Raw genomic sequence first — 71785 nt, 5'->3', positions numbered from 1 at the left:
TGACATTTTATTGCTAACCTCATAGGTGGAAGGTCCATATACTGCCTTGGTTAATGTCACTGATACCTGATATAAGCAATTGCATAATCCTTTGTCAGCCATCTGCATTCCGAGTGTACTTCATGAAATGACATCCCTAAGAGCAGGGATGAGAGAAAAGGGTTAAACTGCAGGCAGGAAGGGGAAGGCAGAAATCAAGCAGCGAACAATTGGCACCTGGGCTCCATTGAAGACTAAAAGTAGGAAAAGATGTCTTAATTGAAAAATCTGCCTATTGTGTGTGACTGCTAGCCTCCAAGGGAAACAAACCAACCCATTCAAAGGGGGAAAAAATACGAAGAGCTGGGAAAAAACCTGTGCTTTGTGTACACTTGCAGTGTTTAACTCTTCACAGCCCAGGGCTATGGGTAGAAATATTACATAGTCAAACCACCATCTCCCCTGTTAAAAAATTCAGTTGGATGAGTAATTTCCTAACTCCTAGTATTTTCCATCACCAGCTGGAGCTGCTGTGGCCTCCCAGAGCAACACTGGATCTATGCTAAACCCTGATCACAGTGAGATGAGTGAAGGGATGCTCCCTGGTTTGTTTTCTGTCTCACAGGTGTCATAAAAATATGGACCTCATTTTTCCCACTCACTTCAGTGTTGTTTGGAAGGCTTCCACACGTTGTTTAGAAGTGTTTTCAATATGTTTCTACTCTAACAATAACTTTCTCTAGAATTTGCAGATGGCAGCAGGTTTCTGCTGCGTAGCAAGGCAATAGGGACTTGGTTTGCTTGCCTACCATCAAGCCCTGCCTGCTTCAGTGATGAGCTGCTGAGACTCCTGCTGAAGACAGCATATGGACCTGATCCACAGTAAGGATGGCTCACAGCACAATTCTGCTGCTCTCTGCTGTGTGGTACATTTCATTTTTTTGAATTATTGGCTAGAAATGCTGCCTTGGAATCACAGTGTTTTGAGTTGCAAGGGACCTTTAAAAGTCATTTATTCAAACTCCCCTCTGCAGTGAGCAGGGACATCTTCAACTAGATCAGGCTGCTCAGAGCCCTGTCCAACCTAACCTTAGATGTTTCCAGGGATGGGGCATCTACCACCTCTCTGGGCAATCTGTGCCAGTGTTCCAGTGCTTCACCACCCTCATTGCAAAACATGTCCTACTTATATCTAGTCTAAATCTCCCCTCTTTTACTTTAAAACCATCAGCCCTTGTCCTGTCATAAGAGGCTCACTGAAAAGTCTGTCCCCATCATTCTTATAGGTCCTTTTCAGTATTGAAAGGCCAAAATAAGGTCTCCCTGAGCCTTGTCTTCTACAGGCTACACAACACCAACTCTCTCAGCCTTTCTTCACAGGAGTGGTGTTCCAGCCTTCTGACCAGTTTTGTGGCCAGGCTTCTTTGGACAAGCAACTTTGCAACAAAACCTCCTAACAGTGTCATGGATGCCCCCTCCCTGGAGGTGTTTAAGGACCCATTGTATGAGGCTGTGAGCAACCTGGTCTAATGGAAGGTGTCCCCTCCCCATGGCAGGGGAGGTTGGAACTAGATAATCTTTAAGGTCCCTTCCAACCCAAACCTTTCTATGACTGTATGAATGGTGATGGGTGGATGCAAGGTGTAATTTCACTGAATCATCATATCCAATTTATTTTGCAATGCACAAAGATGCACAGCTGTCTGCTGTATGAACTTATGAACTGCCATAGCCCTAATGGCACTGGGAAGTGTTACCTCCATCTCTAAAGACTCTGGACTTCAGAAAACAAAGTGCTACTTGTAATGAGATCACAGAATCACAGAAACATTCAGGTTGGAAAAGACCCTCAGGATCACCAAATACAAATGATAACCCTACTCTACAAGGTTTACCCCTAAACCATATCCCCAGGCACCACATCCAAACAACTTTTAAACACATCCACGGTTGGAGACTCAACCACCTCCCTGGGCAGCACATTCCAATGCCTGACCACTCTTTCTGTGAAAAAATATTTCCTAATGTCCAGCCTAAACCTACCCAGTCATAGATTGAGGCCATTACCTCTTGTTCTATCACTACCTGTGAGAAGAGATTAGCACCAGCCTCTCTACAACATCCTTTAAGGTAGTTGCAGAGAGCAATGGGGTTTCCCCTCAGCCTTCTCTTTTCCAAACTAACCATCCCCAGCTACTTCAGTCACTCTTCATAAGATTTATTCTCCAAGAGATATAAGCCTCAAGACCTCAAAGAGGTCAGTTCTTCCTGTAACACTACAGATGTCCCACATGCTGTTTATTCTGCCTCAGCTTTTCATTTATCTGATTGCTGAACTGCTCCTCATGCATTTTTATAAAGTTATATTTGAATATGACTGATTTGCAGGCTTTCCTTGGGGTGTCCCTCCATGTTTAACCTTGCTGTTTGAAAAATAGTCTAATGTGGATGGTGTCAAAGGATAAGGATGGAGCTAATTTTAGACTATTCATAGTTGAACACTGAAGATTTTCCCTTCCAAATTGGGTAAAATGAGCATGAGGCAATTTGGTTTGTGCATGGTAAGGTATCTCCAGCAATGACTTCATTAGGCAGTGAATTCTATTGACCTTTGTTTTCTATAGTTCTTTTGAGGGCACAGTATTTTTGAAAGTATTTTAACATGCATTTTTGGTAGCACAACTTACTGGTTCAGAGAATTTTTATGATACAAACTAGAACAGATTCTCTCATTTTTCTTTTCCCCCTTGAATTTGTTCTTGGCACTGCTAAAACAGTTGTGCTGATCCTGAGCTTTCAGTGCACGAAAGAGTGATGGTGGAAGGTTCCTATTTTCCTGGAGTTCCCTAGTTGTGCTTGCAGCTGCTGTAGCACTTTTGTGATGTTCAGGTATTTATCTTAATTCTGCTCTATAGTGTGTAATTTCAGAGAAGCAGCAACCTCTGTGCACATGGCCTGAAGAGCTGCAGCCCTCAAAGCACTAAAAAGGGTCTATCCCATATTTGAGCCTCCATATTTCAGCACCTCCATCCTCCTTTACCTTGAGATCTCCTGTGGTTTGTGCACTTCCTAGAAACTCAGACACCCTGGGTTTCAAGCTTGCTTCATAGAAATCATCTTCATTTTACATGGTATCATTGTATTTTAGAGCTATCCAGTGCCCCAAAGCTCCAATACCTGGTACATATTTCCCTTCTTCTTGTGTTCTAAAACCCCCCTGTTTATACAGTAAAGATTTCCAAAGCTCTAATAAGATTATCTTCTTCACCCCAAACTTTTGCCACACATTTGGCTGGAGTCTCTCCTGCTCTGGTCAGTGCCCTGATGGCTGAGCTGGGTTTCTGGAGCTTTCTGTCCTCTAAACAGCCTCCTAAAGCTCTCTTGCTTGTTGGGGGAGCCACCTTAGTCTCTTTGCCTGCAGATCTCCCTGCTGCTGAAATGCAGATGTAGGAGCAGGGACCAAGCACAATGGAGGCCTACAGAGAGAAAAACTTGTCTTCCCATAGGGTTGAGCTTGCTTAACTAGATGATTGCCCATTCAAAGTGCTAGTGGCCGGCAGTCCTACTCTGAGGGGCCTTTTTCTCAACTATCTTTAATAGAAAGTGCATACACCAGAAGTCTGACTCGCTGTATTAGTGAGATAAGTCACCTGCGAGTCATTGTAATGCTCTTTGCAGACTAGCCCCAGGCCCTGCTCTAACATTATCATCTTTCATATTGTTAACAAAAATAATAGAGCCAGCATATCAGGAGTTCAACTGCCTGGCTAAAAGCAGCCTACAGAGCCATGGTGTATCTGCCATTTTACTCTAATCTAAGACTTTTAGCAACATTGAATTATGAACATGCTGCTAGAAGCAGCAGCAGCGTGAGGCTGTCATGGAGCTGAAAGCCCTGCTCATGTTTCCAGAACTGCAAAATTAATGCTTGTCCACATAGCATATAAAGTGGGCTCAAACTGAGGTCCCTAACTGTGTATCCTCATCACAGAGTTGCTCCATGTCCAGGAAGGAGTTGAAGAAGTCCATACATGGCAGAGCAGGGATTGTATATGCTGCAGTGCCTGGGCACAGCTGGTAAAAGGAGAGGGATTTAGTTGTTTGATGAGAGAAAGTGGGCTTAAGTTTTGCCAGGGGAAATACAGATTGGATATTAGGAAAAAATTCTTCCCTGAAAGTGAGGTCAGGCATTGGAACAAGCTGCCCAGAGAGGTGGTGGAGCTGTTCAAGAAGCGTGTAGATGTGACGTTTCAGGATATAGTTTAGTGGTCATGGTAGTTGGGATGCAGTTGGAGTCAATGATCTTAAAGGTCTTTCCCAACCTTAAAGATTCTATGATTCTGTGTTTTGCTCTAGTTTCTACCATCAGTCCCTTATCACCCAGTGTTTTACCTTGAAGCTCCAGAAAGGCACCTTGTTGGGAGGTGTAGTGGTGTGATAGTTTAATCCCCCTGCACCCACATAAAGCACAGCTAAATTCAGCCAGAGAAGCGAATGGAAAGCTGTATTTTAGAAGCAATAAGGAAATGCAATGAATATGTACAAAATATACAGTATTGTAAATGCAATGAATATGTACAAAATATACAGTATTTACAATATCATACAAGAATTTACAGGAAATAACACAAATGCAGATCCTCCTGAGGAGAATTCCCCCCGGGCTCCCCCCAAACCTCTCTCCCCCTCCTCCCCTTTCCCCTAGTAGTTAATTAGGTGAAAAAAGGAGAAAGAGAGAGAAAAGGACATCATGGGAAAATTCATTAGCTCAAAGCAGTTGTTAAGAAAGTGAGTTTTCTTATCTCATCAGTTTCATTCCGAGGTCAGTTGCATGCAGGCTGGCCAAGAAATGAAAGTCAGAACCGACTGATGCTGAAGTGAGTGAGAGAAAGAATGTTAGTGATATTTGCTATGGTACATCTCACATCTGACCAGACATTCATTTAGAATTAATCATTGTTTTTGTTTTTATACCTAAACATTCAGCTAGAGAATTATGCAGCTGTCTCTTCTTAAAAGCACAGCCTAACCTGTCACAGGAGGACAATGTTGTATAGAAAGGCTCCTGCTTTGGCATCAGACATAGTTCATCCCTGCTGCCACTTTAGGAAATTGCTCTGTCAGTGTTTGCAGGGCTCTGCTACCTCCTCAACAAGGAGGTCACGGCAGGACTGAGCTTGGTGTGGTGGCAGAGCAGGCACTGCCAGCCAATTAATATTTCAGAGGACAGAAGTGAACAGTGACTCTGTGGCAGATGAAACCAACCCATGTCCCACGTGCTCTCCTAAATGCTCCTGCAGCTGCTTCCTTCATTTGCTGAAAAGGGAGCTCTAATCCATACTCCTCTCAAAGCCGAGACAAATGGGAAAATGTATCCATTTGATATGGTAAATATTTGCATGACAAGTACAGGATTCTCTGCTGGGGTGTGAGGGTGGTGGGCAGCGTGCAGCCTGCACATGCATTATTAACACCATCTATTTGGTTACAGCTCTAGCAAGAGGGAACTAGAGCTGACTTTATGGGTAAAGCACACCACAGGGATGCTCCAGCCCCAAGAAAATGCACACTCAGGAATTTAAATCCAAACCTAATTTACTAACAGTTTTTAAAAGCAGCACAAAGATGTTAGGATGTGGAAATGCACAACAAACAAACAGAAAAATCAGCCAAGCCATCTTAAATCCATCCTGAAGTAATGGTATGAGTGAAAACATTAATTTGAGATTATTCTCTTTCATTGTTTAGTCTCTGACCAAATTGACTTAGTCATGGATACTTGTGTGGTTCATGATGGAAGAAAAATTAAGGCTTTAATCACAAAAAATAAACCCAAAGTTGTTTCCAACTCAAAAACAAGCTCACTTTCGAGATCCTGAGGCTTGCTTGCTATTGTTTACTCCTCTGCCAACATTATTACGTTACCTCTTGTGCTCTCTTTTATGATGCTCCCTGGTATGCCAGTACTTATTCTTAAAAAAAATGAAAAATTCATACACAGAGGATTCTGAGACATAAAAATGTTAGGGATAATGGTGTAATAGCTGTCTCTTCTCTTCTCATGGCTCTTGTATACCAGATGCTAGCTGATGTCATTCATTACTGTTATTTATTACACTCTTTGCAATAAATTAATAAGACCCCACTAACAGGAAAGATAAAAACCAGGCTACGTCAGTAAGAAGTAGGATATGCTTGTGGTGAGATCTTGAGGTTAGAGATACACAAGGAACTGCTCCTTTGCCACCATCTATAGATAGTCTCACACTGGGAGCTTGAAGAGAGGTCTTTAGTTAAACAGAATGGCTTATAGCATCATCAAAACCATCTGGAGATGCTGATGCCCTTATCTGGTATCTCCTGCCATTGTCCTACACCTCAGTCATTTTTAAGCCTTAAAATATTTAAGGTACTTCTGACAGGAAGATGGAATGTCAGGTAGCCCTCATCTTTGTGTTCCCAAATGGGATGTGTCTCTAACATGTATATATAGTAGGAAGCCAGCCTGAGGTGCAGCCATTCTCATGCAAACAAAACACCTGTGATGAACCATATCCTACAAGTCCCTTGCTAGGTCCAAGCTACAAATCAATGACTTTTCTGCATAGGGGGTAGCATTGATATTGAATGTGAGGTTTTTTTCCTTTAATAGTTTCACTCCTTCTGTCAGCACACTTACCTGTAGCAAGTGCTTCATTTTATTCTTATAGCCACTATTGTTTTCAGGAGGAATGGATGATTCCTACAGCACAGCCATCTGCTGTTTTTTTGCAGGCTGGTAGCAACCCACTGTTTTTGAACACAACTACAGTGACAGGAACCTAACACCTGAAAGCATGCTGAACAGCACCCCATCCCTTTTTGTCCTCTTTTCCTCTAACAATTTTTGACATGCTCTTTCAAATATTTTCTTTTCCCCCTCCCCCACATTATTTTTTTCTCATTTCATGTCTCTTTGTGTTGCTTTAAAATCTGTGCTGTGCTCTTGTGGAGGTCACCTGGCAGCAAGCAGAGATGAAAAGGATAAAAAGATGCGTGCATGAAGCTGGGGGGACGAAACCAAGAACCTCTTGATTTGGGAGAACACTCAAAATGCCATGAGTGTTTTTATACCTATTTTCATAGTATCATAGTATCAGTCAGGGTTGGAAGGGACCACAAGGATCATCTAGTTCCAACCCCCCTGCCATGGGCAGGGACACCCCACACTAGATCAGGCTGTCCAGAGCCTCACCCAGCCTGCTCTTAAACACCTCCAGGGATGGTGCCCCAACCACCGCCCTGGACAACCCATTCCAGGGCGTCACCACTCTCATGGTGAAGAACCTCCTCCTCACATCTAGCCTGAATCTCCCCACCTCCAGCTTCATTCCATTCCCCCTAGTCCTATCACTCCCTGATATCCTGAGAAGTCCCTCCCCAGCCCTCCTGTAGGCCCCCTTCAGATACTGGAAGGCCACAATTAGGTCACCTCGGAGCCTTCTCTTCTCCAGACTGATATCTGGATATCTGTTTTCCTTCATTGGATGTTTTTTCTGGTTCATGTCTCTCCTACTACGAAGTTCTGATTGGAAATAGTATTTTATTAAAGAATAATATCATTTATTGTTAGTTTTTACTTTATTAAAAACAAATCAAAACAAATACTAATTTCTGTGGAAGCATGGTTCATTAGCCCAGTTTCATGCTAACAAAAGCTGTTCTGGTGGCAACATTCTCCGACCTGCCTGCAAAAAATAAAATCAATTTCTTTTTCTTTGTTTGTTTGGTTAGTTTTGGGTTTTTGTTTACTTGGAGAATTGAAAAACAATGTTCCTTCTACCGGCTGAAGCTCAGCTGTAACAAAACTTGGATCAAAACCTTTGCAAGTATAAAGCAGTCCAGCTGAGCCACCCTGGTTTTGTTCCTCATTTGATCAAATTAAAGGACATTTGCATTTTTTTTCACTGTGAGGGGGAGGGTTGTGGATTCTCCTTCTCTGGAGATATTCAAGATCTGACTGGCTGCCTTCCTGTGTGATCTGGTATAGGTGATCCTGCCCTGGCAAGGGGGGTTGGACTGGATGATCTTTCAAGGTCCCTTCCAGCTCCTAACATTCTGTGATCCCATGACAATTCTGACAAGGACATTTAAGAGCTAGAACATTGAAGATGCATACAGCTGCTTATTTTTAGAAACCAAATTGGGCTTGTACTGTCAGCACAGCAGTCCCAGTCTTTTAGTGACTGTAAGGCCTATCCTGCTCTCTGTGAGGTCAAACAGGATTACTTGCATGGACACCCCAAAAACTGAGAGTGACTCCAGTGTTTGAACCAGCAAAGAGCCTGTCCCATCACCTCCTGAAGTTACCAGTCCTGTAAAACCTCAGGGGCACATCACTTATGGGGACCGGCCAGGGTAAGTGATGGGAGCCTGTCCTGACCAAAGAGGGACATCCCCTCTGGGTATCAATCCTGTCAAAGACTGTGGAGATCTTTACACATGCCATTTCTCATGCCTCTGCAGAAAGCCAGCTCAATATCTTCCACTAAACCCAGATGAACAAACTAGACTTTTCATCATACCATTGAAACAACAAATAAAAATGGCAATGTATCTGCCTGCAGGTGATGAGTACCTCCTCCTTTTTTTTTTTCCCCAGAGAAAAAAGCATCTTTCACTGCAGAAAAATCTCTCCTTCATTTAGTAAAGCTGGCAGGTGTCAGGAGGGGAAAGCTGCAGATTGACAGAGGAAAGAAACAGCAAAAGAGCTCCCAGAACACTGTACAAGAAAAAAGGCAAAACCCAAAAAACTCAAGATGTTGACCATGCACAGAAGAGTGTATAATAAAATACAGACCAGCAATATAATGTCCTGGTTATTTCCTATATGGGAATACTGCACACAGTGCAAGGTATCCCTCTTTGAGAGCCTGCAGTTATGTTTATCTCCACGTTTTTTTTTCCTTCCAGAATGGGAAATCTGGCATGTTTAGAGGCTTCTTTCTGAGACCCTTGCATTTTATTTTGATTTTTCAATCCCCATCTCCCTTCTTGATCATATTATGGTCTGGTCTTATCAAATTACTTGGCAGTTGGTAATTTGCAAGGGCTTTGGCAGAGCCCAGTTAAATTTGTGACCTGTGTGAGAAATCACATATGGCATCATAAAAGCCCAAATCACCTGAAAAAGAAATAAATAAATTCTTCCATCTCCTCTCCGTGAGTTCATGCAGACTTTGAGTTTTTCCTCTGCTTTAATATTCTTTCTGTCTGTAATCCAGTTCGCTTCCAGACCCTGCTGTTCAGCTGTTACTGAAACGTTGTCTTTAGAAGCACCAAACGGGGAAATGTTAATTTGTTTTGATCTCAGGGGAAATAATGTAGCTCGGCAACAAGCCCACCACCAGCAGCTCTTAATACACAGCTAGACAACTCAGGGAGAAATCACCTTGCTGTTAGGCTGCATACACACATTTAATTGCGTTTAATTCTTGAATGCTGATACAACTCGCTTCAGCTGTTTGAACAATGGGGTGGGCCTTTGGGTTTACTACCTGAACCAAAGGACAGCAGAGCTAAAAAACGCTATATAAACTGTTTGATTTTGGATTCTTGAATTCTCTTTGCTATGTGGCCTTCTAAAACTCTTTTCATAGAATGGGAGGGTTGGAAGGGACCTCTGGAGATCGCGTCCAACTCCCTGCCAAAGCAGGATCACTTAGGTCACACAGGAACACATCCAGACAAGTTTTGAAAGTCTCTAGAGAAGGTCACTCCACAGCCTCTCCAAGCAGCCTGTTGCAGTGTTCTGTCACCCTTACAGGGAAGAAGATTTTGCTCATGCTGAGGTGGAACTTCATGTGTTTCAGCTTGTATCCATTGCCCCTTGTCCTATGACAGGACACAACTGAAAAGAGACTGGTCTCCTCTTCTTGACACCCACCCTTCAGATATTTATAAACACTAATAAAATCTGCTCACACTCTTCTCCAGACTAAACAGCTTCAGGCTTCTCAGCCTTTCCTCATCAGACAGATGTTCTAGTCCCTTAATCATCCTTATAGCTCTCTGTTGAACACTGTCCAGTATATCCCTGCCCCTCTTGAAATGAGGAGCCCAGAACTGGACACAAAACTCCACATGTGCTCTCACCAGGGCAGAGCAGAGGGGGAGGAGAACCTCCCTTCACCAGCTGGCAACATGCTTCTTAATGCACCCCAGGATACCACTGGCCTTCTTGGCCAAAGGGCACATTGCTGTCCCATAGATAACTTACTGTCCACCAGGACTCCAAGGTTCTTCTCCATGGAGCTGCTTCCTAGCAGGTCAGCCCCTAACCTGTAGGTTTTATTATGAAATAGACATAAAAATATAGTTTCATAATGAAAAGCTGAAATGTTTCATGCAGATATTTCCTAAACATAACTTGGAAAGGCAGAAAAAAAGTTAAAATGCAGCAATTTGGCATACCTCTCAGTTAGGCTTTCAGAAGGCTTCTGCCCAAACCTGCACCATTCTGGCAGGGAATTCACACTTTGTCAGGCAGAACTGAGGGCAGGCACAAATGTGAGACCAACATTTCATCCCCCAATAATTGCACTGCACTTCTCACACTGGTATTCTTACAAATGCTGAATTTTCAGTCTGTGCATTCATAGGGTACTAATGTGACAATGCTGGGAAAAGCTTTGCTGTGAGGGATTACTTGTGCACAAAACAAGACTGTTCTTCCCAGTCATGACTCCGGCAGATGTGCAGGATTTGGCTGGGACTGATGTACCCTTTACCAGGCTACCTGCTGGCCAGCCAGCTTTCTTAAAGCAAAGCATTTATTCTGAACAAAAGCATTTCAGAAGAAGCACTATTAGAGCAGCAATGCTATTCCCAATTCACTCTGGATGTGGCCACCCCTCTGCCCCCCAGCAGGGTGTTGGCACCATCATCCACCATGCACTGATGGGACCATGACATCCAAAATTCATTTGCCAGGCAGTGGTTCTCTGAATCAAGTCAAAACATCCTCTTCCATCACGACTTGACACATTGCTGGCATTATTTTTTCTTTTGGGGAACTGCAGCCATTATCCTGCAGTATATTTAGTTCCCATTCGAAACGACTTCTAGACTACCTATTGAGACTGACAGATAAATCGCTAATCCAGACAGCTCCATGACAGTTCATGTCAAGAGAATAATATCTCCTGCTTTCATAAAACTTCTAGTTGAAACATTGGCTTTTCATAGGATCATGATGTAGTTTGGATTGGAAGGAACCTTAAGGAATATCTAATTCAATTCCCCTGCCATGGACACAAATACCTTCCACCAGATCAGGTTGCTCAAAGACCCCATCCTGGTCCTGAGCACCTACAGGGATGGAGCATCCACAACTTCTCTAGAGGCACAACCTATTCCAGTATCTTAGCACCCTCACAGTGAAGAATTTCTTTGTAATATCTAACCTAAGTCTTCATTTTTTTCAATTTGAAGCCATTACCCCTCATACTATCACTACGCTCCCTGAGAAAAAGTTTCTCCTCACCTTTCTTATAAGCCTCATTTTGGTACTAAAAGGACCTGATAAGGTTGGCCTAGGGCCTTCTCCAGGCTGAACAACTCCAACTCTCAGCCTTTCTTCACAGCAGACAGATTCCAGCTACCTGATCATCTAGGTGGGCCTTCTCTGGACCTTCTTGAGCAGGTCTATGTCTTTCTTATGCTGGGGGCCCCAGAGCTGAACACAATATTCAGGTCAGTATAAAGTCCTGAAATACTTCATGGTGGCAGCGTCTTCCCTGGGACTTTGCTGTCCCCACACTGCAGGCAAACATGCACCCTCCAGTGAGGGGCTGTGGGCTGGCAGGGAGGAGAATCAAGAGCAGAGATGAGTGAAGGGATGGAGGAGAGGAGTAAGGAAGAAATGCAGCATGGAGGATTTCAAGGACCATGGCACAAAGACATGAGCTGTCAGCCAGGTTCGGGGACCTTGCAGCAGCTTGCTACAAAGCGAGACTAACAAATAAATAACCCTGGATTTTAATTAATGCAGTCTTTCATTCATGCACAAAATTAAAAACCCATCCATCCTCAGTCAACATTTTTTTTTATTAGGAGTTTTCACTATACTAATGGTTACATTTGTCCATTTTCATCAAATCAAATCTAATGACAGCCAGATGGTCGCAGCTCTCAAGATGCCTTACTCAGGGCTAATCCATTCCCTCTGCTGCACAGAAGCAAGGAGCAGAGGGAGCTTGTCCTTCTCCTCTGGGCACAGAAAGGACAGGATTAAAAAATACAAACTCAGTCAGCAGGAGGCAAAGCTGGTGGATGTTGCTGGAACCAGCTCTCCCTGTGCAGTTGAGGCTGAATTATCCACTCCATTCAAACACTGTCACCAGAAACACACAGAAGGATGGCTGGGGATAAGGAGGCTGATGTCTCTGGAACAGAAACAAGGTGCATTTGATCTCTTCAGTCACTTGTAAGGATGCAAAGCTTAGCACCTGCCCCCGTGCTCCCAGCATGCTGTGTAGATGCCATGTGCATCCTCTTGCACACCCTATACCTCCTGCTTGGTCCACAGCCCACACACACAAAATTATCAAGGGTTAAATTTGTACCCACATCATTTGCTCTGCAATAACAAGCTACAGCTGTTGACCCCAGCAGCTCTTGGTAATCCATGCATATTAATGATTATAGCAGTTTGTTTCAGAAGCACTGGGTCAAACCTGTTGTGATCACTTGAAAATCATTACAGGTGTACTCATTGTAAGTTAGGATTAATTAAGGCTGCTGCAATTAACACTGCCTTTCCCTACTGCCAGTTTAATTCCCTTAAACACTTTTACATCCTACTCCTCATCCTGCCTTGAGGTTTTGCAGTAAAATTCACCATTTTGCTCTCTAATTTTTCTATTAAAGCACCATCTTACTTTTCCATCAGAGCTCAGAAGTGAGTAAACCTCTGCAAACTTGTCTGCTGTTAGCACTCCTGCCTGCTCAAGGCAGATGGCCCAACCAGAAACCAGAGGAGCTTGTGCAGCTCTTTCATCACGTTCTACAAGTAGATGCTTTCAGAAACCCTCCTAGCCTTTGAGGCAAGATTTAACATACCACCAGCATGGCTTACTGGGATGTGGGCAGGGCTCTGCCCGCAGCTGCCTTGTACCCAGGTCCAGCCACATGCCAGTGCACACATCTGCTGAGCCAAAAACCCTGAGCAATACCTCCTTGATGGAGGAGGCATTTTAATTTTCTGTGCTCCCAAGGTCAGGAGGAACACCACTGGTCTACCACACCCATAGCCATCACCAACTGCAGCCCATCTTTAACAGGAAAACCTCAGCTTTCCACCTTTCCCATTTTTTGATGGACAACCCTGCTAGGAAGAAAAACACCACAACCAGGGACTGTGGTCACTTGACTGCTGCTGCTAGAGTGCAGTGCCTGTGTGGTGGAGAGGCTGGACATCCTTCATAGGTGATGTTTACTCTCAGATAGAAGTCAAAGATTCCTCTGATAATATAATATTTTAATCCCTTGTGAATGCACTGGTATCTACTTGTCCATCTGTTTTCATTTTGGAAAGGTTAACAGCCATTTGGTCAAACTTGAAGGCATTTTTGCTCCAACTCTTGGCAGGAGGGCAGACCTGGGAGATGAAGAAAACTGTCTGTGCCAATATAGCAGACAGGAAATTGCAGTCACAGTTTCATAGCAACTGTGCCATGACCTCATGGGTCAAATGGCAGACAAACTCCAACAACATCTATTAGTTAGTTAATACTTAACACGAAAGTTGAGCTCAGCAGCCTCAAAGATCTCCAGATGTGTTGGAGACAACAGGTTTCGCTTTGGAAGCCATCTGATGGCTGAATAAATCCGGGGTATTTGGTGCCCCCTGGGGACATTTGGGATGGTGATGAGCTGGCCCACCTGTATCTCCTCATGCCAATGCATCTCCCTAAGGCTGGTCTCAGTTTGGGTGCTCAGTTTCTGACCTGCATAGCTGCAAAACACCCAAGTGTTTCACTATGTGCTGTGAGGATTTTGTCCTGCCTGCCAAAAGCTCCCACCAGCTGCCAAGGCTGATTTTACAAGTCAGGTGCTTGCCTCTGACAGGCAACTCTTCATGTCTTTATGATCAGACATTATTACATTGTTCTTTCATTTGATAACTGCTCCAGTAATGGCTTCCATTTGCAGTAAATCTCTTGTGCTGCCTTTCCCCCCACTATTAAACATGAGATGATAACCTTTGTGGGAGGCTGTGCACAGAAATTCATTGAAGATTTAAGAGGTTGGGGAGGAGGGGAGATGTGGAGGAGAAATGTGGTCAGCAGTAGTGAAGTGTCTGGTGGGAAGATGATTTTGGAGAAACTAATTATATCCTGGAGCACTTGGAAGAATCCATCCAGCATGAAGTTGAACTGGGAAATGAATATTTAAATAGCACTTCAAGTTAGTCTTTTGAAAATGCTGCTCAAAATCTGGAAAATAAGGCTGTGACATGAGAACAGAGGAGCCTGAATCTGACTCAACACAAATATTTGGCTTTATTTTACTACCACCACAAAGCAAAAATTATCCCAGCTAAATAGCTTTCCAGACATCTACTAAAGTAATTTGATCAGCTATCCCCAGTGCACAGCCAGTTCAGTTCCACCTTCCCCAGCAGTACAACCCTTGGCTTGCAATGTGCAATGCTGAAGCTTGCCTAGAAACCTAAACTAGGAGAAGGTGAGATCCCAAAGCCTTGAAGGAAGGACTACCCCAAAGATCTCTGCAGTTGCTCTTGTGCTATGGCTTCTCTTCCTCATGAGCTTTTTATATATATATTTATATTTCATATTTATAGTCGCCCTGGAGGGTGACAGCATGAGGAAAGAGGATATCAACACCCAGAAGCACCAGAAGCTTTGCACTTTTTGTACCCTATTGAAAAGTGGTTTTGGTGACTCAGTACTGCAGCTCTGGCCAGGTCTGGCTTATCTGATGGCTCATTTGCTCCAGAGCTCAGATGAAACTTATCAGCAAACTATGGTCCTAGCTAACTAGACATATGCCTGAGAAATGCAGCAAGTTGCACAGAGGCCTGCTGACCTCAGACAGGTAACCACACAGCTGCATCTAAAGGGCAAGTGTCAGGAGGATGGAGCCAGATTCTTCCCAGTGTGTCCAGTGACAGGACAAACTGGAACATAGGAGGCTTCAGGCAAACATAAGGAAAAACTTCTTCACCCTGCGGGTGCCAGAGCACTGGAACAGGCTGCCCAGAAAGGTTGGATTGTCTCCATCGCAGGAGGCATTCAAAACTTGCCTGGATGTGTTCCTGTATGATTTACTCTACATGATCCTCCTCTAACAGGGAAATTGGATTACTAATCTCCAGAGGTCATTTCAAATCCCTATCATTCAGTGATTTTGGGTGTGTGCTTCAAAGCAGGTAAGTACTATTGGGTGTGTGGTTGTGGGAGGAAGAGGAGAGGCTGCAGCTCCAAACATCAGCACTTGCTGCCAAGCAGCAGTGCTGTAAGCATGTGCTTGTGGACCATGCAGATGAGGTCTAACCCACTACCCCATGTCTGTAAGTGCCCATGAGTGAAGAGGGCTGTGGATGGGATGGGACGGGACGGGTGCTGTGCCTCCTGCACCACTGGCTGTAGTGGAGCAATTTCAGCTGGGTGCACAAAGCCTGCTGTAGGGTGATGGTGACTGCTGCAGTTTAATTTGGCATTGATAGTGGTATTAAACCAGAGCCTGGAGCTCACTGGGGTATGTGAGATAGTCAAGGTCCATGCCCTTATACACAGCTGAACAAGCTGGGCTGGAAATGCAGGAGAGATCTATGGAGACCAAAAATGCAAAACAAGTAACAGCTGGACTCGATGAGCTTAAAGGTCTTTTACAAGATAAATTATTAAAGTGGAGCCCCTAACTTGGGCAGCCCCTGATGCCTCTTCATCAGAAGTGCACGTGTAGAAAATATCATAGGGCTTGCTTTTTCTCACTCCTGGATATGATGGGGTTATGGCCAGAAGATATTCTCCCATCATGGGACTGCAAATTCAGGTTGCAAAATAACCTTCTCTAACTTGGAGGTAAGAGCTTCTCCACACCACTTGCTCAACTGAATTACCCCAATTGCAAAAAGGCCTTTTCCCTTCTGTCTGAAAATAGGGTAGAAAATTACAGTGGTTATCTACAGCACATTTAAGTTCTCTTCAGTCAGGGAATATTTTGTTGGCTTCCAAGTCCCAATTAAATCGTCATTTACCCTATGAGCTATAAAGAGTGTGTGTGTGTACAGTCATTATTGTTGCTATTTAGTTTCTTATCTATTTTAATAGTTAAAATACTAAAATGGGAAAAGCAAAGTACTGATTGTCCACAGATATGCCTAATTTCACTTTGCAAAAAGCATCTGCTAAGATAACATGTATATAATGTAGGTAAATGAACGTTCATGGAAGAATAAAACTAGAACACAGCAGTGATTCCAGAAGTAATTGTTTCTTCAGGGGAAAGAAAAAAAAATACAATAAAATAAACACAGCTCACCCTAAAACTTCAAATAAAGCCTTTTGCTATGCTTTTAAAAATAAATGCCAGCAACACATCTTAATTTTCCATGTGGTTAGGTACACCAAAATGGTAAGAAATCCCATATTTATGAAGCTCCTGGATGTGATGGTGAGAGAACGTTCAGTTCTCCTTCCCCCACAAAGAAAGAAACCACAGCTAGCTCAGTTGGAGAAGCAAAGGATATGAGCTATATTTACAAGCAGGATGAAATGCAGTGAATGCATACACAATATATACAGTATTTACAATATGTACAGAAATACACAGCAAAGAAAGGAATACAGAACAAAACTCCCTCCTCCGGACAGAGGAGGTTCCCCCCCTGTACTCCCTCTCTCCCCCTACCTCCCTTTTTTTCCCAAAAAAGGGTTAGAGAGAGAGAAAAGGTAATTATTAAGGAGGAAGTTCTTGTTAGGCCATGCAAGGATTAGTTTTCTTGTCTCAAGGTCAACAGGTCCTGATGCTGTTGCTCAAAAGCAGCCAGGCTGAAGAGACAGAACAGACTGGAACCTGAGGCAGATTCCAACCGAACTAAAACTTAAAAGTTGCATTCTACCAATCTACCAATAGAAATTCGTTTAGACCTATCTTTGTTTTCAAAATATTCAGCCAGAGCATTCCAGCAAACGTCCCTTTCTTAAAGGCACAGCCTGAAACGGTCACACTGGATAAACCTGGGCCCTGCACATGCCTCTATTGCTGACAACTATTTCTTCGGTGTCTCAAAAGTAAAAAGAATGTTGCCTTTTTTTTTTTCCCTTTTCTTCTTTTGTTTTGAACACAGCAACCCTACAAGCAGCAGGACAGGAACATCTCAGTACAGGAGAGGCTGAGGGAGCTGGGATTGTTTAGCCTGGAGAAGAGGAGACTCAGGGGTGACCTCATTGCCCTCTACAACTACCTGAAAGGTGGTTGTAGCCAGGAATGGGTTGGCCTCTTCTCCCAGGCAACCAGCACCAGAACAAGGGGACACAGTCTCAAGCTGCGCCAGGGGAGGTTTAGACTCGAGGTGAGGAGAAAGTTCTTCACCAAGTGAGTCATTTCTCATTGGAAGGGGTTGCCCAGGGAGGTGGTTGAGTCATCGACCCTGGAGGCGTTCAAGGGGAGATTGGACGTGGCACTTGGTGCCATGGTCTAGTCATGGGGTCTGTGTTGATAGGTTGGACTCGATGATCCTCGAGGTCCTTTCCAACCTAAGTGATACTGTGATACTGTGATACTGTGAACAGTAGGGGAGGTGGTGGAGTCACCGTCCCTGGAGGTCTTCAAGAGAGGATTGGATGTGGCACTTGCTGCCATGGTCTAGTCATGAGGTCTGTGGTGACAGGTTGAACTTGATGAACTTTGAGGTCTCTTCCAACCTTAGTGATACTGTGATCTCATGCAAGAAAGGATATACGGCATTAATCTTTCACTGTTTTAATCTCTACAACTACCTGAAGGGAGGTTGTAGACAGGCAGATGATGGTCTCTTCTCCCAGGCAGCCAGTACCAGAACAAGAGGACACAGTCTCAGGCTGCACCAGGGGAGGTTCAGGTTGGATATTAGGAAGAAGTTCTCTACAGAGAGAGTGATTGCCCATTGGAATGGGCTGCCTGGGGAGGTGGTGGAGTCGCCGTCATTGAAGGTGTTCAGGAGGAGACTTGATGGGGTGCTTGGTGCCATGGGTTAGCTGTTTGGGTGGGTTGGATTGGCTGATGGGTTGGACACAATGATCTCGAAGGTCTCTTCCAACCTGGTTTGGTTTATTCTAAATAAATAAAGCAGTTTATTCTATGTGATTTGGTTTATTAGGAGAATTAAAAACTGTGAGGGGAAAAGAGTGGTTCATCATTCCTCAGGCTACCTGCTGCTGGACCTGGGATGAAATGTGGATTATGCAGGCAAAGGAGTTTCTGCTGTAGGGTTTACTTCTATTTTATTTGCTTGAGGTGTGTGTGTGGGAGAAGTAAGGGTGAATGGGCAAACAGAATGTTTTATATGGCAAAATATCTGGTCCCTACAACCTTGTGAATCAAATAAAGCTGTTGTCTGAAGGAAATGGTAAGCTCTTATATTCACAGGGATGGAGTTGGGAGTTAAAGGCTCAAGGATCTTACAAGTCTTTGGCAACTGAAATGATTCAGTGACTCCGTAATCACTTTTTTTTTTTTTCAGAAGGCAAATCCTGAAAGAGGTTGGATGTGAGAAGCCAGAAACATACTTCCATTTAAGGTACTAATGGAACTTTGAGTTATAAAAGAAGGTAGCTTGACACCTTTTTTTGTTTGGTTGGTTTTTTGGGGTGCCAAACTCCCGTTTTTTGGTGGTGAAACTTCAAATGATGGGTGCTGCCGTGACCCCCCGGGGCACCACGCCCCTCAGCTGGCTATGGGGGCCGTTTCATACGACGGGAGCGCAGTTTTGAGTGAAAAACTCGACCCGAGTGGAGAAACACGCCCGGCTGCGCCTGCTACCAGCACTCCCCCCACGCACGCTGACCCCCCAGGAGGCGTGAAAGCAGCGCTGGGGACGCGAGAAAAGCCCCATCCCACCCCCCCGGGCGCGGCCTCGCTCTACAGCGCGGCCCCAAGCACCGTAGGCTGAGCTCGCGCGCAGCCACGCCCCGCCGGGCTGCGAGCTCGCGCCCGCGAGGATAGAGGGCGGAGGTGTGCGCCGCGTGCGCGTGCGTGTGGGCCGAGCGGGCGCGTACGCGAGGCGGGGTCGCGCATGCTACTGCGAGGGGTCCGCGCCGCCCCGGGAGCGCCCTCAGGTCAGCGCGGGGGGGGGGAGAAGCGGGCGCGCGGAGTCCAGTGCGTCCGGTACGCACGGTCGTGCCGCGCTCGGGGCGGGGGATGCGGCGCGCTGAGGGGGTCGGGGCGGCCCCCCGGGCCCCGGGCGCTGCAAGAGGGCGAGGGAGCTGCCGCCCGCCGCAGCAAGGGGCGCGTCGGGGCGGTGGCGGCGGTTGATGGCGGTGGGCGGGCAGGGCTGTGGTGGCAGCCGCGCGGGATCCGGGACGGGCGGGCAGGCGGTTGGTAGTCACTAGCCGCCCTACGGGGACACCTCCGTGAGAGGCGAGGCGGAGCGGGCGCTGGTAGCGCTCGCCGCGAAACTTGGGAAGAGAGATGAGGGAGAGTTCGTGCGGGGAACGGTTGCTCCGCACAAGCCGGACGCTGAAGCGGTCGGTTCACTGGGCACACAGAGCCCCCCTGGAAAGGGGGCTTTGCCTGACCAAGGCCATCATTTGTGTCTGCAGCCGTGCCTAGAGGGTTTATCCTCACTTTTCCCCCCCCTGAGCCTATGCAGCTGCCTTTTGTGCAGGAGCGGGTTGGCTTCGTTGTAGTACTGGAAGCGAACCAGGGGCGATAAACCTCTCTAAGTGGTCAGGTGGTTTGGGATAAAACATTAAGTGTGAAGAGCAGCGAACTTCGGACAGGTTCTGCCAGCGTGCCTGACCGCCTGGGCAGGGGGTGTAGGCTGGTGCATCCACCTGGGAAAATTCACAGTCATATAAACCTAGAAGTTGGGACTTGGGCTGGTTTTTTCTGCTTAAGTAAGGCTTCTTTTAAAGAAGACATATTTTAAGTATCAGTTCAATAAACTTCCCCACACTTGGCCAAACTACCTTAGGTACATGTCTTATGTCTGACCTTTACAATGTACTGTTTTGAGAAAGCCCACCTGTGATAACGTTCAGGTTTATAAGTTCATGTTTGACTGTACTGTTTCCACAGCAGGGGTGTGTTTTAAAACAGGAGAAAGTAATGGCTGGAAAAGGTTTGGGTTAATTCTTATGATATTTAAATATTCCTAAAAATGATAATTGCTAACATACCTAATTAAAACAACTGACTGGTTGTGTCTCATCTGAAGAGTACTGGTGCATGTAAATTTTGTGCCACACTTTAATCCACATCCTGGGCTTTCTCATTGTATTTGTAGAGAGAGGTGATGTTGGGTTATGGGTTATACAATGCTATATTGGATGCTGCCTTTTATGCTGAAGTCGGGCTCAAAATGACTTTGTTTTGGTGGGAAAGAGCTGATTTCACAATTTCCTACAGAAAGTAGTGTGTCACAGTGCAGAGTATCTTGTGTTTACTGGGTAATTTAGCTTTGCAGAGCAAATGTCTGAGGGCCTCATTCATTTGAAGGAAGTTCTGCAGGACTGTCAGTGTTGAATGTAGAGTGGAGTACTTTTGTTTAATCCTGCAGTAAGTACACTGCAGCTAACTGCACAATAACTTTCCTTGTGTTTCTCCTCCCATGATCCTCGATTCTGCCCTGGAGGAAGCACCTTTGAGAAGCAATGTGTGATTCCTTTAGCTTGCCCTTTAAGGCTGAGGAAAGAAAGGTGCAAGTTGCAACAGTATTTTTAATTAATTGGACTGTGTTTGCTACAGCCTGTAACCAAGTACTTGTTTCCAAAGTTACCAAACAGTTGTTAACTTACCGTGAAAGCATCAGTACTAGGGTACACAATTAAAACTAGAGTTCTGATGATGGTAGGCTGTATGTTGTCAGGAGAAATTTAGGTCTTCGCTCATGTGAACTTGTGCAGGTGATGCTGCTTTTGCAGCAGAATGTCATTCATGCCCAGCATTAGTGTTCTCTGATAATTAAAGATAGTTCTGTGATAATCTCTGCTCCCTCTTCAACCTTGCTGGCTGGGTTTTTTTGTTTGTTTGTTTTACGTGAGCAAATGTTCAGATACCTGAGCTGGCATGGAAGCCCTATTATGTGGGGCACTATATAGATATGTGATAAGCGGCAGTTTCAGTCTCAAAGAGTGGATAAAGCAAAAGAAGCCAATAAGAGAAGCGAGTCTTGGAAGGAATGCTTTGTGTGGTGGAAATTGACTTTTCTGCTGTGAGGTTAAACTCCAATCCTGTGCCTTAATTATAAAACCACATTATGTATGTATATGTCAGAAAACTGAGAAGGGGCGAACTTGAGTAAAAGTTCGCTTCATTTGAATTTGCGAACTTCCTGTTTTCCAGGTCTAGCTTGTATGTTTTGTGATCCTGCTGCACTGATAACTCAGCAAGCTAGAGTAAAAGAAAACCAAGAAAGTGCAACATCTGGAAAATGTTTGCCTTTTAAAATGCAGACTGATGATCTGTGAATGTGGGCTGGCTGTTGTGGGTATGTGCAGTGCAGAATTGCAGGAACAGATTTCGAAGTCGTCTTGAGACATTACCATGTATGTCCAGCCCTGTTACCTGTGTCCTGAGATTACCTGATACCCTTTGGGGAAGTATTTATTCAGGATCATGTACCAGTTCAGTACAGGGATGAACGACACAGTAACATCCTCCTGTGACAGGATATTTATGTACCAGGTTACACGCTGTATCCACCCTAGCTGCAGTTTCTCCTCTTTGTGTCCAAAGCAATTTAAAGGAGTTGTCTACTTCAAAACCCTGCATTCGCTGGAATTACAGCATTGCCACCTCCTTGTTTGCTCTAGGCATGCTTGTTTGTGAGAGTTGTCTGAGAGTATGAAAATAAAGCACCTTTTCAGTCAGGTCACTTGTTTGTTTATGCCTAATAGGTGTGAGATTTTGGATATAGGCTTGCAATAGCTGACAGAATGAAATCCCTTTAAAATCTAATCCATAATGTCCTATGTGATGACATGACCCCTTGCCCAGGTAGTGGAGGAGGAAAGTACAAGCCTTACTCTTACTCTCTGGGGAGAAGCTGAAGCTGGCCATGTGTTATTTACAGCAGAAGTGTATTTAGTGGGTTATGTCTTCAGCATACATTTCAACTTGGAGATGAAAGAAATCTCTGCTCAGACAGCTTCTGTCAAGGAATGTAGCTCAAGATGGGTACTATGTGATGTTAGGGTAATAGAATGCACTTAGTATACAAAGTGTACCTAGGTGTTTTTGATTTCATAGTGCCATTTCATTGTTGTCTTCAGTAATACTCTCCTAACAGACCAGGGTGATGCTACTCCATGTATACCAAGAACAAATAAAGGTTTTATGTATAAAACTTAACAATACATACAACTAATGTGTATGTATATTTACCTTGAGCGGTCCCTTAATTATGCTCTTGTGTTTGATTACTTGCTCCTTCGTTGGTTTTTTTTCCTTTTTTCTCTACTCAAGTTCTGACATGTCCTAGAGTCTCTGAAACAGTTATTGTGAAAGAGAGCAGATCTTCCCAACATTAAGATGAGTATGTCTTCATGCTTAAAAATACATCCTGAAACCAGATTTTGAGGAGTATGTATATGTTCATCTTGTAAATTCATTTGTAAAGTGGAGAAACTGACTGAAATACTAAAGAATAACTAAAGAATAGGCAAGTGACAAAGGAAAGGAAATCTGATTTTTCTAAAACAGTTGATAAGATAAAACTTTGGCAACATCTTAATGGCCCTGTGGAAGAGCCATTCATACAACCGCTCTGAGAGTTTGGAAGCAAAGTTAAGGGCAAGTAACAGGATTCGCAGTTTTCAACACATGGCAAAGGAAGATAATTCAGCGCAGCACATTTTAATGGGTGTAATGTTTGGCTCTATTCCTTGAGCTACGTGGATGCAGCTTGTTTTGACAACAACCAGTCTCTCATATCTTAAAATGTGGGTTACTAACAACTGTAAAAACATTACAAGAGTTGTTACTTGTGGGTTTTGGGTCCCGCTTGGGAAGTGAGAGCCAGCATGCTTGAGAATTCATTTATCAGATATTTGATTTGCCATTGGACTGACATGTTCCTCTTTCTCTAGCTGGGGTAAGCTTCCTCTTTTATTACTTAAAATGTAGTGGGAACAAGAAGCTGTGCCAGTTTTTCTCCATTTTAAATACTTAATGGTTCCAGGTTTGGTTTTCTGCTGTAAACACATGATGTGCTTTGGGTTTTTAGGTCACATGTTCCTGAAATTTCACTAAGTATAAAACTATAGCTTGGCATGATGTAGTTTCCCCATGATAGACTCTAATGATATTTGTATTACAACACCTAACCAAGCTTTTTGAAAGTCCCCTCTGTTTTTCCTAACCTTGTTGAAAGGTGCTAGTAGCATGGCACTCCCAGGAGACTGAGGTTTGCAGGTCACAGAACAGGTATAATGTGGGTAGCAGCAATACACCCTCCCCCTCTTTAGTCCCACAGGGTGTTTCAAAACTGTGGTTTGACATGGAGAATGTAGGTTATCTGCACATGAAAAATACAGTCCTTGAATTACGTGGCAACATAATACACTGTAATGCAGTTCCTGTGGTAGTTTCTTTTCTAGCACCATCAATTCTCACTACTCACTGACAAAATGTCTTATTTGTGTAAGCATTTGTGTTTTGCGTGGGGAGGGACAAAGACACTTTGGAACCAGGCATCTTACAGCCTGCCCTTTACTTAGACTATATTAATGTAATTATTTGGTTTATAGAGAATACTTTCTGAGCCAAATTAAAATTGGTATCAAAGTTTCTCTATATAGCAGGATCTGTCTGTAAGATAGGGAGTTTTGTCTGTAGTCATCCATTCCAGTCTCTCCTCTGAAATAGGGAGCATGTGAGTACTAATTGTAGCGGGTTGTTTTTTTGTTGAAGTGCACTAAGATCACTAGCTTCTGTCTCACAGTGCACTGAATGATCATTAAATGCTAACGACTTTTGATTACTGTTGACCTCGGTCAATTTAGAATTAGTGACCTAGAGATGAAAACCACTGTATCTCATTACCAATTTCCTGAGCTATCTGATCTTTCCTTTGTAAGTCAGTTTTGGTAAGAGGCAGAGTAGAGTTGAAATTGACCTCTGTCTTAGAAAAAGGGCTCAATGCTTTGAGGTTTGCAGTACCATGGTTAGAAATAAATTTTTTAAAAAGGAAAAAAAAAAAATAGTTACTAGGAAAGAGCTTATTTTGTGCCACCACAAACTGTCAAGAGCAAAACTCCACATGAAATGGAATGTCCAAGCTTAGAGTATTGTGATGGGGAAGAAATGCATAATTTGTCACTGTTAGATTAGTTGAAAGACAGTTTGTCTCCCGTAACCTTGATTTGAATTCTCCTTTTGTAGGGGTTTGCTCATCCCAGAGTTAATTTATAATTCTTGTTTTTACTTTGAACTATTCAAGAAGCAAATTATAGAATAAATTGCAAATTCTGCTCTGGGATATTTTCTACCTGCAGTTCTCAAGCTATGACATTGGGGAACGTGTCTCAGCAGGCTGGTAAAATAACATGTTTTTAGTTGTAATGAAGCATTTCACATTATTTCTTTACAGTGGCAGAGAAGATGGTTTATTATTATGATGATGTTTGTGTGACAGTTCGTTGTAAAAGGATCAAATTTGTTGTTCACTGTAGGCTCTTTAAACATAAGCCTTTCTTTCTATGGTTGTGGTTTATATGGGCTGTCATTCATCCACAAGGTATGGTTGATATCAGAATGAAAATACAAGAGAATTGTAAACATTTTCTTCTTTTTCACTTCAGTACCAGAACAAGAGGACATAGTCTCAAGCTATGCCAGGGGAGGTTTAGGCTGGATGTTAGGAAGAAATTCTTCATAAACAGAGTGATTTCCCATTGGAATGGGCTGCCTGGGGAGGTGGTGGAGTCACCATCACTGGAGGTGTTTAGGAAGAGACTTGATGGGGTGCTTGGTGCCATGGTTTAGTTGATTAGGTAGCCTTGGATGATAGGTTGGACACAATGATCTCGAAGGTCTGTTCCAACCTGGTCTGGTCTGTTCTGTTCTGTTCTATTCTGTTCTGTTCTATTCTGTTCTGTTCTATTCTGTTCTGTTCTATTCTGTTCTAGCTGTATCTATCTTGACCCAGCTGAGAACAAGCCCTTCAACTTTAAAAGCAAAACTCAACAGTGTAGAGAAGTCTGTTGTGTTATGTTTGGGGCATAAATACTAAGTTTTCACACCCCTCACTGGGGTTAAACTGCAAAGTTTAAGCAGCTACTCAAAAAAAATTTACAGGAAAGAAATGGCAGGGTGGGATTGTTGTCCTTGGTGTAGGAACAGGTTTGTGGAGGGTGAAGTGAAATGCACACAGGAGGAAAATGGATGTTTATTTCCAAGTAAACATAGAACGAAATGTTATTCTTAAACACAATGTTTTGTTTTGGTTGCTTTATTCCAGAAAGGATATTGTTGTAACAAAACCAAAATGGAAACGCTTGCAGATACAAAAGACAAAAAAAAGGGTAAGACCGCTTTTGGTAGGAAGACAAAGAAGTGCTGTGTGGAGACATAGCTTATATGCTAGCAAATGAGAGTGAAAAAGTAAAAGACGTCTAAATATTCCTTTAAGATGCAATTTTACGTAAGTTTATGTTGACCTGGCTGCTCAGGGCATTCAGGTTTTGTTTTCATTAAAGCATTAAGGGCATTTAAGAAAGTAATGTCATAACTATCTTAGTGGATAATATTATGCCAAGTCTTTAAATCCTCATGTTTTAAACACTAGTCAGTTAAGAAGAATATTTGCCATCCTGTATGTTCCAGTGTAGCATAAGACCTCTAGCAAAACACAATTTAGCTATTTTGGATTCCAGTTTAGAGCTTGTAGTGGTAGTTCAAGATACCTGGCATTGTGGGAAAGAAATGCTCTCCTTTTTTTTACTCTGTATTTTGGGTTCTCTGAGTCTTTACAGTATTGTCCATCTTCCTCCCTGCTTTTTGTTACCTTTTTGTGTGTGTCTTGTTGCTTTTTTTCCCCCTGTAGATGACCTTGCTGAGTGAGGCTTCAAGGCCAGCTTTTCCATTTAACAGTCAAAAGGGGAGGCAGTTGTGGTTACTTTCAGTACTGCAGATCAAAAACTTGGGAGAGAGGAAACTTGAAGAGTTTGTCAACTGTAATGGATTTGTTTGAGGAAATCCAGAGTAGAGCTCCAAGGCCACTTCCAAATGAGAATTTTTACAATCAGAAGGGTTGGAATGGCGATTAGGAAGGATTCTTAAAAGTAACTCAATAATTCATAGATAGGTAAACAGAATTAGGCTCCTCAGCTTGGTGGGTTGGGCTTGCTGAGGCTTTTGTCTTTTGATTTCTGTTTTGAGCGTTCCATTTTTTAAGTGAGTGCTTAAAACCAATTGAAAACCAGCAGTGGACAGGTAGATTTGTTAAACTCTAACACTGTATATTTTGGTTAATCGAGGTATATAATCTGAAATTTGTTTCCTTGTAAGGGGCAATCCAGGCTTTAAACAGAGGATGTTAATATTGCATAGGCAGAACTGCCAGGGGAGAGCCTTGGCAACTTCACAAAAATAAATATATGCATTTTGTCATTGCCTACTTGCAAGTCATTCCCTTATTTGTAACAGACAGTGGGGAATTTTGAACAAAGTTGAGTTTCTATAGGATTGTCCGGTTTACATTACTACATGAAGAATGGACCTGTAAATGAGAGAGACAGCAAAACACAGTAGAAGGAGGGGGGAAGCAACCCAACAATAGAGAATGTGGGTGTACTTGCTATTGCAGCAGGAGGGACTGATGTAATATGAGGAAGAACATTCCCATCATCCCCGGAAATTAAATGATTTCTCAATGGGAAGTCACCTTTAGAAAGACATAATTATAGTAGTACTATTAAATGTTGTTGGGCTATAATGTGACTCCTGTGCCAACTCTCACAGTGATGTCATGATATATCATGGTCTTAAGGGATAAATGAAACTTGGGATTACAGATATATTGCACACATTTGGATTTGAACAGCAAAACCAGTGCTTCAATTGTACATAATATTTAGTCAGGAGGTGATTTCCAGGGGATTGTAACTTGCTTCTAATAATTTGATAGGGGTTTATATCTTGATTTGTAGTATTTCATCTTGAGAATACATTCCTTTGTTTAATTCTTCACCTGGAGTTTTGGGTTTGTGTTGGGCCAGCATTTAGGTTGAAGTGTGGAATTTCTTAGGCCTTTCAAGTTAAAATATTTCTTACTTGATTAATTTGCTTGTGAAATAAAGAATAACATGCCTTTGAGGAACTGTTTGCCTTTTTCTAAGTTGTATATATGAAATTTGGTTCTGTTAATACAGAATTAGTGAAGAAACATGAAAACTGCTGAAGATTATTAGGAACATGTTGTAATAAGCTATCAGAAATGGATACATCTTTGGGTGAGAAGGTTGGTTTCCTTGGTCCTGTTGCCTCAGGCAGACTGATTTCACCTTGGGATTTTCACTTTCAGCAGGTGATGGGTTGCTTTTGCTGGACACTGACAGGTTGGGTTTTAAATTAATTAACAGCATGCATATGGTAGAAGAAGAAAAATATGTGGTAGGAAAGTAAATGAAAGTTGCTGCCAAAAAAGAAAGAGTGAGTGCAACTATCACTAATTCTTCAGAGGCTTTTTTTCCTCATTTTACATGCATCTAATGATTGGTTTAGGAGATGTAGTTCCTGAGCTGAGGAAGTGCAGTTGAAGGTGCTGTTAAAGCCTGTAAGAGGTTTGTAGTTTTTCATAGGAACTGTTGGAATCAGTTGTGAAATCAGCATTGGTTTGCAGTTACAGCAGATCAGCTTTTGGTGAGTGGCTTGAGAAGGCAAAGATAGCAGTTACACTTTTATTTAGTGGGGTGGATTCAGGAAGAACATACTTCATCTGCAGCTTCTTCCTCCATGTTTTCCCCAAAATCACAGTATCCTATACATGTTTTGCAGAACCCAAACCTATGGTGAACTCCTGTGGGCTTGTGCTTATGATCTGAGTTTCCCAGACAGAGCTGACCAGTCTCTTTCTCTTCTGTAGCCTCCCAGTGACGTCTCATGTGTGTCTAATCTTTGGATTTGTAGTGGTCACATGGTTTGCAAAACTGTACAAGGACCTTGATTTTTATATCTTTTTTTAATACACTTTAATCTATAAAATAGATTTATGAAATGAAAATCAGATCTCACGTGAATCTTGTTTTGCCTCTGCCAACTGTAGTGCTGAGACACAGTTTTTCAGAGCAGTGCATGGTTTTCCTGTGTCTCTTTATAAAGCTTCTTCCTTTTGACATATCTGTCCTATGCAGTGGCAAAAGGGTTATTTTGGTAACGAGGGGGACTGGAAATTTACATTAAGCTGGAAAAAAAAGTAATTACGCAAGCCTAACAAACTCAGATTTTGAGCTGAGAACACCTCCTGTGTTCCTGTAGAGACTCAGCTGAGCAGTTATAAACATCCCATCTGTGGGATGAGTTTCTCCTTTATCCCTTATTTTACCTTTCTATAGTTAAACAGTATGGCTCAGGTTGTTCATTTCTCTTCCAAATCAGTCTTTTGCAGAATAAAACATAACCAACCAACAACAAAACAACAACAACAAACCACAGAAGAGTTGGGGAGAGGAGTGAGAAAATCTTGCCAGATTTCTTTGGAAATTACATAACCTTCCTGGCAATGTATACAGGAATGTATCTCAGCCTTTCAGCCACACCAGGGATAACCCATCATCTTTTAAATTACCGGTGAAGGAGATTTTGCACTAAGATGTTTGTTTGTGAAATGCAGCAGCTGAGGCACGGATGTGCATCATTGTTTCCCCATTCCGTGAGCAGTGACTTAATAGGAAGAGGACAGATACAGCGGCCTCATCTCACACTGATGCAGTGAAGTCTTGAGATAGCTAACTGCCATGGTGTTTAGTTAGTTCTTAATATATGGAGTATTAAGCCCAAGCAGACCTCATAATGAACAGTTTCAGGTTTAAAGACATTCTGAGGCTCCCTTACACAGCCATAGCTGTGATTCAAGCAATTGTTGCAGTGTTTCAGTGAATAGCATTCAGTGAGTAACATTCAGCAAGATTAGACAACTCTCCACCAACCTTTGATCTGTTGTACTCCTGTCTAGCAAAACTTATTAAGGTTAAAAGTTATTGAATTTGCTCTGAAAACGAAGATTTTTTTTTTCCTTTGCAACTTAGAATATGAATTAATAATTATTTTATTTTCTCCCAATGTTTTGAGATGTGAAATGGTAACATTTAATAGTGTGTTTTTATTTCCATGCCATTGGGAAATCTGATCTAAAAATAATGGCTGAAAATTAATCTTCTTTCCTAATTAAATGGCTTGGTTGTCTTAGCCTGTATCCTTTTTATTGTGGAAACTATTCATGGATAAAATCAGTGTTTGCATCTCAAGGAGTGATTTCTGCCTGAGACTCTCTAAATCATTCAGACTTTTTCATTTAAGGCTTTGAAATATTGATTAAATATATTCACTCTGGTTTACATTAATCTGATTGCACATCTAGAAGTTTTCTTCTGCTGTGGTGCAGCCATGTCTGGTTTAAGCGGGCTTAATTAGCACTGCTTAGTGATTTGGGACTCCTGTCAAAGGCTATTACGTTATCTAGAAACATAAGGAGTTAAAGCTGAAGCTGTGACCTCATCTCTCTTCATGTTATACTGGAGCAGAAGCTGTGCTGAAGGGGATTGCTTAACTGCATCGCAGTCTTTGCTGCTGCTAGCTGCTAGCTTTAATTTGGTTCTGGTATCTAGCCTCCTCTGGCTGAACTACTGTTGGGGCAGGGATTTGTGGGAATACTAGAGACAAACGAAGTCATGCTAATATTGACTGCCTGTGGATGTCGCTCCCACAGAAAGACTCAAATAAATCTTTCTGCCAGATTTCAACGTTTTGTTGCTTGCCTGTGAGACGCTAAGCAGCATGCAGAGAGCTGAAGCAGCGAGCTTGCGGGCAGCCCCCGCGCTCACGTTCGTGCCATGCCGTTTGTTGTTCTTCGCTTAGCGCCGCGCGCGAATCCGGAGCGCAACTGCTGCGGCTGTGTTGTGCGAGCGGGTGCGTTACAATAGGTGTCACTGTGCGCCTGGCTCCAATCGCCATCGGTGACTTCAGCCATTGGCTCCGCACGCCGCCTGGCTCCATCCGCAGGGCTGCAGCTCTTACTCCGCTCCCGTCCCTGCAACGCACAACTTGGGCTGGCGGGGCGGGTTGGCACTGCTGCCCCGCGCCTCTCGCTAGCTCCCTTCGGAACGCCGGCGCTGCAGCCGCACGCCTGCCCTCCTCGCAAGGTGCACTGCTTCCAGGCGATTCCTCATCAGGAGACCTGGAAAGAAAGAAGACTGGCAGGAATAATGGGGATGTATTTAACGATACAAGTACTGGATCAAACTTAACGCCAATTTGGGTTTTTTTGGTTTGTCGGTTGTTTGGTTTTGTTGGTTTTTTTAACTCGGTGCACTTGAAAGGTCACCTTGTCTTGCTGGAAAAGAAGCAAACTGCTGCTCCCTGTTTAACAGCTTCCACGTGCATTTCTTAAATGTTCCTGTCTAGTTAGGCTACCTAGCTTTACAGACAAGTATACTCATGGTAGATGAGAAAGGAAAGAACATGAAATGTCTCACCTTCTTCTTGATGCTTCCAGAGACAGTCAAGAACAGGTCCAAGAAGAACTCTAAGAAGGGAAATAGCAGCAGCAGTAGCAGCAGCAAATTGCCTCCAGTTTGCTATGAAATCATTACCTTGAAGACCAAAAAGAAGAAGAAGATGGCTGCTGATATTTTTCCCCGAAAGAAACCAGCTAATACTAATACAACTGCTGTCCAGCAGTACCACCAGCAAAATCTCAATAACAACAACACTATTCCAGCACCTAATTGGCAAGGACTTTATCCAACCATCAGAGAGAGGTAAGTTCTAGGCTCTTTTGCTGTTTGAATGGAGTGCTGAAAAGGAGCAAAATGTTTATAGTGCATATATTTAGTTCTTTACTGAAGAAAACAACAGTTCTTTTTTTTTCCTGCATGTGTGTGAAGCAAGTACTTTGGTAATGGAAAATACTGTAATACCCTTTTTTCCAGACAGTGCAGCTGTTTATCTTGATTAAACAAAAACATTGGTAAAAGCTGCAGCATGCCCATAAAGGTTTGCTTTTGGACCTTAGTGGGGGTTTTCAATGATACATGATTTTGACTTTGATTTGAAAAGTTCTCATGAGTTTAGAGATGTTTTTTGGTTTTTCTTTTCTTGCACACAGACATGCCCCCTCCCCCCCCATTTCTGCTTACTTTTTCCTGTGATATATTTGTGTGATGATGTGTAAAGTAGCTTAAAACTAAGTGTGACGTGTTTCTCTTTACTAACATGCAACTTTACACTGTTAAAAAAAAGTCTAATTTCTCGGGTTTGGGGCAAGCACAAAATTACTGGGTGCCATAAATTAACATGCTGCCTCTGTTTGTAGAAATGCAGTGATGTTCAACAATGACTTGATGGCAGATGTTCATTTTGTGGTCGGGCCACCAGGTGGGACCCAGCGGCTCCCAGGACACAAAGTAAGCAACAGCTGCACTATCAGCTTGGGTGGGGATAGCCAGAGAGCTCCCACGGTTACACTGGGACACAGCGTGGGAGACTCAGCTCTTCTGGGACAGCAATCATCCTGTGTTTTAAAGGGCAACGTGGAATAGTGTGGAAGTAGAATAGTCTTCTCCCTTGCTTTTCTTTGTGCTTTCACTTAAATAGTATACTTGTTCTAAGGCAGTCATTGTAAAGTGGGTAATACTGCTTTGTGCTATTGATTAATATTACTCTTGAGATTTTCTAGAAATAGATAAATTCTGTGGTGGATTTTCCAGTAGCTAATGCATAGACACCCATGAGAGTGAAAAACAGGGAAGTGTGTAATTCTCTTCTTAGCTTTGACTTCATTTCTTACTGAAGTGTCAATCAAATCTGTCAGTGAAGCCCAGTATGCTCTGATTGGCTATCCCACATTGTTGTTGTTGGCAGTGCTTTCAGTTTAAAGCATGAAATAAGATTTCCCTTTCTCACCAGTATGTCCTGGCTGTTGGGAGCTCTGTGTTCCATGCGATGTTTTACGGAGAGCTCGCTGAGGACAAAGATGAAATCCGTATACCAGATGTTGAGCCTGCTGCTTTTCTTGCAATGCTGAAGTAAGCATCATTCATCTGCTGGATAAGTTTCCTTTATGATGTATACATGCATTGGTAATGTCATAGTTAAAGTATTAGGCTTTTGTATTAACAGAAAGCAAGCAGTCCTCTAAAATACTCCTCTTTTTGTGTTTCAAGTATGTTGAACTTTTGTCTCATTTTGCTCTCCTCTTTTACTTCTGAGGACGCATATATTAGACTAATGTAGGCAGCTATAAATAATGACTTTGGCAAGGGATCTTTGGGCACGTTGTATACTGTAATGCCTATTGATCTGATTTGTTACTACAAGTTACCAAAAAGAACGGAGCTGCTAAAAGGAATTGTCAGCTGTAACAACAAAAAACCCCAAAAACCCAGCCAACAGGGGAAAAACAAAACCAAACCCAAAATAACACTGTTGTACTTTGCAAGCATAGTGGAAAGTTAGAACAAACAAAAATAAAACCACCACTCACCAAACAAACATAAAAACACAAACACCTCCCCCCCTCAAAAAAAAACCCACCAAAATCCTGACTTGCTGAGTATCTTTCCAGCTCTTTTATAAACTTCCTGTGTGCAGGTCTTGTTTTAGAAAGAACAACCCCAAGTTACTGAATGTAGACTCTAAAATGTAAATTTCTCCTGTATCATACTGATGCATTTGGAAAGTGATAAAAAGGCTGTACACATATAAATAGGGGGTTTGCTCTAACGAGGGAAAGCAGTCAATTTACTTGATCATTATTTTTCTTCCTGCAAACTGCATGAGAAAGTCTTCCCTAAATGAGCATAACGAAGCAGCTTCCCTGCTGACTTGTCCTTGAATGTATCTGTAAGCTGTCATTAAAGAGAGATGCCTTATCGTAGAACTGCTACACCTTTGAGGTTTTTTTCCCCCTTCAGCTTTATTATCTGCCATTGCTTTCTGATAAAGAATATACATCTGATAGTGATCCTTTTAATACGCTGGTTTTCTTGCATGTGATGGCATAATCACTAGCAGTTTCTTGTATTTCATGGGTTGTTTTGACTAGCTTTTGATTACAGAATGGTTAGGGGTGTTAGGTGGTGGTTTTGTTTTACATTTCAGTGGCACTGCAGATGAGCATTCAAAGTTGCGTGTAGAGTTTGTTGCTTAGTATTTTTGAAGGTTATTGTGACCATCAGAAACATTCTGTGCAAATGCCAGTAATGGCCAGGTGTAGTGACACAGGGTTCTAAAGACCTGTAATCTGAAGTTGACAGAAAACATTATGTAGTTACATCCTTGTTTTGGGCCTTTCTCACTTTGCAGATGTTTTCTTCAGAGCTCAGATTTGTGCTTTGCTTTTGAGGCACAAATACAAGATACTTGGGTTCCCCTGGACACCTCTGTTTTTTGGAGCAGCAGATCTGTTTTCCTGTGGCTAAACAGCATTTACCATGAGAACAAAAAAAAAAAAGGCAAAAAAAAAGGCAGCTTTCTGAATTTGTCATTCAGAGAATAAACCTGGGAAAGAGAGTATGTAGAGTATCTAGGTGTTGCCTTGTTATTTACCCCATGGCAATTTAGGAGACTACGTTTGAGTGCCTGGTTAGAACCACAGACTTCTTCATTTTCTTGGATTTCACAAAAACAAAAGAACACAAAAAGTTTACATCTGTGGATGCTGAGCTAACCTCAGCAGTGCTAACTTCCACTGATGAAGAATGCCTGAGCCTGCAGAGTGCTCCTGTGCCTGCAGACACCAGGGTTGTCTGCAGCTGCGCTGGTGCAGGGAAGGGGAAGGGATACTGCTCAGCAGTGCAGCATTCTGCTCATTGCAGGATCCAGGGCATGTGTCGCACTGGGTGGAATCTGGGGAAGCCAATAGCCCCCCTTCACTCCTTTTGCCCTGGGAGGTCATCCCCCTGAGTATTACTTGCAACTTCTGTGAGCAGTGGATGGCAGAAGGCTTATGGTATTGTTGCTACAGAAGGAAATGACTTATCCCAAACCAATGCTGTCCTTCATATGCTCCTTTACAGAGTCAGGAGGGATGCATCATAGTCTTTATCAGAAAATACACTTAGTTTGGTTTCATGGATTTTTTAGAGTTGTGATAGGTTTTCTCTTTGCTTGTTTGTTTTTGTGTTGGTCTATTGGTTGGTTTTGTGGGTTGTTTTTTTTTGTTGCTGGGTGTTGTTGCTTGTGGATTTTTTTTGTGGTTTGGGGTTTTACTTGTTTGTTTTTGTTGGGATTTTTGTGGTGTTTTTATTGTTGTGGTTGGTTCTTTTGTGGGGCGGGGGGTGGGGGAGAGAGGTGCTGAGGGAGTGTTGTTGTTTGGGGGTTTTCCCCCGGACAGTGAATTCTTGCAGCATAAATACCTTTTGTCTTTACTATATAGTGGGCATTCTGACAATGAACATCAGACAAGGTATTGTCAGATGTAACATGGGAAATAATAGCTCAACTGGTAGAGGTATACTAATGTTCCTCTCAGTAAAATAGCTTTCCACAGTTTTAAAAATAGGATTCATTTTACAGTCTAGCTGACATGCTGGGTTGGTGTCTTTAGTGTATTATGTCTTATCTTAATCTTGACTGTTCATGTCAGAACTGTGGTCTCATCTTAGCCCAGGATGAATGTGTAACTATACCATCAAACCCTGCGGTCTAGCAGAATCCTCTGCTTAAGAACGGAGTGCAAGTGGGCTATCAGTAATTCCAGACCAGAACTGAGGTGCGGTGGTAGAGTGAGGAGTGTGGAATGTTGCTGACACCCAATCTGTTCTGTGTCTGTTGTAAATCAGTGATAGTAGTTCTTAACTTTCATGAATATTAACCTCGCAACTTTTGTACTATTTCATTTTAGAACAGATGTCATCATTCTGTTGTACTAGCAGGCAGAGAGAAGTAAGAGAACAGAGAAAATAGTTGGAGAGCAATGAGGAGAATCATAAAAATTAATTGATGCATTGCTAAGCCTGCAACCAGTGATACATAGGTGTGCTTCCTGTTGTTCAAAGTAGCCCAGCTGAAACCAAGTTAATACAGATTTAAAGTAAAAAGGGTCAGGTGTGTGTAAGTATTTTTTCCTCTGTGACCTCTTAGATTTTTATAGTATCGCATAAGCAATATCTGCTCTGAGCACACTTTCTAAGTCTTGCTTGGAGGATAGTACCCTGCATCTGCAAAAATACAAATAAAGATGTTTCCAACTACCATTAAGTCACTGTAGTTACTAATTCCACTTCATAAACACATCTGTTCTGCAAAAAAAATCCATTGTGTCAGGAAGGCTGCTAGCTAGAAAATTTTCATTTAGTACAGGGTCGCATAAAACTTCAGCTTTGCTGGAGGAAGGCTCTTTTATCAACCATAACCATCAACTTGCTTGTCCCTATGAAGAGTAAAATTGCATTTGGCATGGTTTTATCACATTGCATTCACCAGCTGCAAATGGGGCCCTGAAGCATGTGATAATAAAAAGAACAAACTGTACAATGCTTCATTTCTCTGAGCAATGAATCCTAGCAGTTTAGTCACATAAACTGAATTTCGCCTTCTCCTCTTCCACCATACGAGCCTAGCAGTGAAGCTTTTTATTTCCTCCTTATGCAATGAGAATGAGAGAAAACACTTGTGCTGGTGAAGCTGGGATGTTATAACCATTAAGAAATCTGCAAATTAGAATTCTTTCCCTCTTCTGTAGGCTTCATCATCCTGTTTTAAAAAAAAAGTCACAACACACACACCCCATTTCTCTCAAAAAACAACTCCCTCGTTAGGAAACTGGCTCGCACCTGACGTAATTTCATAGCATTTCTCTTCTTGGACTGCCTAGTTGTTCCTAATAAACTTGGGTTTATTGCTATGTATATGTATGCTCCTCAATAAATCTCCTTTCACCATCGTAGGACATCCAGTCCAGGTGCTCTTTGCGGTATGTGTTCCAGACTGTTGTGTTAGCTGATGCTTGGGGCAGAGTTCCTCTCAGTAGCCACAGCATTTATGGAAGGAACACAGAGCTGGAGGGGCCATAGTTTGTAAACATAACTATTGCCTACAGGGCATCTACCCCAAATGTGAACTTTCATTCACCTTAGAGTTAAGCCTGTTCTCTTGCATGGTCTTGCGTGAGTGATACAATTGATTTTACTTTCTTTCTGGATTTAATCTATGTTCCCCAAAAGTACTGCTTAGTTTTACTGGGGAGCCATTTAGATATTATTTGTTTATAATTTTCAGGTGATGTTGACAAGTTACCGTTTGTATTAAGCAGCAGTATTACATGCCTGTGTTCTTTTTTAGATACATATATTGTGATGAAATTGATTTGGCTGCAGATACCGTCCTGGCCACGCTTTATGCTGCCAAGAAGTACATCGTCCCTCATCTTGCCCGTGCCTGCGTCAACTTTCTAGAGACAAGCCTAAGTGCAAAGAATGCCTGCGTGCTGCTTTCCCAGAGCTGCTTGTTCGAGGAACCTGACCTGACCCAGCGCTGTTGGGAAGTGATTGATGCCCAGGCTGAGCTGGCTTTGAAGTCCGAGGGATTCTGTGACATTGATTTTCAGACGCTTGAAAGCATTCTCCGAAGGGAGACTCTGAATGCCAAAGAAATTGTTGTGTTTGAAGCGGCTCTGAACTGGGCTGAAGTGGAGTGTCAGCGACAAGAGCTAACGGCCACCATCGAGAACAAGCGCAAGGTCCTGGGGAAGGCTCTCTACTTGATCCGCATCCCTACCATGGCGCTCGATGACTTCGCCAATGGTGCCGCCCAGTCCGGGATTCTGACGCTCAACGAAACCAATGATATCTTCCTCTGGTACACGGCTGCCAAAAAGCCAGAGCTGCAGTTTGTAAGCAAGCCCCGGAAGGGCCTCGTTCCTCAGCGGTGCCACCGCTTCCAGTCCTGCGCTTACCGCAGCAACCAGTGGCGCTACAGGGGCCGGTGTGACAGCATCCAGTTTGCTGTTGATAAGAGAGTGTTTATTGCTGGCTTTGGACTGTATGGTTCCAGCTGTGGATCAGCAGAGTACAGCGCCAAGATCGAACTCAAACGACAAGGAGTTATCCTAGGCCAGAACTTGAGTAAATACTTCTCAGATGGTTCTAGTAACACTTTTCCCGTGTGGTTTGAATACCCAGTGCAGATTGAGCCTGACACCTTTTACACGGCTAGTGTGATTCTGGATGGTAATGAACTCAGCTATTTTGGACAAGAAGGAATGACAGAAGTCCAGTGTGGGAAGGTGACTGTTCAGTTTCAGTGCTCTTCAGACAGTACAAACGGCACTGGTGTACAGGGAGGGCAAATTCCTGAACTCATATTTTATGCTTGAATGACAATGTGTGGAGACAAGGCATTTTGCTATGAAGAACCTGTCTGGTTCAGGCCTACTGACACTTAGCTTTTTATCTGCAGATATGTGATCAGTACAGGTAATATGTAATTACACGCCGTGGGCAAGTTTCTGGCTTGCTATACTTGTAGCATTGTTGGTGATTAAGTGTGATATTCAAACTGGAAGCTCTTAGGAGCAAGCAAGTTTTAAAGGCTTTGTAAGAGTGGTGCCTCTTTGCTGATGATGCTGACTCTTTGATGCACCTGTGAATCACCAGAGGATGTCCTCCTCTTCTATCTCACTAAACACTGTCTTCATTGATCTGTTTTCTTTTTCCATTTCCTGCTTCTAGCTTGTAATTATTTGGGGAGGTTGGGGTTGAAAATGAAGAGCCTTGTTTTACAGCTCTCTCTTCTGTCTCCTCTTCAGACTTTAGGGATTCCAACAAACTGAGCTGCTTTTGATCATGGGAGCTGAAAGAAGTGCTTCAGTTGTAAACAGAAAAAGCATAGGTTTAAACCTTCATCTTGTGAGATTCTCCTGTGGCCAGCTGTTTGGGACGGCTGCAGGGGAAGATGGAGAGAAGCAAGCAGCTTTCAGGAAGCTATACAGCACGCTGACCATGTCCACAGAGTATGGACATGTTTACAGTGGGCTTGGCAAATTGCCCTCAGAGTTCATTTTCCAGAAGTCCCACCTTAAAGGCAAGGAAGTATTTGCACATGTTCAAATTGTATATGCAGCTCTTGAAACTCTACTCCCATGACCTAGTTTTTGCTACATTGAAGTCAGTTTTCTGTTTAAATAGCTTTTTGTTTTGAACCCTTGCTCAATAAATAGAAATGAATACCATTCAGTGCAGGAGGGGTTTTTAATTATTATTTTGAGTTGGTTTCTTTATTGTTTCTCTTTGGTTTTTTTTTACTTCCTCCTAAACATGGTAGAAGCAGAGAAACACAAGAATGTACCAATCCTGCCTTGAACTTTTTTTTCTGTAAAATGAGATTACTTCTTTTTTATTACTGCACATTATCAGTAGAAATATAGACAATGACAGGAAGATGCCCAACTGTGGCCATATTATGCTTAGTATATATCATCAGATAACATGGAGGAGGAGGAAGTCTTTGGTGTGCTAATATTGGATCTCTTATAACTGCTTATGGTTACACTTCAGTTGGAGGGTTGTGGTGCAGAACTCTGTGTCTGATTTTGGGGTTTTTGTGGTGTTTTTTGTTTGTTTGTTTTCAACTTCCTGTCATATGTCTGTATCATTTTTAGAAAAGAATTAGGGATCATGACTCCATTACCCAGTAAGGAAACCACTTTAAATAAGGAATACAGGTACTGTTTAAAGATAAGAAAATCCTTAACCATTGCATTGGGCCAGTTGCTTCTCAGAGGGACACTACCTATTGTAAAGCATCTCATTCTTATTTCATCTCTGAAGTGGATTCTGTTTGTTCTGTATGTTTTAATGAAACGAGAGGACCAAATGATTCTTTCCACAGACTGAAGATTAATGTTATAGTATGTCAACACATTAATGTAACATAACTCTAAATTCACTTGTCAGTTTTGTAATAAAAATGTTTTTCTCATATGATTTCTTACCAGTTTAATACTATTACTTTAAGTGTTTCTTGACAGTTTGAATCCTGGCCCATGACCATCATAAAGTGTCAATATCTCTTTACTGTCTCAAGTAGAGAAAAATGGAGCACAGACATCAAGTTTCTGGCCAAAGTCCAAATCTTCTTTCTAGGTAACAAAAGGAGAGCCTGGTGGAAAAAATGCCCTGCAAGATCTATGACTGTCAACCATCTTAGTGTTTAATGTTTTATACCCATCTGTACATATGTGTGTGTGTGAGCAGCATTCTTTCTGAAATGTAAATGCCCTCAAAATCCACAGAAAAATGTTTTGGTCTTTTGTAACAGATGTACATAATCCAGACTGTTAGTGAAATCTAAACAGAATGCTACATGGAAAACTCCCAGGGAGATTAAAACAAAAAATCCCTCTAGTTAATTATATTTAGATCTGCAGCCTAAAATTGAGCATAATTTTATGGACTGGAGGAAGAGTTGCTGTAGAGTCTGCAAAAAGGACTTGCGAGATTGTGATGAGGTCATCTACTTTTAGGCAACAGCTGAGCAGCAGTTCCATTTACTTAAATACATTTGAGAGCAGAGAAAGACAGTAATCAGCTGATGACGTTTTCTTACGGCAAGCAGTTGATGTAGATGTATTTACTCTGAGTGATGATCGGATTGACAAGTCGCTTGCAGTAGCAAGCTGCATTCTGAGTTTGGGGGAAAAAAAGAGGTAGTTCAGCTGGTGGGACAAGGCAGAGAGTACTGCACTGCTATAGCTAGGCTTGGGTTCTCACTTTTTAAAATGTATTATTTGGTTTTTTACTTACCTGCCAATAGAGGTGAGATTTCTGCTACCTTCACTGGTTGGAATGGATGTTGGGAGATCAGAATACTGTGTAGCTGTAATGAGTAGAAAATGAGCTGTTGCTTAATTATTATTATTTTTTATTTGCTACTCTTCTGAAATGTTTTTGATGAAGTAGGATGAAAGCAATCTCTAGCTTATTTCTCTGAGTCCATTCCAGGTTTTAGGAGCTGGTGCATGTAAATAATCAGTGTGGGGTTAAACATAAGCACTGCAAAACACCTTTCCATGCTTACAGCACGACTTGGTTTTGAATGCTGCTTGATGCTAACAAGTACTGGCATATAAGGTGGCCAGTGCCAGTCACCTTAGGACATCAGGGCACTTAAGTAGGTGTCTAAGTATGGATTTGGTTGTTCTTTAGCAGTAGCATACAAGCTTGGATACATTGATTGACACGTTGAAAGTATCAGCTGTATCAACCTGGAAGGTGAGCATAATGTTAATAGAGATCCTTCCATCCTTCTGTCTTAAACTGTCCCTGGCCATCTTCGCTACTTCTATGTTTGCTTTTCCTGCTGAGTGGAATCTGTGATAAGAGAGTATAGTGGAATATACTTTCTGCATATCTAAAATAGTATTTAACTAAACATTTTAATTTCTACATGCTTATTGCACTGAACTGGTTTGGGATTTATTTTTGTTATCATTTGTTGTGATAAACTCAGCTAACTTCAGGTCCCGGCGCCTATTTGTGCTGGAGCAGTGTTTGATCTTAGCAGGCTTACAGCATTATTTATAAAGGACAGATATATATAAATATGAAGTACCTCATGTTGAATGTTATTGTACTGTATCTTTAATGTCACAGTGCAGATCTTGTTGGACTCATGAATGTGAATGATCACGTTAAACATACAAATAAAAGTGGTTCGTAAATGGTTGTTTCCTGCAGTATCTTTGAAGCATGAGCTGTGAAAGCCTTTACTTTGTTAGCATTTCTGTTGTTGTACAGTTGTGCATAGATAGTTGTTGAGCTTATGTATTCAGAGATCTTTTGATCCCCAAAGAAGTAAAAGTCTAAGGAAAAAAAACAAAAACACCAAGGAAGAACAATGGAAATGTTAATCAGTTACATTGTGAAAAGGTCGACGATTAAGCTAATGAGCTAGAGTGAATGAATTCATTTGTGTGCTTTATGACAGACCTTGTCTGCTAGCATTAATATTTTAATGTTCTGTTAATACTATAAATCATGTGGAGATGAAGGGGGAGGGTGTCGTGTTTATTCTGAAAGACAGTGGGCAGGGGAAAGGTGATGGTTTTCAGTCTCTGCTGTACCAGAATAAAGGACACAGTTAGGGCCAAGAGACTGCTCTCTGCTTAAGAGTTAATTATGGAATATGATTCAGAATTCTGACTATTTTTGTACTTAACAGTTTTCTTACAGGAGCTTTGAAACACCATTTTAAATGCTTTTATGGTCAGTGAAACTGAAGCTCTGTTTCCACGAGGTCTATCTCCGAAACCTTTCAGTTACTACTAGTTAATGATAAGAAATACTCCACAGTGTGATATAGACACATGAAGATTTGATTGAGGAAATCTTTCCCAATAAGAACAGCACCTTGAAACTTCATCCAAAATTCTGATTACATATACAAACTCCAAGCTTGGCACTTTTGGAAAGTTGTAGTTTTAGAATTCTGCAGTGCTTGGTACCACTACATTCTTAGTTCAAATTCTCCTAAGTGCCCAGTGCTTCTGTTTAGTTTGGAGCTGGCTTCAAACAGGAACTGGCTTGTGCCTTGTTCTGTACTAATGGTAACAGCTTTTTGATGTGTGGTAGATATTAGTGTGATTCGGTGCAGAAAGGACCCCAGCAGCAGTCTAGCTATGTGTGTTAGAAGAGATTGGCGCTGCTAGCAGCCTCATTTTCTCTGCTAAATAGGTAAGAGCTAGGTGGACAAGATGAATAAAGGACGGCATATCTCATCCAGATGGACATTCAGTGCTTCTGGTTGAAATCTGGCAGAAGTATAAGGACACTTACTTTGGAAATTGATGTTAGGGATATCTGTGTCACTCTCTAGCATTGTTTAGTGAAGCAGAGAAGCATCTGTGTATTTTATACTAGGGCAAAAAAGGGGGTTGAAGTGGAAGGGGGAAAAAAGTGGTAGGATGTTTCTGGGTTTGAGAGGAAGAAGAGCCCAAGAGCTGAATTCAGTTGTTTGTCTCACAGGTAAGACCCTGCTTGGTAGAAGACTCTCTTCCCACTTGGTTGGACACTCCTGAGGAGCTGACAGACACTGCCTCTCACGAAGGCAAGGTCCCATCTAAAATAAGCTCTTTTGACTGCTCAGCTCTCAGGAGTGCGAGCTCAAAAGTTGGCTTGTTTTTTGGGTTTTGTTCTGGTCTGGGCTTTTTTTTTGCTGCTGATAAGCAAGACTGCTCGTCCTACAGTAGGGGACAAGCTTGTGCTTCCTCAAAAAGCTGTTTGAGATTGTTGTAAACAGGAGGGTCTTTTGTGACCTCCCAAGCTCAGCAGTCAGTGGAATCTGAGATCCTGGCACAGAGGTGAGGTAGGAATTGAAGCCTTTAGCAGTGCTTGGCTGCTGTGAAAAGCAGTGGCCTTTAAGCCTGCCACAATTGCAAACAAATCAGTGGGGAGCAATGCAAGGAGCTGCTTTTTCACATGGTGGTGTGGCCGTGTTCAAAATTGAAATGGCTTTTTGGCATTCTGCTCTATTTCCAGAAGTCTGACTTTATTTTCTTCCCAATACTTCCTCAGAAAGCGAGGCCCTGGCTCAACTGCAATCAGTAGGATTTGCTCTAGTGACCTCAATAAACCCAGAGTTTATTCGCAGTGTTCAATTTGTGTGGTTATTCCCAACACACAACACAGAATTTCCCCCAAAAAGGAAATTAATTTTGAAATCCCTCTGTAATCTGATTATCTAAAATACAGGTAGAAACCTTTCCATAAAGTTGTACAAAAGCCCTGTTCACTGGGTTTTATGTGCCTGCCCCCAGGCTTTTGTGGCAGTATTCTTTATCCTCAGCCACGAATCTATGGGCAGAAGAGTAAATCTGTATGGGGCTTTATGTAGCTTTGTAAGATTTGTGTATGGATTTCATAGCACAGAAGATGCATAGTATGGATAAAGTATTTTTACTATTAAAAAGTGTATGCAAATTGCTCACAGTCTGTTCAGGATGGAGGAAAACCAAAACACAGCTATTTTGCTTGAAGGCACTGATATTTTGAAAGAGCTTATTGAAGACTGCCAAGCTTGTTGATAACATCAGAAATGCATGCATATTAAGACTTTAATTGGAGCATTTTAAAATTGACTATTTAATTGTTTTCTATAGACACAGATAATATATTTGGCCTTCAGGGATCCTCCATCCTAGTCCAATGAGGCTTACATTTGAACAGATACTAGCAAATGCAATTTTCTAGATCTCATTTTAAAGCTTCACAGTCATATTAAGTGCTGCTTGGGGAGCATTGAGCATTATGAAAATAGCCATGGCTGGTTTTAGCATAACGAGATAAAAGGGCTTGCATGGAGAGATCTCTTCAGCGGTGATGCTATGTTAAGTGCAGAGGTAGGTTTTCCATTGCCTTGAGGGGGAAATACCTTGTGTTGCCGTATGCTGACAGCTGCCACGTGCTGAGCATCATGTCTAACAACTCAGCAGCCATATAGAATTGGAGGGCATAAAATGCAAGGGGGGACAGTGGAGCAATGGAAGCTCCCAGGCACCAAGCTGTTGTGGGTGAGCTGATTTCATGAGCCAAGGAATTGGGATCCTGCACCATAACGCTCTCAGTGATGGCAGAGTATAAATGGGCTGCTGAATGGCATGTGATTGTGATTTTTCGTGACTATGAATCCCATTTTGCTTTTTATTATTACTTTGTGAGAGTCTCCAGCCCTTCCCTACCCTGGGCTGCCTATTCCTGCTTTGTGCAAGAGGCTTCCATGTGATTGAAACCCAGCAGTTCCCTGTGTGCTGAGACTGAGGAGATTTGGAGCACCTGGTGGAAAGGACTGGATGGGTAAGGATGGAGCACCTCAGCACTGTGATTTGCTGCTTTCAAGCTCTACTGGATGTGCTCAATGCTGACATAGTGTGTCAGGAGAGGGTAGGATAATTCTTATGTGTGTATTTGTACGTGTTTTCAATGTTCCCTCGCCTCATAGGCTGAACTAGTTTCAGGAGAACTGTTCAGGCATCATGGGAGCCATGTCAAAAGAGGTAAGGGAGAAATACAGTCATGAAAACTATTTAAATGATTCTTAAAAGTTGCTTATGGTTGACTTTTCTAGACCCTGCAAAGGGAGTTTTGCTGCCTTAAAGTCCATACATAGTTTTGCCTTTGTCCTCCACACTTGTAGTTTCTTTACAGTACATGCTAGGTAAGCAGTTTTCCTCCTCAGTGCCAGGGCATGAGCAGGCTGGCTAACTATGCTTAGGAAAACAATTTTCAGACATAACCTGTAACTGTCATGTTGAACATGCTCCTTCATCCTTCTACACACAGGCTTTGTTGGCTCATAGTAAGATGGCAAAGAGCAGGAGTCCCAAGACACAGTTTGGAGAGGAAGCTCTCCGGGCACTCCACCTGTATTTCCAAGGCCAGCAGTAGCAGGGTGCTGCGTTCACTTGTCAAATACTCATAGCTCTGATGTGATTGAGGCATGGGCTCAACATGATGCCTCTCTGGTGAATTACTTGAGGCATACAGGATGACCTTTGCAAGTTCTGTAATTTCTGTCACCTTTCTGCCAGCTGTGGGGGCGGTGAATGATCCCAGCTCTGGCATGAAGCCTGCTGATGTTTTGAACAAATATGAACTGGCAGAGTGAGTTCATTTTGGGTCAGCATTTCATGGCATTTCTGAGCTGCTATTAGGACCTTTAAAGATCATTGAAGTGCAACATGAAATATTAAAAAAATGGGGTTCCTACCATCTCATGGCAGTCATTTTAGTTCCCAGTTTAGGAGGAGAACTCCCTAACAGAGCCATTACAGCGATCATGAGTGCCACTTGTTCTGGGAAAAAGAAAGAGGCTTAAACCAAAACTGGAGCTCTGAAGGCCATTTGTAGAGTGGTCAGTCAAATCAGCTGAAGGATACTGTATTGTTCTGATTCTTTCCTAGCATTTTCCAGTAAGAGTCTGCACTGGCAGGCTTGTTGTCACTTGTTTGTCTACTTTCATGTAAAGAAACATGACTTGCAATGCTAGCAGGGCTGAGAGCAAACACCTCCTGTTTCCCACCTAGGAAAGCTGGCATTCAGCACTCCATGTCTGCTTTTGCAAGAAGAAGGAGAGTTTCTGTTCAGCACTGCCAAAAAAAGTAAAATTAATTGAACTAAAACTTGGAATGAAATGTGTGACTTGAACTGAGAGGCAGGCTGACAGAATGAAATTTTAAAGTATGCAGCGCAGGAAAGATCCAACACATTAGATTACAGTAGTGCTGATGAATTGCTAAGGATAACCTATCATAATTTCAATGACACAGGTAGGACAGAGGAAGATAATGCACAGGAAAAAAAACAGTATTCAGCAATAGTCAAATCAGTTGATGGAAAAACTTGACATGTGCTGGCAGCATGTGCTTGCAGCCCAGAAAGCCAACTGTGTCCTGGACTTCATCAAAAGAAGTGTGAGTAGCAGGACAAGGGAGGTGATTCTTCTACTCTGCTCTCTTGAGACTGCACCTGGAATACTGCGTCAGGTTCTGGAGCCCCCAGCATAAGGAGGACATGATACTGCTAGGATGGGTCCAGAGTAGGGCCACAAAGATGATCATAGGGCTGGAGCACCTTCCCTATGGGGACAGGTCATGAGAGTTGGAGCTGTTCAGCCTGGAACGGAGAAGGTTCCAAGGAAACCTTATAGCAGTCTTCTAGTATCTGAAGTTGGGGGTCTACAAGGAAGCGGGTCTACAAGGGCTTGTAGTGATAGGATGAGAGGGAATGGATTGAAGCTTGAGGAGAGCAGATTTAAAGTGGATATTAGGAATAAATTCTTTACAGTGAGGGTGGTGAGGCACTGGAACAGGTTCTCCAAGAAAGTTGTGGATGCCTCCTCCCTGGAGGTGTTCAAAACCAGATTGTATGAGGCCTGGAGCAGCCTAGTCTAGTGGAAGGTGTCCCCAGCCCATGGCAGGAGTGTTGGAACTAGATAATCTTTAAAGTCTCTTCCAACCCAAACTATTCTATGTATCTGTGAAGATCAGGACCCCTCCAAAGGAAAAAAAATAAAATAATGTAATCCAAGTTAAGGGAAAAGTAATCTCCTGCCCTTGGTTTCTGCCTATTTGCCATGCTGCTGAAGTGACTGTGTAGATGATATGCTTTTGCTGGGCTCCTCTTAGGACACACTAGTGAGAGAAATGAATTAAACAAAAAGGTCAGAATGAAGTCTTTTGAAGGTCATTATCAGGACTGGCTTCTCATCGATGCAGTACTTGATTGGAGGAAAAGACTCAAAACTGCAGGGCTTTGCTAGGTGAGGGGGAAGCTTTAACTGCTTCCTGCTGTTCTGTCATTTTGTGCTAATCCCAGATGGCCCCATTAAATTGATGTCCTCTTTCCCACTTGCTGCCCACAAATCACTCTTCTCCTATTAACATAGGAAGCATTTGCACACGATAGGAAGTCAAGTGGCTAAACAGCAAATTTTGAGTTCTTTACTGACTTTAAAAGCTTTTATCTAACCATGATCGTGTTGAATTTTACCCCCTACCCCAGCATTTCATAATACTCAGTCATTAACTTTTTTCACAACTCATGTCTGCCTTAAGAGAATCTGCACAAAACACTGTTCCCAAGCAAAGCAGCATGAGTCAGCCTGATTTCTGTGTGATAGCTAATTTTTTACAGCTAATCAGAAGATAAGACAAAGGCTAGGAGTGATGCAGCTGTTCAGGCAATGGGGTATCTTTGCTGACTCTATGTGACACCACATATTGCTGCTGTGGGTTAGGTCAACAAAGAAAACATCACAACAGCTCTGTTTTCTCAAGACAGCAGTCCTGTAAGAGTATGTCTGGAGCCTGAAAGCTCTGTGGACTGCAGAGCTGGTGGCAGCTGAGCCCCAGAAAGGTTTTCCTTCACTTTGATGGATGTCTGAACTTACAGAGTCTTACAGATTTGTGCATACATACACTCTCCCATCCAGAACTGAATTGTGCCTCAGGTCCTTCCATTGACAGTATTTTACTGAAGTCCCCTTTTACTGTCAGATTAAACTAAAAGATGCTGATTGTGCCTTGGGGTGATATGTGGTCCCCTTTTATACCTGCTCTGCAGCACAGGCAACTGTAGGTAACCGGACAGTGAATCTAAAGCACGACTAGCTAGCTATGGAATACCCTAATAGTGGCCTCACAGTACTGGGACATACCTTGAGAGGGCAGAGTGAGTGAGGACTTTATAATGTATGGTGAAGAAACAAGGAGGGGGGAAAAAGAGCTTTCCTCTGCTGGCCTTCAAACAATGCAGTTCCTTTCACTCCTCCATATCTCTGCTTCCCTCACTGCAAAAGTGGGAGGATGAAGCTGAATGCCTCTACAAAGTGCATTGATAAGTGCTGATCAAAAATTCTCTATTGGCAGCAAGTATCAGGAGAAGTACAGTAAAGCTGCATGTTCCTCAGGCAGCTGAGGTTGCTGACACACTCTGATACTGATTTCCAATAGCTTTAAAAGTCACTAAACTGAGAAAAGTAGCATTCATCCTGAAAACCAGGATGAAAACCAGGATGAAAACCAGGATGAAAATCAGGATGAAAGTGGTCTCAGATGTAAATCCATGCTTAAATCATCGTAATCTCAGCTGCTTTAGTTCCAATAGAACTTCCCATAAAACAAATTGGTAACTAAAAGGTAAATAAAAATGCAAAATATCCCCACAGCAAACGTGTGCCTTGCTTTTAAAACAAGTCCATTTAAATAATGTGAAAATAGATAAACCGGATTCTATTCTGCTTTGTGTATAAAGATAGATCAATGAAAATATCACAGATTTATCCTGCAGTACTCCCATGAGAGGAGTCACTGGGGAAGCAATTTGTTTCTTGTAGCTAAGACAGGGAGCTTTGAAGTTAGTGAGTCCCTGTCTCTGCAAGTAGCCCATTTAATCTTGAGTATCATATTTAAGTGGGAGCAAGTTATGTGTCTGTGCATTATTTAAAGCTCTGGCAAGAAGAGGTCTTCAGCATACCACTAACCAACAGTACAAGGGGAAATAGCACAAAGAATTTCTGGAAGGTGTGTTTTTATTGGCTGTTAACCACAGACATGCAGCCCTGAAGAGTGTCATCAGGAGGGCCTCTGTTATGCCTTTTGTTGTTTTGGTTTGGGTTTTTAATTCTTTTAAATTGATTACTACTAGGATAAGGGCTCTCATCAATTGCTTTTTGGTGGTAGCAGATGAGAATAATTTCAGTGAGTACTCATTGCTGAGAAATCAACCAAAAGTGGTTTTGTTTTGGGTTTTTTTCCCCCAGAGACAGTCTCCATAGTGTTAGGGATGTTCACATATTCTTGCTTCCTTGGCTGTGTTTGTAAAATTGGTTTTGGAGCTTTGCTGTAACTGGATAAGATAAATGACTTAGAATTAACTTCTTTTTATTTCAACTTGGAATATTTTACTCATTTCCTGTATAGGATCACCCTATGATCATTTGTTGGCACAACTGTGCAGGTAATGAACAACAACTGGATGGGTGATGGAAGCTGGTACTTCTCAAAGGCCATTTCTGTGCACAGAAAATTTTTCAAGCTGTTGTCTGAAACTCCAGAGCCATCGAGTTCATAGCAGACTCCACCTTCATCCCAGAACTCTTTTTTATAACAGCAATGTTTTTCTTCTTTAATTGCAAATCAGACCCTCAGCTATCAATCAGCACACCTCCACTGAGCTGGTATGCATGCGCTCTACTCAATGTCAGCTTTTAGCCTGAAGATACCAGCCTTGGGGTATCAGCTGCAAAGAAAATCTCTGCAGTATGAATGGCTTATAAAGCAGTTCAGGGAGGTCAGTATGGATCTGAGGACAGCTCAAAGTAATAGCTGGAGAGGGAATATGAACTGGATACTACAACTGGATTTCCCCTGGAATCTACTGATGCAAATTTCATAGCCAACAGGAATTAATTTGCTCCTGATCATTTCTTCCAAAACTTCCAGCTGTTCAATAGCTATGGATTTGCAAAGCAAACTGCAGTAGCAGAGGAGACACTAGTGTTTTGAAGCAAACAAACAAAACACTAAAATATTATTTGAATTGCCTTTGAAACTTTGAAGTTGCTGTCAGTTGACACTGAATGAAACTTGACAAGTTTTTATGGGCTAGACTTAGTCTTTCAACATCTTTCATTATCTCCTCTGTGTGAGGGAGAAGTATTAGCCCTGTTTTACAGGTGGAGAAATAGACAGGACATCTGGGAGAGATCCCTGGAAATAACTCTGTTGTCTAGCACAGTCTTACAAGAAGGCCCTCTCACCTCTTAAGTGGAGTAGCTGCAGTAGACTGGTTTTCCTGAGGTGCTACATTATTTAGGTCAAGTTCTTATTAGGGAGCAGGCAGTGAGTGAGTTGTGCCAGGTTTATCTGGTTTGTGCCTGTGCTTCTGCAGGAGAGCAGGATACTGCTGTTTTAGAAAATGCTGTCACTATTCCTCTTCTGGAGGGTGAGCAGAGCGCTGAAGCTGAGTTAATGGCCTCTGCAAATGCACTGTAAAATCAGTTTATGTAACAACCTGAGATTTATGTATTTACTCATGGAACAGGAGCTGGTGGCTGTTTTAATGACTAGCATGTAGTGTAAATACTATACTGGGCTGAATTCCTTCCTCAGTCCATGCATGCTGGTGAAGTCAAGGAGAACTGGTCTGGTATCCAAGGAGAGAAGCCGGTTGCTTGTCTACCTAGGATACATTGCAAGCATTAGGAATGAGATGTGAGAAGAATAAACCTACCTATTTACCATGTGTAAAAGAGCTGCCTTACACAGCCTTATCCACAAAATGATTAGTTTAAGGGCTGAAGTCAATTGTCCCTCCTGAAACTGCAGGCTCACCTGCCCCCACTTCCCTCATCAACCCTAGGAGTGAGCAGTAAGAATCATCTTCAAAGGACCACTTTGCAGTAGAGAGTCCAATGCATGCTGTTGAAAAGGTCGCTTTTGTCTGAAAAGCTGAAGGTATGAATGGTTGAATTTATGTAACAAATTACTGTATGAAAAGAGATTCTGTACTAATATTCCGGAGCTGAATAGAACCAGGATTAAATACTTCATGATGTTTGCTGGAGAAACCTCTATAAAAAGTCAGAATGAGGTAAAAAAAAGATGTTTTGCAGATAGAGATTTTACTTTTTTTTCTTAAAGCCTGCCTTGCTGTATAGACTGATGTAAGCAGCTGGTGTAGTAGAGTATCCTCTAGAGTGGATGGCCGCACTCAGAGAGCTGTGGTCAGTGGCTCAGTGTCCAAATGGAGACCAGTGACAAGCGGTGTCCTTCAGGGTACTGGGTCCAATGTTGTTTAACATCTTTGTCAGTGATATGGACAGTAGGATTGAGGCACTTTCATCAAGTTTGTGCATGACACCAAGCTGAGTGGTCCAGCTGACATGCTGGAGGGAAGGAATGGCATACAGAGGGACCTGGGCAGGCGTGAGAGGTGGGCGCAAGCCAGCCTAGCCAAGTTCAACAAGGCCAAGTTCAAGGACCTATACCTGGACTGGGGCAATCCCAAGCACAAATACAGCCTGAATGCTGAATGGCTCTAGTACAGTCCCAGGGGGAAGGACTTGGGGTTTGTCAGTTGACTCAACAAGAGGCAGCCTGCAGCCCAAGCGACCAGCTGTTTCCTGGGCTGCATCAAAAGAAGTGTGACCATCAGGACGAGGGAGGCGGTTCTCCCACTCTCCCTATCTGGAGTACTGCATTCTGGAGTACTGGCATCCCCAGCATAAGAAGGACATGGAACTGCTGGAGCAGGTCCAAAGAAGGGCCACAAAGATGATCAGAAGGCTGGAGCATGTCCCGTGTTGGGACAGGCTGCCAGAGATAGGGCTATTCAGCCTGGAGAAGAGGAAGGCTCTGGGCCTTCCAGTACCGGGGGGGGGGGGGGGGGGGGGGGGGGGGGCTACAAGAAAGCTGGGAAGTGATAGGATGAGAGAGAATGGATTGAAGCTTGAGAGGAGCAGATTTAAAGTGGCTATTAGAAATAAATTCTTTACAGTGAGGGTGGTGAGACACTGAAACAGGTTTTCCAGGAAGGCTATGGATGCCGCCTCTCTGGAAGTGTTCAAAGCCAGATTGGATGAGGCTTTGAGCATCCTGGCCTAGTGGAGGATGTCCCTGCCCATGGAAGGGGTGTTGGAACTAGATGATCTTTAAAGTCCCTTCCAACCCAAACCATTCTACAATCCTGGCTCTGAACTTTGGCTTCTCTTTAGCTTCTCTGGTACTGTTAGCTTTCAGTGCTACCACAAGAGGACCAGCTGGATTCACCTCTGTGTCCTGGCAAGCCAAAAGGAAATGTCACACATGGGTGTGAAGCCTGCAAAGATGGGGACAGGAAAGGTTCTGTGCTTGCGTGCAGGATGTGATCAAAAGTGAGGTCTGGCTCTTCTCAGGCTAACTGCAGTGAATGATGCAGAGGAAGACCACCTGTAAACAGGATTGGAGTTGAGGAGGATACATAGGATCATACAGAATTATATACTCCGCAAAGAGTATCAGGTGTGAAATAAGCTGTGAAGCTGTCTAAAAAGCCTTGAACCACAGAATCTAGTATAAACTGTCACTAGCAACTGAAGGCTAATTCAGATTTGGAAATCTGCAGCATAAACTGTAGCTCAAATTTACCCTTTAATAGTTAGAGAGTTGTTATATTAAATAGTGTAAACCAGGCACTGTGCAGACTGGGTGGGAAATGAGAGCTCATTTCTCCTGTTAAAAAGATCCCTCAAAAAGTCAGATTGCAATAGCTGTGAAGGGAAGAATGAGTGGAAGGCCTTGTTAGCCAAAGCAACATCTTCTCTAAGTAAGGTCTTCACAGGAGAATTAAAAATACATCAGGTCTAAGACCTTAAAAAGTGGTTTCCAATGAAGAAACGGCAGAAAGAGCTCAGCAGAGCAGGCAGATCCTGCTGGCCCAAGGGGCTGCAAGCCAGGAGCAGGGTAAGCGTGGGTCTGCACTTCTGCTGGAAAATTATAAAGGAACAGTGGAAAAGGGAAGGTCATGGAACAACCAGAATTTGTTTAATGCTTCTCAGGATTTAAAGTTAAATGCGAGCTAAGTTTACCCTCATGATTCCTCCTCCCACCCCACACCTCTAGGATGTTCTAATTTATAGTCTGGCAGCTTCCTGTGCTTTTCATGAGTACTGAATGGAGCAGCCTAATAGCTCAGTGGCTCCAGAAGCCTTGACAGTGTTTTCACATTGCTTTTCACTCCAATAAATCAAAGAACTGCAGGCTGCATACCCAATAAAAGCCCTACGGTGGGGAACGATGGCTGCTTATGCATTTTACAGCTGTGAATCTCCTGGCTGGCATTCCTGCTGACTGGAGTGCCTTGCAGCAGTTATATAATTGCAAATGAAAATTTCACTGGTTCACCAAATTACTGAACCAAAAGGGTTTGCTTACTACAGGAACTGGAGGGAAGAAACTAGAAGGCAGACATAAAGGCAAGAGGCTATATAAACTGTTAGGCTGCGATCGGAATTTTGATGGTTTTAGAAATTCCTCAAAAGGAAGAAGGGTAAAGTGTGGTGAGAAACGGGTGAATAATTAACCGTGTATAATTTAATCAATGAATTTTGCTGATTGGGGTTATCTACGAACGGATTCGTGTGTGTGTGTGTGTGTCAAGTGTTATTCAGCAGCTCTCTTCAGTGAATAATTTTTGAGTTATAGCTGTATCCTGAGGAGTTCAGTTGGGTATTTGATGATTAAATTCTGAGAAAGAAGTGAGAGGACTAGCACACCAAAAAGTAATCATGCAAATGGTGCATGTATAGTCTCCTTGACTTCTTAAGACATGAAAAGTTTGTTTGATATGATCTTCCATCACTGTGTAGTCTCTGAAGAGGCCACTTGAAATCTTGAGAGGCATTTGGAGTGAATTACCTAGTTCCTATCATCATTAGATAAATCTGGCTTTGGGGGATCTGAATACCTATGTGGCTGCACATAATTGTATGTATGAAACACTCATCTGCAACAACTAAGGCAACGGGAGGAGACTTGATAGGGTGCTTGGTGCCATGGGTTAGCTGTTTGGGTGGGTTGGATTGGTTGATGGGTTGGACACGATGATCTTGAAGGTCTCTTCCAACCTGGTTTGATTTATTCTAAATACTTATTCTAAATTTTGGGTTTATTCTAAACCTATTTACTTTTTACTACTGTTACTCTTAGTTCCCTCCATCCCTTCCTTTAATTGCTGTTCTCCTCCTAGAATGTTTTGGAGCTTATTTTAAAAGGACAATTTCCCTTAAAGTATTTGCAGTGGAGCGTAAGCATAATTTTCAAATTTAAAGGTCTTAATAATGATATTTAATATTCATTTCCAAGGCCCTGCAGATGATGTTGATATTCTTTAACCTCCCTTCCTTGTGTAACCTTGGGCAGATAATTGCTTGGAGAAGTTTGGTTATTCCCATCTTAGAGCTAAAACCCATGTGGATGATAAAAATCACTTGCAGTCATTAAACCATTGTAATTAGGATCTAGGCTCCAAGTGTAGAACAAACATGAATGAAAGGTCTACAGTATCTCCATCCACACATCCAGTGTCATAAAAAAGCTCCTACAGAATACAGTAATCTGCAGATGCTGTTAATGAAGCAGAACTGCAGGTCATTAAAAGAAAAAGTACACATTGTTTAGGTAACTTCCCCTAAGGATAAGATACGGATTTTTAAGCACCAACATCTGTGGTCACAGATTGGTTGCACTCTACCTGTGTAATTTAAACTGGCATCCACGTAAAACCTTTGGACAAGCCCTGTGGAGCTCAAGCCAGTTGAAAAAGTTGTCCTGTTTAGCTTTGCTTTGTTTAATTAATAGTGAAATAGACAGTGCATACATTCATTAAGACAGAAGTTGAAAATAAAATAGAATTCTGTATTTTAATCCAATATTGCCATGTAGCTCTATGCCACAGAGTCTGCACTCCAGGCAGCACAACTGGCCTTTCAGAAGAACATGTGCTCTGCTCAGCTTCTGTGCATGTGTTTGCAGCTTACAAGCAGATTGCTAATGTTCTTTTTTTTCCTGTTTGTTTTAGTGCTTTCTCTTAGTAGGCAATGCTCATGACAATTTGATTACTTGGAAGTGGAGGTGAAAATGCCCAGTCAAAGAGATCAGTTGAGAGAGAAAAGTCAGCAGCACATTAAGACAATAGAATCAGGCTTTTTGTGAAGAATACAGCTGCTTCACTTGTTGCTGAAATGCAAAGGTACTTTCAATAAATCTTCAACCCTCCACTTTTTCTAATAATCTTTGTAATCCTCACCTAAATTGTGGCTGAAGCGTGTATGACAGGGAGTAAAGCAAAGCTTCTTGACAGAACATCAAAGGTCTGTGCCACTGAAGTTTTATGCAGCCATTGCTAAATGTTTCATACCTGAAACAATGGTGAAAAATGATTTTCAGCTATGAAACCAAAATTATATCCATTTACTGCAGAGTTGTGGGTTGCTTTCCACTTGAAAACATGACCCAGCCTAGCACAGTTCACATACCAGCCTCAAGTGTTCTGTTGGGACTGAAAAAGAATAGAACTGAGTCACGAAGGGTTGAATGTATTTCATGCTTCACAAACGTGTGTTGGGGGTGGGAAGGACAGAATGATGAAAAATAAAATCAAGCAGGTCAGTGCCCATATGCTTCATTCTGATTGTCTTTGTGTAACACATTACAGACAACATAGCTACTCTCTGAATTTCCAAGGGGAATAGTCAATGCGGTAGCTGAAATAGAAGCTAAATGTAGGCTCTACTTCCACAGCAGTACCACTGAAGGTAATTTATTTTCTGGCTGTAAATCAAGTGACCCTTAAAGCTGGATGCTTAGAAAAATAAGTTTGGGGATAATTTGGTTTGTCTTCTCTATAAAAATCTGGGCTTAATGAATATTATGTTAGCTACTTTCACACCTGCTCTTTTGTAAGCAGAGGTCTCCAGGATGTAGCAGAAAAAAAGTGACCAAGTGGAGGGCAAGGAGGATTGTGAGCTTTAAATTGTCATCGTCAGCTCTGCTTGTGTTATGTAAAGTGTGCACACAAGGCTGCATACAGCCACTGCTGCAAGCAGAGCCAGGCAGCATGCAGAGTGTATGTGCTCAGTCTGTGTGATTGCACCATGGACTGCACTACTGGTGTTGCTGGAGGAGTCCTGTGAAAGAGAAGTCCTCAAACCTAGAGGGTGAGAAGGCAGACTGATCCCAGCGTGTTAGGACTGCAGTCCATTGACCTACTGTTGCTGTGCAGAAAAGCTAAACCACTCAGCACTGTGCTGCTCTGTGAGATTACTTGTATGGTTTGTTCTGGGATCCAGCAAGATATAAAAAGAATCTTCTCACCAGTCGTGCCAAGGGGACTTTATCTAGACAACATCCATTCTATGTTGCAGGTAATTTTTTGTTATTGTTGGAGGGAAATAGGAGAAGTGCAGCCTGGCTACTGCACTCCTCAAACATGAGAGACAAGTCCCACCAGCCTAGTGTCCTCCTCTCGCTCTGCAAGAGTTCTTTTTCTCCTCAGACTGCATGCTGATCAGCCAGAAGCTGATGGGAATCCAAAGCTGTTTTCTTCTCACTGGTGAATATTTGCTGATCTTTTCAGCCGTTTGCTTAGCAAAGTTGTATTCTAATATCCTGATTATAATTTGAAGCTGATTAGCATACATGCACACAGTCAACCTCAAACATATGGGAACCTCTCAGAGATTATGTTAATTCTGAAAAGATGCTACTCAGTGATTAGTCACAAAGCCTGCAGTATAAATTTGTACTCTCCTTCCCACTGCTGCTGTGTATTTTCTGTTCCACCTCTAGCAGAGGAGCTGGAGGTCAGACAAAGAAAAAAAATTAAATGCAGACTAGCAAGAAGAGGTTGTAAAGCTAAACAGTACCGTTCAAATGTGAAGCACTTGCAAGCGTGCCACAGGGTGAGAAGTGCCACATGTCACCGTATGAGCTCGCAATGCTTCTTCATCTTCCATTTATTTGCTGTAAAGCTAACAACAATGATGAAAATTTAGACAGGGCTTGTTGTGTTCTTTGGCTAGAGAGGGCACCCCTGTGCCAGGGCACTACAGAATCCTACTTTGGGAAAGAGAGTCATTTTAAGTGGTTAGATAGGTGAGTGTTCTCTCAGCATTAACTACCTAGAATAGAATAAACCTTTATTAGAATAAACCAAACCAGGTTGGAAGAGACCTTCAAGATCATCGTGTCCAACCCATCAACCAATCCAACCCACCCAAACAGCTAACCCATGGCACCAAGCACCCCATCAAGTCTCCTTCTGAACACCTTCAATGACGGTGACTCCACCACCTCCCCGGGCAACCCATTCCAATGGGCAATCACTCTTTCTGTATAGAACTTCTTCCTAACATCCAACCTGAACCTCCCCTGGCGCAGCCTGAGACTGTGTCCTCTTGTTCTGGTACTGGCTGCCTGGGAGAAGAGACCATCATCAGCCTGTCTACAACCTCCCTTCAGGTAGTTGTAGAGAGTGATAAGGTCACCCCTGAGTCTCCTCTTCTCCAGGCTGAGCAACCCCAGCTCCCTCAGCCTCTCCTCATAGGGCTTGTGTTCCAAGCCCCTCACTAACTTTGTTGCCCTTCTCTGGACTCGTTCCAGCAAGTCAACATCCTTCCTAAACTGAGGGGCCCAGAACTGGACACAGTACTCGAGGTGTGGCCTAACCAGTGCAGTGTACAGGGGCAGAATGACCTCCCTGCTCCTGCTGGCCACACTGTTCCTGATGCAGGGCAGGATGCCATTGGCCCTCCTGGCTGCCTGGGCACACTGCAGGCTCATGTCTGCAGTCACACAAAAATCTCTGCATTGTCAGATAATCTCTTTGCTCAGGTGGCTTCCACATTATGATCAGGGCCTGTGAAGGCCTGTGTCTCTACATCTCCTTCAGGGACTCTGCATCTTGTTATGCAAAATTAAAAAAAAAGACAAAAATCAACTTGTTCCTGTGGAAAGCATCTTTCAAAGGCAGTCCTCAGGCAGTAAGGATGCGTTGTAGGGCACGGGGAGAAATAAAGGGCTAAAGTAGCATGACAAGACCAGAAGCCAGCAGCTGGGATTGTTTTACTTGTGCATCTGTATTAGGAGTTTTTATATGATTAAATTGTTCCACAAGGTAGCTGTAATGAAGTTATAAAAAGCCTCATCCGTGCTCCAGCTGGTAGGTAGCAGAATGTGAGATACAACTGATGGTCAAATGTACACTCTAATCAGTCATGAAAAATTAGATTTAATTCACTTAGTTTTAGGTGAGAGAGACTTTAAAGGCTCAGTCAAAATACCCTCTAATTTTGAAACTTTTTTTTTGGCTTGGCCTGATTCCTAAAATCCAAATGCTCTTGAGTTTCATATTTGACATTTCAAGCCAGAATATGGTTGATCATCATGACTTAAGGCTCTAAGTACACAAAGTTTCACTTTTATCTCCACTTTTGCACGTGGCACTTGGTGCCATGGTCTAATCATGGGGTCTGTGTTGATAGGTTGGACTCGATGATCCTCGAGGTCCTTTCCAACCTTAGTTATACTGTGATACTGTGATAATTTTCCTTGGAAAGCACCATAACTGTAACTAAGAAGGGCATCACTATAAGCTCCTGTTTAAATACTCAGGGGATTTTTTTTTCTTTAGTAAGTTTTTATTGGAGATGTGACTCATTGTTCTTCTTTCTTATTCCCCCTCCATCTTCCTTACAAGAAGGTTTATTTTTAGAAATGCCCTACTTCTGTGTCATCAAAGACTGATGCTTTGGACAAAACAACTAGGTGAATTTACTCTTACTGATAGATTTTTCTCTGTCAGCACCATCTTGTGTCTATCGTGTTGACGGTGCCTACAAGGAGGTACCACACTTCAATGGATAAGAGGTGGGCTTTTTCTTTTTTAAGTAGGAGAAAATATGCATAGGAATAGTTGCACTTCAGAATATGTTTACCACATTGTAATTTGTTTGTGGTTGTCTACTGATAGTCTTTAAGGACCTTGCATACTCCCCCTTCCTAAGAACATTGCATCTCCCCAGTTTCAACCCCTCACTCTGCAGTTCAGACCCTGGCGCTCATAGTTGCCTTTATGCCAAATATACAAAGATGGTGGAGCATCTTTGAGGCACATGGAAAGGAATTGATCTTCAGCACATTCTCAGTGGTAATAACCCTGGAGGTGTGTTGCTTGCTGTTAGGCTCTCCATCTGAGTTTGATTTTTCTGCAGTAGAAATCAGGGTGAGGGCAGAAAAGCGCACCCCGAGATTTCATCCAATGTAACTTTGAATCAAGATGTTTCTCTATATATCCTAATATTACTTGGAAAATAATGGTACAAACCCCATAACACAGTGAATTTCAAACTATTCAGCAGTGATGACAACAAGGAGCCGGGGGAAAAAACCAACTAACTGGCACAAAAAGAAAAGGCACAGGCTTGCCCTGCTGATTTTCTGATTGTATTAAATTTGTTGGGGTTGGTCTGGGATTTTCTGTCTTCAGCTTTCTCTCCTGTCTGTTCCCATCGTGGAAACTTTGTCTGTGCCCATATTAGCAAGTCCTGAGACACAGCAGAAGTAGTTTAGCTGAACAAGGTGAAAAAGGTGAGTCTGCTTATGCTGGGAACCCCATGCCCTTGCTATTGTGATCTTAAGAAGGCTACTGTACCCTGGCTGTTGTCTTATACTTCTCAGTTGAGGCACATTAGTCACTCTACTGGAGCTGTCAGGAAAAACTCCCATTGATTTATTCTTCACCAAAACTTGTTTTCATTATAAGGAGATTTTTTTTTTTTTGACTGCTATATTTAAAATATGTTCAAGCTTGCCAAGAAAATTGAATCTATTTTTCATTTTCCCTTCTTCATTTCATCACTCTCATGCAAAAAAAAAAAAATGCTTAATTTTCTCAACAAAAATGCAAATGCAGAATAACAGAATATGTGCCCGGTACAGTATCCACTAATACTTCCAATATTCCCCAGTCATCAACATGATCAGACACTTTTCCATATTTAAAACTGCATTTTCTCTGTTACTTTCACAGGATAAACTTCCAGATCTCGTGCCACTGGGCAGTACAGCATGCTTGATATGACCATGCAAAGCATTTCATGAAAAGACAACGAGGTAAGCTGTTCTAATCAGCTCTGGTCCTGAATGCATTGTTACATTAAGTCCAAACATGAAAACAAGTTTTCTTTCCCTTCCATGTTACTTGTTACCATTGCCTATTGCAGCTGAATGTTGTTTCTTCTGTAAAATAAAGCCCTCATCCAAAGTTGGCTGAGGCTTTGGCCACAATTACACTGCAGCAATGAGTTCCACTTGGAGTTTCCCTTTCCACGTTCTTCTAACCCCCAAAGATACCTTCTTTTAGCAAGCAAAAATTAGTATTTAAAAACAGGTTTTTATTTAAGAAAATGTAATTGAAAACTCTGGGATGGGATCTTCTTTGTCCTCTTTTAAAATAAACTTACATCGAGGAAGAGCCATAGTTTGGAAGATGTCTTACAGAAAGATGAAAGCTTTCCAGAGCTGTGGGAGTTTTTATTAGAAATTGGTTGTTAGAGAGCCAAAGACAGGGCTTCCTTCTTGGAGACCTCATTGTCTAAGTTGCAAAAACAGGGTAGGAAGAAAAGAATTTGCTCCATCACTGTTGTGTGAAATTCAAGGTTAGTGTTCTGCAAAGGAACGACAATAAAACTATGTCAAAGCAAAGAAGTTAAGCAACAAAGGGTACAGAAAGCCTGGAAGCTCCATATTGGACCTATGGATTTTCTAACACAGGGCCCTTTTAGCAGGGCCCATTCCACCAGTGTCAGAAGATAGTTCAAGAAATTTTACAGCAAGGCCATTTCCAGAAAAGAATGTGCCTGCATAGTTTCTGCCCTTGTGTGGAGCTTGCTTTCTTCTGTTCCACTTGTTATCCTAAATATACTTGTGTGTGTGGGCACACATATTAACCCCTTTCTAGATGTTTTGGGTTGCAATACACCTTGGGGTTTGTTTCATGCTTTTGGGAAGCTGGCTGAACTGCTGACCTGTTTGCTACTTTGTGGCACAAAATGCCCAGGCTAATAAAACACTGTTGAAAAGAGTCTCTTTCCTCCTGCAGTCATCTCTAAATCAGTTGCCTTTCATTTTATTGAGTGCCATCTAATTATTGTAGTAGATGACTAGACATGCTCATGCTGTTTAGGGGTGAACCTTGTAGAGTAGGGTTATTGTTTGGACATGGTGATCCTGAGGGTCTTTTCCAACCTGAATGTTTCTGTGATTCTGTGACCTTTGTGAAATTTTCATACTTGTTTCCATTTCCAAGTCATTTTAAGACACCTCTTTTTACTTTAAGATTTTTACTTGTTTTTTGTTTGTTTGGTTGGTTTTGTGTAGTTGTTTGTTTTTGTTTTTTTCCTGTTTTGGGTACTCTAACAACAGATTGAAATTTAATTGAAGGGCAGAGAGGGAAGAAAATAAAGTTAATGTAATTGTATCAAAGAGAAGCAAGTTCATTTTGCCACCCAGAGAACTGTGTTCAAGCTCACCCCTGGCGGGAAGTCCCTGAGTTTCAGCACTGCAAACGTATGATTCTGGCCCAGAATGATTTCATCCATCTGAAAAGGGAGTTAAGTGTCAATTTTGTCTGAACCGCCAGGTTTTGCTACAAATAGTGTTCCGGGTTTTCATAAGCCTAGAGACATTTTTGTCATTTCAACCTCATTTAGCTTATTATATCCTGCCAGCCATGTCTAGATAAAGTGCAATGAGGGCTGCTGCCTCCATTATAAGCCCCCATCTACTCAATCAACAAGCCTTCAGTACCATGACCATTATAAAAGCCCTAACATTTGGTCTGCCATTGATAATCGGTGACTTTCAATTTGTGGCTGCTAGCCTGCAAAAATGATCTACAAATGGCATGTTGCAGGCTGTTATTTTGTATCCTGCAGGATGGTGTTCAAGTCCTCCCTCTTCCCTCCTATGCTAAGCTCATTCCTCCATATCAGAAATTACTATTGCCCTAAGTGACATGGAGAGCTGTATTAGAAGCTTAAATTAGGATAAAAAATGTAGGCAGGAGAATAATGTTTTGTGTCAGATTCTGTGTTTTGGCAAAAGTGTTAATTTCTCACCAAGTTGGCAATAAGATCACCTCTTTTAAAAATTGCAGATTTATAAATATGGGTGGGGGCTTTTTTTGTTGTTTTTGTTGTTGTTTTGTTTTGTTTTAAACTGTTCAGAATGTTGGATCACTCTTCAAAAGATTCTTGCTATGTCTTTGGTAAGAAATATTGTTTTATTTCTTCCATTACTTTGTTTTTAAAGCAGCAAAGTGCTTACCAACCACCTTTTTACAGCTTTTCTTTTCCCCAAGTTTTCCTGAGACTCCATCTGTACGATGTCACAAATCTACGCTTCCTAGTATTGATAAATCTGGCTTTCAGAACGTGTGAGTTACAATGATTAGCTATCTGATTAAACCAAGAAAAAGAGCTGCCTTGAGGGTTTGAAGTCAGTGCCCTTTGGAAGATTTAATTTCATGATCTCCCTAATCAGTGTTTTGTAGTTCAGTGTACGTCCTATGCACAGCTTTTAAACCAGTGCAGATTGCATAGTGGTTTGTATTGTTACACAAATTAGCAGCACAATATCAGTTTCTCTGAGGCAGGGAACTCTGAGTAAGAAGCGTTCACGTTGCTCTTTGAGCATCCTGGAGACAAACAGAATTAAATGAATAGCCTTTTAATTTAATTGGCTTCCAATGGGAATCTGAGAAGAGAAAGCACAATGCACCACACAGTTACTGTAGAAACAGTTGAGGTCAAAAGCTCAGCATGCAGACCCTGCATCAGTCACCGCTGCTCTTTTGCAGTAATTTTTTGTTAATCCTCACTGCATCTCCATCAGACCCTAGGAAGCCAGATAATTTAGTGTTAGTATTCCAAGTGGAAGTGCTGGGTCATTTGTCACTGTTTGGATCATGCTATGGAATCCATTTTAAAAAAGCTGCCAAAATGAAAAACTGCATTGTATTAGTGCTCTTATATATCAGCCACAAGAAGAAGGGGAAAAAAAATCTTCGTTTCCTTCTCATAGAAGAAAAGGAGACAGAACAAGGCAAGAAAAAGTGATACAAAATAGATAATAGTCTACTAAGGAACCCTTTTTCAAAACCATCTTTCTATTACAGACAGTTAAGATTTATGTGCCATTTAATGGAGCCAGCCTCGCTGAATGCCATGAAAGCAAAAACGGAGATAATATCATGCTAATATTTGAAACTCCTACATCCTTTTGACTGTAGAAATAAAGAGATAGAGCTCTTGTAAAACTTTAACCAGCCCAGGAGCTCATCAATGAACACATAAACCCTTCCACACAGTACTAAATGTAGAAAAGGGATTTCTTTGTCATTTTTGGACTGGCCAGTGCAGGACATGTGCTGCTGCTTCAGCTTGAATTCATTCATCTGGCTCCAGAAAAGTTGAAAAGTCCTCCTCTGTGTCTGATCCCATATCTCATTCTCCCAGGCAACCAGCACCAGAACAAGGGGACACAGTCTCAAGCTGCGCCAGGGGAGGTTCAGACTCGAGGTGAGGAGGAAGTTCTTCACCGAGCAAGTCATTCGGCATTGGAATGGGTTGCCCAGGGAGGTGGTTGAGTCATCGACCCTGGAGGCGTTCAAGGGGAGATTGGACGTGGCACTTGGTGCCATGGTCTAGTCATGGGGTCTGTGGTGTCAGGTTGGACTCGATGATCCTCGAGGTCCTTTCCAACCTAAGTGATACTGTGATACTGTGATCTCTGTGTCTGATCCCATATGCTTATGCTGGTAGAAAAATTACTGAAAGCATGTGTCATGTGTAACACTCTCAGCTGCATAAAGGGGCTCCCATTGACCACTCATTTAGTTTTTGGACTGTTTATTTTTAAAAGCCTAAAAATTCCCTTTAGAAGGTCTTACATGAACAGTTGTTGGCATTTTAAGTATTTCCTATTACTACACTAAATTATTAGATGAAACTGTAGTATTATTTGTTGAAGGAGATGGAGAAGGTAGTACTTTCCTATCAAAAGTATCCCAGTGGTCAGTGTTCTTTCCAGGGAGATTGAGGGTTTGAGTTCAGCTCCTTTCCTGCCTAGAGGAAATGAAGTGCTTTGCCTTATGCCTGCAAGTCAGGTGCCCAGGCTGTGTGCAAGCTCTGGCTCTATTCTCCCTTCATACAGGCGCAATTACTGTGCAGAAATGCCAGATACACAAGGCCAAAACCAGAGCACAAGCTAGCATGAGGTTTTGTAACCTGTCAGTGAAGGTTGGGAAGGACAGGATGCGTAAGCAGTCTGCGCATCTTGTCTGCCTTGCTCAGCACCAGCAGGGACGCAGTTGCGAGCAGAAGTTGAAAGCCACTTCCCCAGGCATAGATGCAGTCACTGGGCTGTTTGTAACTGGACTGTTGCAAAGAGCAGCTTCAGTACAGGGGGAGATGGTAGGAAGACTCCTTATGTGGTCATCTCTGGCACTGAAATGTGTCAGAAACAAAAGTGTGCAGAAGAGGTTTAAATAGTGCAAATTATTTAGGTTTATATGCACAAATAATGGATTGACATTTTGAAACAGATAGACACAGCAGTGAGGGGGGTTTGTGTGCAAGGAAAAAAGTTTGCAGTCACAAACTTCTGAGTTCCTGCTCAGGAGAATGAAAAGCATCAGCTCACAACCCAGCTCCTCCTGTTCACTTTAGGTAGTGTCACTGGATTGCATAGCCTGCTTGCTCAGAGATGCTTCATCTGAGCAAACTCTTGTGCTGCAGTAAGCGATATTAACACTTCATATTAGACATGCTTTGGAAACTAAAGGCATTGGAGTTTGATTTAAACATTGAAGCATTTGAAGTTCATGACCGCGTCAACTGCACAAACCAGGGTCTTGGTATCATGGGAAGGCTGTCCTGAGCAAACATGCTATTGCAGACTTCATGGAAGTTTGGCAGATAATGCACCCAGACAAACTGGATGTGTCCTACACGCGTAGCCTAAGTTGTCCACTGTGGAAACCATCTCTGCTTAACTGTGGTCTGCTGCTGTGAACAGGTGGACTCATGCAGGCTGACTCCTTTGCCTTAAGTTTAAAAGCTTAATTAGTTTGAATTGATTTCTCTCAAGTACTATCACAAAGACAACCCTCAAACCAAAGAGGTTAACCCCCAGTTTAACTCTATTGAAAGAGCTCACTGGGAAGAAAAATAAGAGGAAAACATGAAAAAAAGTGTATTTTTAAGGGGAAAGCTTCAATAGCCTGGTGAAGAAGAAATGTCATCTAAAGTGAATTTGGCACAGGTTGGGAGATACTGTGCCTGCATGATAACATTGCATAGTGTCACCTACTTTTCCAATGGTTTCTGTATCTGCTATGTTTTGCCAAGTCCAATAAAAGAGAAGTATTTGCCACTTTAAAACACATCACTCCTGGTAAAACTGTGTATTTCCCATTTTTTGATAACTGATATAACTCAGATAATGTGGAAACTGGAAGCAAAGCTTTTCCTTTTCTTTTTTCATCTCTAACTATGGAGGAATTCTAATCTGCTGAAGAAGCCAGGCTTCATATATAGGTCTGATTCCACCACACCTGACTAGTCCTCTGTTCCTAAGTACTCTGCCTATCAGATATAATCCTGGTGTAGCAACCTTTGAATATTTATCAAGTGGCATAAGGTAGCTGAGTGTTGCAGCCTACCTGTAGAGAAATGCTTTCTGTAGAAGCAGATTGGATAATGACAAAAATACTGAACTCATTTTCCTGCAATGTAAAATGATTCACACCTGGCCTATCCTCACTCCACAGTATGCTAAATAATGCATGCATTTTCTAAAGGGTATTAAAACATGACTGTAAAAAAATGAAACTGAGAGAGGAGCTCATATAATGCACTACCATAAGGTGGGAAAAATAAAAGGGGAAAATGGCTGTGTTGGCCCTCCTGGAAATGACACATTTTCTTCATCATTTCCTGACACATGGAACAGACAGTTACAAAGAACAGTGGTCCAGAAAACAATAGGGGACTGAAAAACAGTAGAGCCTGTTAGCTATAATCCACATAATACCTAAGCACTATGAAAATATTTCAAAGCATGAAATGCAGCAGTGTGTGCCCATGTTACAGTGGTGAAGCAGTTGGCAAGGAGACCATATGTGATACAACTGGGCCTTGGAGAGTACTGGTACTGAAAGGGTTAAGAGGATAGGCTATTTCTACCAGGACCTGCTGCACACTAATGAGTAATGGGCCCAGGTGCAAGTCATAGAATCATGGAATGTATTGGGTGGGAAGAAACCTTTAAAGGTCCCTGCAGTAAGTAGGGTTGTCTCCAGTTAGACCAGGTTGCTCAGAGCTCCATCAAGCCTCAACATGAATGTCTCCAGGGATGGACCCTCTACCACCTTCCTGGACAAACTTTACTGCTGTTCCACTCCCCTCATGGTAAAGAACTTCTTCATAATATCCAATCTAAATCTACCCTTCTCTAGTTTAAAATCATTGCTACTTTGTTCTAGTGCCATATGCCTTTGCAAATAGTTCTCTCCAGCTTTCTTGTAGGCCTTCTTTAGGTGCTAGAAGGCTGCTACAAGGTCTCTTCAGAGCCTTCTCTTCTTCAGGCTAACAACTCTGTTTGTCTACGGGTAGAGTGATTGAAGAAGTATTACCCATCCTTTCTTTAAAGTCACAATGTTGGGGATTTTTTTGTCTTGTGGTTTCTGACTTCTGCATCAGTTGGCAAGAAAACAAAATGGACAGAGAAATATTTTCTCCCCAAATCAGCTTTAAACTCCAAGACAGCACAACTCCCTTATTGGCTTATGTCTCAAAGCAGTGGGTGGCATAGGAAGAATTGCTGTGGAATCTTTTTCAGGCAGTGTGATACATACCTCCAAAATCTTTGCTTTGTGTTTTGATATATAGATATTTTATATATATAGTTTTTGCCTTTTTCTCTTCTTAATGTTTGCCTTGCTAAATGCCTTTTTCTCTCAGTTTATCAACTTGTGCTTCTTATAACGCTTGTGTATCTTTGTGTGCCTTGGGATGATCAGCATCCCTCATTTCCTAAGGGAGTAAGGAGGTTGCCCAAGGGTGCTCTTGTCTCTGCATCCAGTTTAATAGAAGCTGACTGGCCTTTCTAGGATTGATGGTGGTGTTTGATTGCTGCAGTCTGGGTGGCAAGAGAAACAGGACAGGGCTCTGATAGCTACATGGAAGTGAGGTTGCAGCAGTAGAGGATATGAGTGGGGCCGATGAATAAGAAAGACAATGAAAGCTTGCAAATAGGGCAATACATTGGTGGCTTTAAGAGTATCCGTTGGTAGGAAGTTGGATCAATGAATGCACTAAGTAGCTGCTATGTGTCTTTTACGAGTGATTCCTTCCAACTGCTAGGTAGGTTTGCAGGCTACTGTTTCACTTGTCAGGAATTCTCTTGGGTGTCCCTTTCATGGGCTGTTTTGCTTGCCTGGAGCTGTGAAAAATAATCATACCAGCTCATCTAGTAAGGGTCATACTCTGCCTTTCAACAAGAACCTGAGAGGAGGGTCTATGAAAAGTAAATAAGATACCTGCCTCCAAACACACCATCCTGTAATAGTGAGCTGCCTCTCACTACTCCAACATAATTATTTGCTATAAAATTCTGACTTCCTAGTGTTGGTACTGTTTCTGGGAGCAGCAGCTGCTCCACTGAATGAGTGTCTGCACTGAAATTTGTGAAGTATCCCATGCCCTGTATGGTATACAGGCATTCCATAGATTTTATCCTGGAAAGGAGGTGAAAAATATACCAGGTCTAGTGTGCCATCAAAGATTTATAAGTAGCTATGCATTTTTAATGCCTATGAAGTAATAAGAGCTGTACAGCAAAAGCAGAAATGTGGCATTAAATGGTTGCTCCTGCCAATTTTCCACAAGGTATTATCAAAGCACCATTTCAGCAGCAGGGTTGTAAGACTGTATTGTCCATTAGGAAGATAATGATTTGATCAGGCTCCGGTTCAGGCCAGGAGCATCCTGTGCTTGAGGAACTGCTCAGCTGCTCTCGCATAACTTTAAAAGAAGCTCAGCTGGTCAGACCAAATGGCTAATCAAGAGATGTTTTGTAAAACATCCTTTTACTTCATTCCCATAACTGCCAACTTCAAAGCCAGTATTTAAAATCAATAAAAAAATAAAGGTGGTTGTGATCAAAGCAGACAGAAAGTGTTAGCACAGGATGTATCTGTAACCCTCTGGCTTGGCAGAGGAGAAATCTTTTGCCCCTTTTTCTCACATATATTTTTCAGTATATTCATCCTTTTTCTCCCCCCCCTCCCCTGGTATTTACTATTTTCTTTTTCCTTAGAATCACACTTTTCCCTTTTGTAATTAGTGTCCAGAGAGATGTATTCTCCCTTACTAGCTGCATAAGAATTTCTGAAGCTTAGGGGAACTGGTGCTTCAAGATATTTAGCGATACTTCTGCCTGCTTCAGCAAGGATTACAGGACAGCTTAAGCATTTACCATTTCGTTTTCTGGAACTTTTAGGTCACCAATTTTTCTGCTGGTCTGGCAGTGTTTTATTTTCAAATTGTGTATGAAGAAGCATGAAGATCTGCTGAGTGTAATAAAACCAGTGTGAAGAAAGAGTAAGGTTCATCACAAGATTTCTTGCGAGTTAATTGTTGGAAGTATTGGTATGCAATCTGGCTTACTTTTCAAATTGATTGAAATGGTTGGAGCAGGAGGCAGCATTGTATCTAAATGCGGTCAGATTTGTCTCAAGCAAAATCTTGGTTTGGAAATGTAACAAGAAAAAACAGTACATGCAAACAGCTGGGGTCTTTCTGTTTCCTGACCTGCTGTAAATGGTCAGTTTGAAGCACCCAGTAGATGGGAAAGATCTGCTGAACGCTGCTGGATGCGGCTTTTGTGGTGCCTTCTGTGTCCTAGATGAAATGTTGGCTCAGCAGTTACAATATTTGAAACAATTATTGATTGTCTGGTGCCCAAAGTATTTTCAGATTATTTTCTAGTTTTACACCAGTTTCTACTGTTCTGTTCTTTGCCTTTATGTATTCAGTGATCTGTGTTTTGGAGTAGCTGTGGTACCAAAACTGTTAATTTTCTGCCACTCAGCACATGCACCAGTCTACCCTCCAGCTTTTCCTCTTTGAAGCCCTGGCATCCTGCTTGACTCACGTGTTTCCTGTGAGAGAACTAAGCCTGCCTGCGTTGCCCTGGCTTGTTTCTCTTTGGCCCGAGAAGCTAATCTTCACCATTATTGTCACCAATTCAAGCCCATCCAAATAGCTGGCTTTGAGAATATTTGAAATACTGCTGCCACTGTTTCAGAGACCCAGATGTACTAGCTTGAAACATTTATGCTATTAAAAGAGCTGTGAGAAATTTTGGATGAGGCTCATGCTGACTTCACAGCCAAGATTTCATCCTTTCGTTATAAGACTAGCTTTCAAACTTTTGATCAAGGCATGGGCTCACAGACTTATTTCCCCCATCCCCCAAAACATAATTTGCAAATATAATCTTCAGCTTGAGACTCAGACTGCAATTGTTACTGATTGGAGCGATGTGGGGGAAATTGGGCTGTATAATGCTTTATTTGATATCGTTAAATGAAATGCCAGCAGTAGTTAAAGTACCCACCAAATGCCACAGGTTTATACCTTAAGTGCATTATTCATCAATTGTTCTTTAGTGTTACCCTGAGGGTAGAAAGGATTTTAGTCAGGGGAGAAGCAGCAATGGGCTGATCAATCAGAGACTCCTTGAACTGCAAGAATCAGCAGCCACCTCAGGAAATGTGTTCCTGCCAACCCCTGTTGAGCTTTCTGCAGCCTTCTAATGTTGTTGTCATGACTCTCTAGTTAATGTACATGCTGAAATCTTTCCCACTGTCATCTTTTCTTTTTTTTCCAACCTTTTTTTTTTTTTTTTTTTTAATATATACTGACATTAAGTAAATATAGAAGAATGTGTGAAACTGTGTGTAATTCATCTCCAGTAAGGTAGTGCTTTTTGGCTTGTGCAGGTTCTTCAGGCAGAGATACTCTATCTTCCTATCAGCACAATGCCCATGGTAACAGAGCCAGGGTGACACATCACTGACAGAAGCTCTAATACAAAATCTCTGTTGCACCTGAGTGCAACCAGGTATTATATTTCACATTATGATAAGAAACTACTGCTGGTCTAAGAAATGGTGCTGGGCTGCTGGTGTAGTCAAGTGCTCAGTGGTTTTCCAACTGTCCTGTATGTATATGCAGTTCTCTCATCTACTGGCAAGCATTACAGTATCACAGTATCACTTAGGTTGGAAAGGACCTCAAGGATCATCAAGTCCAACCTATCAACACAGACCCCATGACTAGACCATGGCACCAAGTGCCATGTCCAATCTCCTCTTGAACACCTCCAGGGTCGATGACTCAACCACCTCCCTGGGCAACCCAGCTCAACTGGGAACTGAACACTTCAGTGCCATCAAGGTCTGTGAAACAGTTGCCATACCGGGAGCTGCCAGAAGGGACTGCCTTTGCTGCCGCTTAGATGATTCTGGGAACATCTGCAGCTCCCCATGGCCTACTCTTCTATTACAGGGAATTCTCAGATGTTCCAGGCACAGAACAAATAATGCCTTTATGCCCCAGTGTTGTAATATAGTGTCGCTGTTGTGGTCGGCATTTGTTGTTGTATAGGTGTTTGACCACCCTGAACACAGCTTTCAGGACAAGATGTAAGCGGGCAAACACATTTATTACATTATACAGTAAAGTTATGTAGTCTATTAGAAGGCACAGGTGTCACATCTTACTTGGTTATTTTCTCCTGGCATGCGTGAAATTAAGGCATACAAAAGGTTCAAATAACAAACCAATATTTTAACACATCCGACCAAATTCTGCCCAGTTTCTTCCTTCAGTCACAAGATGTTTACATTCTTTTCTGAGTCAAAGACTAAACATAGCCTTCCAAAGCTATCCAAAACCAGCCCTTCTCCTACACCCCAGGGTTTTCTTTTTGCCATCTGAGAAATCACTTAACAAGTTTCTGCCATGTGTTTAAAACAGAAGCCTTCAGTGAGTTGTGTGAATGTTCCTCTCTGCCTCACATTCTTGATCAGATCGAGACTGAATGTCTTCTTTGGAAATATGCTTCAGACAAACCAAAGCCATTGAAGTCCTACCTGGACTCCTGGTGGAAATGTGAAGGACTAGGAGAGATGCAGAGGAACCTTTTCTTTTGCCTGTAAGCTGGAAAAACTTGATGTGATGTTGTATGAGTTAGTGCTCCTGAGCAAGGCAAGCTTTGTTCAGTTAGAGATGTGCTATCTACCCGCAGATGGTTTCCATTCTGTTGAAATCTGGCTGTTGGAAAATAGGATAAAATATTTTATTATATTGGTCTTGGATGGGGGCATACCTAAGGAGAAAATAATTTGGGAAATGACTGTTCCCTGTCCTTTATTTTTTTTACTTAGTGTTTGGTAAAATGGGATTTTATTTTTGACTCAGCAATAGATAAAGAATGTAACGAGACAGCAGCAAACCAATTGTGTATAAGGTGATTGTAGCTGCCTGACTTTAATACTGTGTTCATACAGATGTCTTATTTCATATTTTAGCTATGCTATGCTCCCTGATCAGATTTTCCTTGGGATCTCTGCAGTTTGCAAACATAAAAGGACTTGGAAGCTGCTAAGCTTTCCAAAATGCTAATGTAAACAAGTTACATATGTAGGACTAGTGAACGTTTTCTAGGCCAAATGCATATCAGAATATTAACCGATTAATTGGCTAATTGTCAATTGCTATGGGTCTTAGGCCTGCACTGTGGGAGTTTGGACTGTAAGGTGATATTTGTGTGGAAATTCTACCCTCTGCAGTGGAGGTATCCATCTGAAATTTTCATTTTCAGATGTATACAAGAAGCCCTTCTAAGGATCAATTTTCCTGCCTGATTTTAGACAACTGCTGCAGAAAAATACTCCATGATATAGTAGCAACTACATCTGTGTAAAGCAAGCCCAGACTTTTAGGTAATATATCAAAATCTGTGTGGATGAAATTTGTCTTTGATGTCTGAGACTACAGAAGTGCAAGTAGTGGTATAATGTACCCATTGATAATAAGGTAATTGGGAGAACTTCTCTCCTGCTTGGCTGGAGACTTAATCTTTTGCCCAGTAGTGTAGAAGATTGTGCCCTGGGGAGGCTTCCACTGGAATCACATCCCCAAGGAGTGTGAGTTTTAGATGGAAATAATAACAATGCTGGTCCCAAGAAGGTCATCTTGTGCTGGGTTAACT

The 71785-nt window shown here is 42.3% G+C and overlaps 1 protein-coding gene across 3 annotated transcripts; it reads left to right on the top strand.

Annotated features, from left to right (window-relative positions):
- Positions 1-19207: 19207 nt before the first annotated feature.
- On the top strand, positions 19208-41073 carry BTBD3 (BTB domain containing 3). 3 transcript variants are annotated; one of them, XM_068153163.1, is made up of 5 exons: positions 19208-19304; positions 30902-31166; positions 31721-31811; positions 32314-32432; positions 36691-41073. In XM_068153163.1, the coding sequence occupies exons 1-5, from the start codon at positions 19262-19264 to the stop codon at positions 37721-37723; spliced, it is 1551 nt and encodes a 516-aa protein (XP_068009264.1). In that variant the 5' UTR covers positions 19208-19261; the 3' UTR covers positions 37724-41073. The 3 variants fall into 3 exon arrangements, 2 of the variants coding, with proteins under 2 accessions (XP_068009264.1, XP_068009263.1); XR_010989134.1 differs by lacking the exon at positions 19208-19304 and having other exon boundaries at positions 23313-31166; positions 36691-37823; positions 38156-41073; XM_068153162.1 differs by lacking the exon at positions 19208-19304 and having other exon boundaries at positions 23313-31166.
- Positions 41074-71785: the final 30712 nt, after the last annotated feature.

This window comes from Melanerpes formicivorus, unplaced genomic scaffold (assembly GCF_026170545.1).
Source record: "Melanerpes formicivorus ecotype bairdi unplaced genomic scaffold, bMelFor1.0.p_v2 SCAF_25, whole genome shotgun sequence".
Classification (NCBI taxonomy): domain Eukaryota; kingdom Metazoa; phylum Chordata; class Aves; order Piciformes; family Picidae; genus Melanerpes; species Melanerpes formicivorus.
The sequence above is the reverse complement of the archived record's forward strand: the minus strand, read 5'-3'. Positions and strand labels throughout refer to the sequence as shown.

Coding starts and splice junctions, on each gene's coding strand:
- BTBD3 (XM_068153162.1), top strand. CDS start 30,844: ATGGTAGATGAGAAAGGAAAGAACATGAAATGTCTCACCTTCTTCTTG. Junction 31,812..32,313: donor AGCGGCTCCCAGGACACAAA/GTAAGCAACAGC, acceptor CTTTCTCACCAG/TATGTCCTGGCTGTTGGGAG. Junction 32,433..36,690: donor GCTTTTCTTGCAATGCTGAA/GTAAGCATCATT, acceptor GTTCTTTTTTAG/ATACATATATTGTGATGAAA.